The sequence below is a fragment of the Hakea prostrata genome, chromosome 7 (assembly GCF_041222555.1).
Source record: "Hakea prostrata isolate BN-2017 chromosome 7, UWA_Hpros_2, whole genome shotgun sequence".
NCBI classification, from domain to species: Eukaryota; Viridiplantae; Streptophyta; class Magnoliopsida; order Proteales; family Proteaceae; genus Hakea; species Hakea prostrata.
In genome coordinates, this window is record NC_142606.1 from 7658613 (window position 1) to 7730701 (window position 72089).

A 72089-nucleotide genomic window follows, 5' to 3' on the forward strand; every position below is an offset into this window, starting at 1 on the left:
AACATGATTTTTACACTTTATCGGCGATATATTGCCAATGGTCGACCGTTCACAAAAGTAATTACGGTTGGTGCTTCCAAATCTTGTTCTTGTCCCTGCGAAGGCGATTCCCCTTCATCATTTTCCCCGTTTGTCTCCTGTGACCTAGTCCATCTTCTCCGTCTCGATTGCGGTGTTTCATTTCTTCTTCAACTTTTCCGTCTCGCGTTTCCTGACTGTGGAATTGTGAGAAGTAGTGCCGTTAACTGAAGGTCAGTCAAATAGATATCATAATTAATGAAATATTTTTGAAGTTTTCACAGTTGTCGGTTTCATAGTAAAGTAAATGCGAAAGTCAAGCCTTGTAGTGAAACTTATTATGTTGAAGAGTTACTTTATGATATTAGTAAATGGAGGTAAGATGAGGCATTTCTCGAATTTTTCCTTTGCCACCTATGCGGTGAATGGAATAATACTCACCCAAAGTCGGTCGACTTGGCGTCCGTGTCGCTAGGCACCTACATGCCGACACCAGACGACATGTTAGACACTGATTCTATGCATCTCTCATTTTGAAATACTATCTGGGAAGATAGTATGAGGCAGAGTTTTATTTATAGGTTTAAGAAGATTCTTGAACCAACATTAAAGATTAATTGAAGATAAAACTGTTAATATTATTTTCATGAAAAAACAATTCATGCTAACTATTTTTACAACAACCTTTAGATTTATAAACGTACAACAAATTACACAATTAGATGATAAAGAGTGGAACAAGCAAAAACTCCATTGATAGAATTTCAGCCCAAGTCAATCGTGATGTTGGTTCTTCCATTGCACCTTGGGCCTTGGCTGATGCCCCAACAAGCCATCACCTCAAAAAAAACAAAAAAAAAGCCATCACCTCATGCTTTTTTTAGCTTTACCTTTGATGCTCCGGTAGAATTGCAAGCTTTAGGTGAACTTTTGGCTTTGTCTCTTTCTTTCTCTCTCTCTCTCTCACTCCCCCACCTTTAGAAAATGACCTAGAGATCATTCTGATGGATGCTCTGCCTGTTTTCATATAAGACTATTTTAGTCTAATCTTATAACGCTATTTTAGTCTAATCAATTGATGGATTTTTACTGGTTAAGCAGAAGAGCTCCAATACAGCGCGCAGTTGAGAGAGGAACCTTAATTCTAACACCTGGTAAAACTCTTGAGTGGAATAAGATTTCACCTGTTTGGTAATATGGGTTGAACTAAGTGGGGTCTGTCTTCATTCTAATAATGGATCATGGCCGTCCGTCCAAATGATTCTTATAGCGAGATAGAGTAGCTTTTCTCAGGTGATCAGGTGGTTCGATCAATTTTGATGAATGAACTAAATTAATTAATCACATGTATTACCATGCATTTATGGCTCTTAATCGTAATTCAGACCTTCCTAACCTTTACTTTCCATTACAATGTGATTAATGTTCCCTTTTGCATGGGTCTTTTTATACAGAACAGCCATATATAGGGTTGTTAGGGTTCATAATTGAGTTTTGACTACTACTAATCTGTTTCATTTGTACAGATGATTGAAACCCACCCAATCTACTCTTCGCATCCAACAGATTTGATGGTCACGTCACCATCTATTTGTTGTTACACCTCCATCAAAAATCTTCCTTAAGTTGTTTTCATCAAAGTAAGTAAGTTGAAGGTTGAATTCTTTAAATATAAACAAAACACATCTGTATGTATATATTCATGTAAATGTACTTACTACTATACACCTTGTGATTTGGATTTGAAATCACAATTTTTAATTTAAATATATGGGTAGAATCTGATGTGCCGTGTAAGGAGGAAGACAGACCTACCTGTTAATCTGATCCTCGAGGCTGAGTTCATAAGCTTTTATCACGTCTCTTTATCATCACATATTAAGAGAAAGTTCATATAAGGTCCACCAGTGATTTCACTTCTTATCTATTTTGTCACTACTTATAAGTAAATTTCACTTCGTAATCTGTTATATAATTAAGATAGTTCGGATCATGATTTCTAGACCCAGGATCCGGAGACCACGGGTACGAACCAACTGCCCCGTCCAAAACACCGACTTCATCTCAATTGACTAGTTTTTATTTATTTTTTTTTTTTGGGGGGGGGGGGGGGAGGGCCAACCGATCTCAACTGAGTAGTTTGAATTGACGATGACGGATGGTCTTTGGTTCACTTCCTCCCAAAAAGGAATACATAAAAAAACAAAGCCATGAGTGAGGAGGATACACTTGGAATTTCACAGAGCCCACCCCGGTTTAAATTTTAGAATTCCAAAATCGAAAATTTCGGGGGAAAGTGAGTTTACGCGTCGTCGACGACGTGACGCGGCTTGGGCCCACCTCCCCTAATTTTGTAATTACCACTAGCTCCTCCCTCCCTCCCTCCCTCCCTCCCCCCTCCCTTTTAGGCTTTAGGACAGCACGGCAGGAGGATCGATCCACTGTGTTCTTACTTCTTTTAATAGAGAGAGCCCTTTTGAAGAGAAGAAGCACTTTCACTTTAACTACACTACCGAGTCAGTTCCCAACCCACACGAGTTAACCCGACATCTAAAAAGTTACACGTGGCCCGAGGAACGCGGTTTCGTCGCACCGCCCTATTTATTATTATTGTCTTGGTTCATTTGCATAACGCTCACTACCTCCTCCTCCTCCTCCTCGTCTTTCTCTCTCTCTGGTTATCTTCTTCCGCCCCTAGTGTTGTTCTATTTATTTTCCTTTTCTTCTTCAGTTGTTTTCCTCATTGAGCTGCTCCGTTTAACTTACAAAGTGAACTCACATATCTCTGCTTTCAGTGAATTTATTCGAAGACTCTTCACCATCTTTCTTCTTCTATACCTTAGGAGATTGGTGTCTCCCGTTGAATGAGTTTTGTGACTGGATTTATTCATTCTAGTTTCCAGAGTAGTTTGTTTTTTCAGGTGGTTGTTCTTTGTTTTTGTGTTTCTCGCAGATTTCGGGTTTCGCTTTCCCCTGTTTTGGTTACTCCTTTGAGCTTCACTCGGAGAGCTTCATTGCTTCGACGTTTCGAATCGATTCCCGCCATAATCCACATTTGATTAGCGCTTTTGTAGTCCTACGATTCTGCGAGTTCGAAAATGCAGTGATTAATTCCTTTTCTCCTCTTTCAGTTCCCCATTCCATTTCGATTAGGAGAAAGGCGTAGAAACTGTGTGTGACAGACAACAACGGAAATGGCGTCTTCCGATAACCTAGCGAACCTCGTAGATTCCTGGCCGTTCCGTTCATCCTTCACAGACTCATGGATCTCCGATGCTTTCCTTCGAGACACCGAAACCCTAACCAAGGCTCTCCAGAAATCTCTGTCCAACGAGTCCAAAACCCTGACAACCGATTCTAACGGTACTTTAGTCCAGCTTGTGAAGTCCGATCCAGCACCGACACCGACGTCGACTCTGTCTGGATCGGACCCTGAAACGGCTCCGAAGCAGCAGCAGCGCCGGAACACGATCGGCACCACCGGAAAGATCTCGAAGCGCAAGTCGCGCGCGTCGAAACGGTCACAGACGACTTTCATCACGGCCGACCCAGCGAACTTCCGACAGATGGTTCAGCAAGTGACCGGTATCGGGTTCTGCAACCCACACATGTCGGTGGACGCTTCGGCGACACCGGTTATAAAACCGGAGCCGCGTCTGGGGAACCGGCTACAAAGCTGCTTGCCTACTCTGGACACGTCAGCATTCTTGTTGGAACATCACCATCCTCAGCAGCAACAGCAACAGCAACAGATCGGGGGTCCCACACAGGTGGGAACGTTGGCAACGGGTCCTGTCTCCTATGCGCCGGTTGCGGACGTGGGTGCAGGTTTAGAGTTTGATTCCTTCCAGAGCTTCCCTACCTTGGAGTCATGGAGAGTCATGTAAGGAAGGAATAAGGAGGAGGAGGAGGAGGAGGAGGAGAGATTTCAGATTTTTGGAGTGTTAATTTCATGACCCATAGTATTTTGAGCTTAATTTCCTAGTCTTTTTTTGTCTGTATCGAATCATCATCCACTGGGAAGCTTTGTTCATAGTTTTGCTCCCCGTTAGGCATGGCTAGCCAGTTTCTTTCTTTGTTCCAGATCTGCTATAGTGGCATTATAGTAATATATATAAATATAGTAAATTATTTGGCATTTTGTGTTATAGAACTCTGTTCTTGCATTGTGCATAGAACTGACAGATAGAAGAGTAGTTGTTGTGGTTGGGAAGGCTTTTTAAGGTATGAACAGAATGATGATGAAGTGTTGGGTCTGCAAATTCAAATCTGAAGACACTCGTAAATTGGTGGAAGATAAGTCAGATGAGTCTCAGAACTCGACAGACAGTGTCGAGAACATGCTTTTTACTAGTACATGATAATTGATATGAGATAAATTAAAATTGTTTGATTCAATTAATTAAATAAATAATTAATTAATTAATTAATTAATTTTAGAGTTTTTGGCTATCAAATTTAAGTAGAGCACTGTGTCAAGCGTTCAAATTCCAGGAAAGGAAAAGTTTGGTAGCTAGAACTGAAGAAGGGGGTTAGGGGAAAGCTGCCGGTGAGGGTTACACAGTGGCCGGGCATTTTGATCCTAAAGAAACAGTAGTGTGTGGCATAAAATCTTTGGTCAAACCTCTCTACTAAGGAGACAATTATTATCTGTTACGGAGCGAAAGATTCCGTTGCATGTGGTGAACGCTAGCCTTACATCACCATGATCAGCCAGCTTCTAGAAGGTTATGAATGCCATATGTGTGTTGCTTGCGGAGAACGGAAAGGAGAGATAAGGAGGAGGAAGAAGGGGAGGAGGGGGGAGGAATCAAGAAGAAACAAACGTTTACTTGGGTCAAGTGATTTAAATAATTGAGAATGAACAGGAATGAGGGTGGAGGCCGGGGGGGGAATAAAGAAAATTAAGAAATTAAGAAAAGAGACGTTGTTGTAGTAGGTGATGGCGGGATTAGGTGTTTGATTCCATTAATTAATGATTTTTTTTTATTTCCTGAAGCTGGGGTTTTTATTATAAAATGGCGAGTCAGGAGGAAGAGTAGCGTATTCTGTATATAAGAGAAGAGAAAGAGAAGATCACGGAAGACCTGAAGTGTAGTAGACCGTTGGATTGAAGAAAAGTGAAAGTTGTATGCAGTCATTTTTAATCTAGAGGGCTGTGGTGTGTCTGTTACCTGTGAATAAGTACGGGCAGTAATGGTGGAAGGAGCAGAAGACAGACGTAGAGAGTACAGTAAGTGGAGTAAAGCTAGCCCAGCTAGCGAAACCTAGCAATGTCAAGGTGACGAAAGTGGGTACGCAAGGCAAGGGCAACAACGGCAGGATTAGTGCATGTGGGTCAAATTTGGAGGGCTGTTGACTGTACCTAAGGGCTGTAGTGTACGGTCTCAATGTGGAGGCCGCGCTGGGAATGGGAAAGGCCAAAGGGTGCGTGTGTGGTCGGTCACAAGAAAAATGCTTCATTTTGGTGCTGATAGCGGTATGCATGTGTCGCTGTTCCCCGGACGACCAGGCTTTGGGGAAATCGGGCATTTGGTTCCTTTCTTTGGAAACTTCTTATCAAAACTCTCTCTCTCTCTCTCTCCTTTTTAGTAGGTATGATAGAGCCATGACTTGGAATTACATCATTTTGTCTAGAGTACTTCAAACTTATAAGGCCACCAGTGTCACTAAAAACACAATATACATATATGGATTGTACAGGCATCACAAACGCCTCACAAAACAATTAATATTTATTGAGTAAAAATGTAACTACCTACTCATGAGTCACCTCTAATAACAGTCTTTGAATAGAGGTCTAAACAGTTGGAAATAAAGTTACTGCCTTAAGCATTGCCTCATTCTTTAGTTTTGATCAGCCAGAGAGAGATATTGTCTTTCTCCAAGGCTCACATTGAACTGGTTCTTTGACCTGAGTATTTATTCAACCTGATTCATTACCAATGGGGCTATTATCGCTTAGCTTTTTCAAAAACTAACACCATCTCATACAAATTGGAGACCTCACGAATACTCAAGAATGCATAAATATGGTGGGGCCCACCTCTGAAAAATATTTTAAAAAAAATACAACACTCCCATCACCACCCCTGCCCTCTTGTTTTTTGTGGTGGTAAAAGCCATTTTGTGCTCCCCGACGGAGTTGCTGATCCGGATTCAATAGTCAGAGCTTATAGTATTTTGGTTAGAAGCTAGCACACTCATCGATACCTCAAAGTGCACTAATTTGGAACAAGGACTAGTTAGGTATTAGGAACTTTGATACTAGGTATTTTTTTCTTCTATATTTTGGGCGCACTTTGGTACTAGATTTAATCACATAAATGTGACTTCACAGTCACCATTTATTTATGGGTAACTACGAATTCCAACCATCCATAATTTGAAGAAATCTAAAACCAAATAGATAAAGCCAAATCCAAACGTTTTAACACGCTTATGGTAGAAGCATCATCTGAATTATGATTTTAGGGGATAAGTATAACACAAAATGTCTAATATGTCGATCCCTACAAATAACCAGTTTCCCCCCTTTTTTGAGTCAATGATAGATTTGCTTAAAATTCACCTTAAAAATTAAATTGATAGATTTGCATATGAAGTGAAAAGTCATGTTTAAGGGTTGAAATTGACCCTAATTTCATAAAAATGGGTAAAAATTTGTGTGCATCACATATATCCTAAACTTGTGAGGACCACTCTTATTATGTTTTTTCTTGACCAGCCTAGTCACAAAGACTGGAAGCCTATTTAGGGGGGGGGGGCGAGGAGGGATAAATGTTCAAAATCTGAGACCTTGTCTGCTCGGATTTTGCTTGGGAACATTGCCTCCAAGTAACGAACGGTTGGATGAAAAGAGTCATGAAATATTAAATCTTGACCACACAATATCAACATGTGCAATTCAAACCAATTCATTTTGAACCAAGCCTGAGCAAAACCACTTTCATCTACTATGATGATATCCAAGCTCAGCAAGCTTCCTGTCCTAAAACAACAAAACAACTAAAGATTCTCTTTTTTATTTTGGTTCCCATTATTGGGATTAAATTGAGTTTCATTCATTCTTTTTATGGGTTAGAATTTTTTATTTTGTTGGTGTGATTGATTCAATGGAGAGACTGATACGATCCTCTTTATTTAAAGATCCACGTGGCATATGATGATGAATCGGGTATAATGATGTATTATAGTGAGCACGTGAGTCGCGCAGCTTATCTTTCCACCCTTCCTCCTGCTGCTGGTGGTGGTGTTGGTGCTGCGGTGCATATGTGGTGGATCTCAGAGTCTCGGAATGAGGACCGTTGACGGTATCGTTATGGTATGGGTATTATAAATTATAATATGGCAAGGAGAGAAGGAAGGAAAGAACGAGCGAACGAACGAAGGAGAAACAATTTTGGTGAAAAGTCAAAAGTCAGACATTGAGGCGTTTTGTCAGTGTCTCGATACTGACGTGTCTTTCTGACTCACTGTTGGATTCTTTCTTTTTCCAAACTGCTTTTCATAATTTTCTTTTGTTTTCTTATGCACCCTTATCGTCTGTCTCTCTCTCTTTCACTTTGACTTCACACGCTTTCCGTCTTTGAGCTGACGTGACGTCTTCATGACGCTCTCATGACGTTGCTCGTGGGCGGCTCCTTCCTTCCTAACCGGGTTTAGCTACACCCGAACTAAGCTTCTAGATAATAAGATAAACAAAGTTCTAGAGAGGAGCGACAGAAAATCTTATATATATTATTTTCATAAAAAAAAATAAGGGTTGTGTATTTACAAGTGTGGGATCTATATAGGTTTTAACAAGCTTACTCGATCTTCTTCACAAAATTTCACCAAAAAGAATAAGCCTTTTTCTCTTGCAATCTAAATTTGGATTGGTAACATGAATACCTTCTTTGTGAATATGATTTATTGGGCCATGTTCAATCACTTTTAATCTATCATTGATCTTCTCGACAAGCCTAGTGTATCTGTCCCTTCCTTTGATTGGTGCGAAAAACAACTCCACATCCTTCATTGAATCAATTTCGATGTTCAGAACTCTCTCTCTTTACTGTTCGCAATATGTGATAATTTATTTTAAACCAATTGAGCATGTCTAATGACTCCTTCTTGTTCATTTCTCAAAACCCAAATTCGATAAAGAATAAACGGATGACATCAACAAATTCAAATTTTCACATTTTATGTATAATAATAGATTAAAATGAAAGTACATCAAAATCATTACATTTATTGTTTTTTCTTTTCTTGCCCCAATAATTGGAGTTACATAATCAAACTTCTTAATGTCAAAATCAATTAAAAAATTCTTTTAAAAAAAAATATCAATGTCAAAATCAATTACAAAGTTCTACCAAAAAAATTGAATATTATATATAATTGGATAATTTGTTTATGTCGATTTATTTCTGATCCAGTAAGTCAGTAACACCAGAAACTCTTTTTTTTTTTGGGTAAAAGCAGAAACTCATCTTAAGCCCACTATATAAATATAGCAACCCTGCGATGGTAACACAAAACAAACAGCCAAAGGGGTATGAGTTTGAATTTGATGTTTTTTATTATATTGAATTGGGCTTGGGCTTGGGCTTGGGCTTCGGCTGAATAGAGGAAACCGGAGATGAGTTGACGGTTGACACTGCTAAGTATTGTACTCGAAATATTTCTTGATCCATTGGGCCAACAAATAAGTTTTGATTAACTCATGTGGGTTGTATGAAATGGTGAGGTTTCTCTGGTTCCAATCCAGCGGTGGTACCGAAGCTCTTCTTATATCTCTTCACATCGCCAGAGGAAGCCTCCCGGTCTCTCTTGTTGCAGTCTCTCTCTCTCTCTCTCTCTCTCTCTCTCTCTCCATGGCGTCTCAAAACAGAAACAGTAGGGGCAAAGGCAACGATGATGGTATACTAACTAGGGTTTCCAGCACTATTTCTCAATCCCCAGTGGTTTATCATGGAAAGAGAGTGGTCTCTGACGCAGCATTCGTCACAAAGAAGCTCTTCAAGAGTACCGGCAAAGCAGCCTGGATTGCAGGAACGACTTTCCTGATTCTGGTGGTTCCTCTTATCATAGCGATGGATAGAGAGCAGCAGTTGAACGACCTTGAAATGCAGCAGGCCAGTCTGCTCGGAACCCCGCCACTTTCACATCCCTCTCCTCCCAAGTGATCATTTTGATCCTCCCAGGTCAGGGAAGCTTGTTCATCTATTGGGTTTCGTTGCGTTATTCAGATATAGTCTAGGGTTTAGTATGATTTTTTTCTGTATTGGGTTGATTAGGTTTTAGGGTTTTAGCTGTACTGTGGTGTATTCGATCAATATAGAACGCAGATTTTCTAGGGTTTATCTGTTTTTCTGATAACAGAATGGAATATTTGACTACTTTTTGGATTCTGGTTTGAATTATTTCACAATACTGCTTTCCTTTTCATGGAATATATGTCTGAGCTAAACGGAAGTAGTAATCCATATCCTTCTTGCTCATAATTCTGTGGGACTTCGAAGACGAGTAAGCAAACGCTGCAAGCCGCATCCGAATTGGATTGAGATCGTCGTTTATTTTCCCAGTGTTGAAAGCTGCATATATAAATATATATATCCTTCAACACTAAGAGCTGTGGCAAAAGGAAATTCATACCCTAAATCAAATGCTTGATCCTTCCAGTTCTTCATTAGGATTAGCAGTCTAATTTAATTTATAGAATGTTATCTTAGGGGAGTTTATTGAATCAGTTTATTGAATCTTCTATATTATATACAACTCCTTATTTGGATAGTTCTAGGTATCTTTCTTGAGCATGTCGAAGACATTAATCAGTCAAGAGGAGGAGGAATTGGTGAGACATCTCGTCTCTTTGTACTATAAAATACTCATTATTAATGATGTGCACTATTAGTAGAAAGGAACAATTTGTTCATCCCTTCGGCTTGTACTTTTGCGTGTCTAAGAGTGCATATTTGTTCCTTGTTGCTGTGGTGAATATGGTGCTCCCTTAGTGGAGGGAAGAAAAAGGAAAATCTGTCTAAGCTATTGGATGTGCATGTGGGTTCTGTGCACCCTGAGAATCATGTTAGAGAAGTATAATTTGTCTTGCGGTCAAATATAAGTTGGTTTTAAAGTTGGTGGGGTTTAAATTTCTATATAAAACAGTAGGTATATCTATTAAAAAATAAGGTTTCACATTGAATTTTGGAACAGAGCTTGAAATGAAGGAATTATAGGATTGTAAATAAAGGAAGAACTTCATATTCATAAAATATACCACCAAAGTATTTGAAATCTAGGTTCTTCTTACTAGGGGTGGACCTTTGTTTAGTGGTTGGTGCACTGTGAGGTCAAGTCATCGAAACAGCCTCTCAAAAACAAAAAAGAAGAAGAAGAACGAGAAGAAAATAAGAAGAAAAAGCTGGTGGGGTAAGGCTGCATACTCTACTTGTGTGGAAGCCTTCAGCACTGGGTTCACCCTTTTTTATTCTTCATACTAGAATAGCTTTTAATCCAAGGCATGACCTCTCTTATCTTACCATCCCTTTATTTCCTCATGCTGACAACCTGTGCAGCACTGGTTTTCTTCCCCTTGCAATGAATCCTAATCCATTATGTGCACATGTGCGTACAGATGGTATTACAGCCGGTGCAAGTCTTGATACATATCGAGTGTATGAGCCCAATATGTATACTGTTTCAGGGGGGTACCAATATTAATGTAAGACTAGATTAGGGGTGACCTAACCCCAGATACACCCATGAATCAAGTATAAAAACTCTGAGTAGAAACTTTAATTCTAACCAAAACAGTCCGTAGTAACTGTGTCAAATTCAGGTCTGGTGTAGATGAAAGTGAGGAGAACCCTGCCTCCAAATTTCAGTCAATTCCATTGGAGAGATTGAGGTATGAAGGTGACACCAAGATAGAAGGTTATGGGATAACTTGCAAACCGCACTAGGTTTGGCTCAAAAGAGTATAAGCCTTGATGTGATACATCTTTGCTGCAAGTTTGGTTCAATTCTGCTGAGCAGCAGAGGAGATTTAAAGTGTGATGAAACTAGAAAGTTGGGGCTCCAAAATAATGCAGCCAACCACACCAAAGTGGGATTTGAGTGGGATCACACTCTTCAGAAGTCCTGCTGGAACAGAACCCAATCTTCAATCCAAGGCTGGTTTCATTGCTGCAGGCAGCATAAGTGTGCTCCGGTTCTTCTGATGAGGATCAGCAGAAGCAGTTAAGGGCTTGACTGAAGAGTGTCTTCTGGGCTTCAGCAACAATTGCTTGCAAAGTTGCAGTCACAAGCAAGGTTTAAAGTATCAGTATCGAGTATCGTATCAATCAAGTGATTTTATGAGACGTATCGTCCTGTATCGAGTATTATATCGCTCTAGCTAATGTATTTTATGGAACTCAATGGAAAGACATATCGAGATGTATCATATCGGTTGGGTCAAATATGGATACGTATCGGCTAGTATCATATGGTATCGTGGGATACTTTATACCTTGGTCACAAGTGATAGTATGGAAGAGGTTTAGTGGGTGTGAAAGGGAAGATGATAGAAAAGGGGGGCGGGCGGGCTTGCTCAGACACAGCTGCATGCAAGGATATGCTAAGTTTTTATTCCTTTTTTTCTTTGCGAGTAAGTTGCAGTATCTATCTTGATATAGACCAACTTAATTTTTGAAACTTAAAGAGGATTAGTAACTAATTAAAACTACAAACTTAATGAAAATAGAAACTGCTAAAAGATACTGCCTTGGACAACTAACATAGGAACCAACTAAATTAAAAACTACATTGGCAGCAAATTATAAACTAAGCAACTACTAAATAGGTAGGGATTTTACTGGTCAAAGATGAGGTTTCCTGGCAAATTTGTGGGCAGCAAGGAGGATCTTCCTGGAAGGCCAGCTGGCTGGCTGGATCTGGTCCACTCGGAGCTGCTCAATAGTCCTTGCTTCTTCTTTTTGTGATTAGTTGGGGAAGCTGCATCAGATATGAACAGATGCTAGATGAAACAGGGAATAAAATGTACAAACTGTATCACCTGTAAAACCATGTTGGCAAATACATCTCAATACTAGGCTCTGACAAAACCTGCAAAACTGAACATGGTCATGACCGGCATTTCTACAATTGAAGTAGGAAATTTGCCAGTTGTCAGTGGTGATAAAGGCAGTGGCACCAACAATTCACTGTTGACACTGCCGGGTGGTCAAAATCCGTGTGGACTTGTTCACCTGTCAACTTCTGTCCAGGTTATCGGTTTTCTTTACTTCGAAAGCAGTAGAGGTCATGGAGCTGTTGTACAAAAGGGTGCATATGACAGGCCTTTGTATTGTTCTCATACCTGTTCCTGATCAGAGATTGAGAGGGGAAGGGAGTTAATGTAGCAACGTACTTAAGTTTTGGGGCTCCCTCTCAGTGGGGTATTACACAGGTGAGGTTGGGGGTTGGGGTTTTTGAAAAGGGGTGGGGGATACTCTCAGAAGTTATTAGAAAGAAATTAAGACCAGTCGTCAGTGAGAAATTGCCCTTCTTGTCTGGAAAAAGAAGAAGAAGAAAGAATTGCATCCAAATCTCTATTGTTATGTTCTGCTATCACTGGTTTGTTATCCCAACATACTTCTGTTTCATTCTTTTGTTTAGTTTGTTACTGAGTTGTTGTTGTGTTCTTACTGGTGCATTATAGCTGTTAACTGAATGTCAAATAAAAGTGAACAGTTCACAATTGAGGACAAACTAGAGATTTCACCCAATATTTGCTCAATCATCGTCCTGTGGACCAATACTTGCATTCTCCTTGATGATATTTGATTTGAGAGTCTTTCTAGCATGAAAGTTATTTCCAGGGTTTTTTTTAGGTTTGTGGTGTACAGCCTCCCCATTCTATTCTGGAAACCTAAGAGGGTCCCTTCCGCTCATGAAGGCTGTCCCAAATAAAGTTTCAAGAGTAAGACTCTTTTCAGAGTCCTGAAAATTTCAAGTATTTCTCTCTCTTAGTCGGTTTTCCAACCACAGGGCTAAGATTTCCTATCCCATAGACATTAGTGATTAGGCTTGTCTGGTGCTGCCAAATCTACATTAGACAGCAGCGGCGGATCTTTATTGCTTGTTCCCTTCTGTAACAGACAAAGGAGATTTTGAGATTGTCAATATCAACTTTTGTATGTTCAGCTTTTCTGTCTGTCACACTCCAGGGTTGAACAGAATGCTGTTGATTAGAACTACACTCAGTGGAAGCACCGGTATCGACAAATCAAGGATCAACCAGTGGGGCTAGAAGAACCAATGTTGCAGAGCCTTGTGGGACAGGCTTTTCAGTTTCTGATGGTGGTTTGTTTTCTTGTATGGTTGGTGAATCTGCATCCAACAACAGCAGTACTGACGGTAATCATTTGCATCAAAAACAAATGACAGGGTTCGGTTGCGCTTAGATGATCCCCAAACTGATTTAGGGTTGCTGTCCAGTGCTGCCATTGGCTTTGTAGAGAGAGCTGATTTCACAATAGAGATTAAACTGCCCAAGAGGACAGCTTGATAATGCTAACCTCCAAAATTCAACGTTCATGCCTGATTTGAAAGCAACTAAAGATGGGCCATTTTGTTCCTCAAATACACCAGTAGACATTAGTGAATAACTGGCGGTTCTGAATGCTACCCCTAACTTTGAAAGATCTGCCATGTGAAGTTTTGAATCTCCACCATTTCTTCATGGTCCTTATGATCCAGTGGAACCTCCACTGAGGTTCCGTACCATAATCTGCTAGGTCAGCCATCTTCTCCACAGTTTCATCACTCTCTAATGAATAATGGAAGACATGTTTTCCATTCATCAGAAGCTCATCGCCCTCGTATGAATTCTGAGATCAAATTCATGGGCCCAGGAAATATTCATCAGGATCCAGCACCACACCACTTCCCTGCAAATATGTTATGTTACCCTCAGTTTCAGCATGTATCTGCTGCGCCAACTAGGCTTGATCCTCATCATTCAATGTTGTAGCGGATGCAAATGCCAAACAGTCTCCCACCATGTGATGCAAGGCTTTCCTGTGAAATTTCGACAACCAAACTATAATGACCGTGGGATTTCCGATGCCAGGTAAAGCAAACCTGTTCTTTTTAGGTTTCCTGTAAGTTTGTCCGTCATTCTGCCATTATTTAATGCTTTTAGGTTTGATGGTAAAGTTCTAGGCTGCATACATTGTGACCCTTTTAAATTTGTTTTTCTCACATTACTGATACTTTATTTTGGCATGTTTTAGCTGGTGGTGGTGGTGGAGAGATAAGCATTGGAACAGCTGATTAATATGGAACTGAGATCGAACTCAAGACAGTTGCACAGGGAATAGAATTACGATCATGAATTTGACATGGGCTGCCGATATAATAATTAGTTAATCAAACATCGTGGGAGGTGCAAGTTCATCCTGTTACTGGATGATCATAAATCCTTAACAGTGAGATGCAGCTTAGTTTCGATCTCCGGAGGTTTTGTGAGGTGTATGGGTTCCATTTGCCATTGACATCTGCTAGAGATTTTGGGTTCTTACTCTTTTATTTGTATTTCATTAAAAAAAAAAAAAATGTACTAAAGAGAAGAAAAGCAAATCCATCTACAAAGAAAATGTCAAAATGGAAAAGAAAAAAATTAATGATAGGGATGGTTAGACTTTCTTGGCTATGTTGACGTCATATTAGTATTTCTCGAGGATTAAGTTGATGTTGGGTAGTCCCCATTCGACGGCAGCAGTGTGCTTTTGCTGGGTGAGAAGAAATGGTTGAACTGTTTGGTTTTATGTTCTCACGATAAGAGGTAAAATTGTTCTGAGAATAAAAGCACATTCACTTTTTGGTTTTGTGTTCTCACGAGAAGGGATGGGTACGTGTTCCTAGCATTTCAAATTTATTACATCCCAATCTTATTTATTTTATCAGCACTTAAGAGGATCACTATTGTAGGTGAAAAAGCATTAGTAGGAGTACCTCTCTGGATTTTTATGCCGACGGCTGATATTAAGCCACCTCATCAAGTTTTAAGTGAGTGGTTGAGATTTAAACATGAGGGATTTAGGTGTAAATATTGTTTTTTTATTTTACATTTTAAAGAATTAAATTTTGTTATTTTACATTACTAAGTCCCTCTCCTTCACCCGATACCCAAAAACCCTTTCTCTCTCATTTTGTCTTCTCACTCAGACGGCCGCTGTTTGGGAGCACGATTCTGGCGACACCAGGGCACTCCGGTGATAGTAATCCGTCGTCGGTTGCCGTTGAAGCTATATTTGTTTGCCGTTGAAGCTATATTTGGTCGTCGTCGGTTGCCTTTCCGCTGTAAATATGTGATGTGGCATGGTGTTGTCGTCCGTCTATGCCTTCTTCTCCCTTCTCTGTACTGGTGTGGCTGGTGTCGTCGTCCGTCTCTGCCTTCTTCTCCCTCTCTGTACTGGTGTGGCTGGTGTCGTCGTCCGTCTCTGCCTTCTTCTCCCTTCTCTGTACTGGTGTGGCTGGTGTCGTCGTCCGTCTCTGCCTTCTTCTCCCTTCTCTGTACTGGTGTGGGGTTTGCGCTGCGTTAATTTTGTTTCAATTTTTGAAGGGTTGAGATTCCCATCTCAAGGCCTTCGTAATTTTTCTAACAAGCTGCTATAAGAAAACCAAGAAGAAAAAAACCTGTGAAGTTCGCGGTGAGCCATCTCGATCATCCGTATTGTATTCACCATTTTCTTTCATCATTCAAATGCAAGATATTATTTGATTGACCATCTTCATTTACTCTTTTTGGTGAGTTTCGATTGCATCTCTACATTTTTTTTTTCCTTTCATTTCCCTATTTAGGTTTAGATTCAACGCTATTGTTGTTTCAGACCTTTTTAGTCTTTTGATAATTGTCCATGGGTGAAATTTGGTTGAAATTTTATCATGCTATCGTTTAACAGAGATTTCAGGGTTCAATGGATTAGAATCATTGGCAACCTTGACTGTTGGAAGGTGCAAATCTTTGGACAAATTGCCATATCTATCAAATTTAAAGAAACTGAAGAGCTTAATAGTTGGATCTTGTGATAGGCTAGCAGAGATTGGCGGATTAGACAAACTGGAATCCTTGGAACAACTATTTATCTTCGAATGTAAAAGGTTGGATGCATTACTAGATCTGTCAAATTTGAAAAAATTGAAGACGTTAGTGGAAGGTTATACTGGAGGAGCACATGAAGAAGTTTCTTTTCTTTTTTTGTGAACACACACAGAAAATTTTGCATTGAACTCTGAGAAATTTCAGATGGGGATGGGAATAGACGGACGACGACACCAGGCCACACCACAGATTTACAGCGCAAAGGCAATCGACGACGACGACAACCAAATATAGCTTCAACGGCAACGACGACGGATTACTATCATCGGAGTGCCTGATGTCGCCGGAATCGTGCTCCCAAACAGCGGCTATCTGAGAACTGAGAAGACAAAATGAGAGATAGGGTTTTTGGGTATCGGGTGAAGGAGAGGGACTCAGTAATGTAAATTTACAAAATTTAATTATTTAAAATGTAAAATGAAAAAGCAATATTTACACCTATATCCCTCATGTTTAAATCTCAACCGCTCACTTAAAACTTGATGAGGTGGCTTAATATCAGCCGTCGGCAGCCGCAAAATAAAAATCCGGGCTTCACCACGATAAGATGTGTTATACTTATACATCAACAAATTTTTTCTCGTGTAAATCCAACCCTCTAATTTGCTCGGAGGCTGACCAAATGTTCTGTACCCATCTGTAATCCGATTCCTCCTTTTATGACTTTCCGTCATCTCACCTTCAGTCGAACACCCAAACCGTTCCTTCCTCTTCCTCTTCTGCTTCTCCACGATCTTCCCAAAACTATCATTATCTTCACTCATAAACCGACAGAAGAACTTGTCAAGCGTCAACGGAATACTATGCCGAATCATTGAGAGACTCTTTATCTTTCGCAGCAAACCCTAAATCCCTCTCCGCCTGATTTAGGATTCCATTAAAATTCGAACTAGGTATTCGTAAACTATGATACAGGAATTCGAATCCTATTCAAGAATTTATCTGAATCGCCAGTGCTAATTGCTTCAATCCAGTCCAAGCGATAACGAAGCTTTAGAATATCAAAGCATTTATTCGTTCAAAGCTGCTATTTGTTCGGTTTTCTTCCAATCAAAGGATGCCATAAAAGCAATTCAACTATCTTCACCCTAACCACGATGGATTATTGAGAAACCAAATTTGTTAGGTCATTTGATTTGAACCGTTCGAATCTTCAGGTCGCAGCAGCCAGCAGTGGATGCTGCAAATAAAAATCCGAGGCTCGGTACTTAGGGTTATCGATCCTCATCACTCTCGTATCTCTCAACTCTCTCGACGCTATGGTTATGGTCTCTCTCAACGGTCATCTCTCGCAGCCGACCTCTCGTCTCCCTCTCGTCTCTCTTTGCTCTCTCTCACCTCTCTCAACTGTCTCGTCTCTCTCTGCTCTCTCTCGTCTCTCTGTCCATCTCTCGACTCTGTCGTCTCTCTGTCCATCTCTCGACTCTGTCGTCTCTCTCTGTTATCTCTCATCTCTCTGCCCCTTTATCGTCTCTCTTTGGCTGTCTTGTCTCTCTCAAGGATCTGGGTTGCTGGACTCTCTCGAGTTTGTCTGCCTGCTTTGTATTGGAGGTTGAAGAAGAGCATCAAATCGGGCAAACCGATTTCGCGAGAAGAGGAGCCCTTGCATCTGTGACTGCCCTCCTTCTTGTCTCTCAGCAATATCACCCGTGGTATGTTTTTGTCTACTCCTTTTTTTTTTCAAATAATTTATGTTCGGATTGGAGTGAAATTAGGGCTTACCCTGACATCTGGTTGTGGATTCTGCGCGCTGTAGTTCGAGCAAGGTTACCGAAGAGCTTTTGGTTGTGGATTCTGCTCTCAAGGTCTCTCACCTCGTCTCTCTCATCTGGCTCAAAGGTGTGTATGACTCTGCTGTGCCAACCCAACTATTGAGCTAGTGTAACCTCCAATTTTGCCCAGATAAGGCCATCTTCAGTTCCTGTTTTTGAATGCTATGCTAATCCTGTTACGACTTCTGTGCTTAGACTACGATCCAGAGGTTAAAATGCAATTTCCTTTCTATCACCTGTTTATGAGTTAAGCTTTTGTACCTACTGCTGCTACGGCTCTTTAATAGTGTGATTTGGACAGTAGAAAGCTAGAATTTGTCCATGTTCTTTGATTAACTTAATTAAGTTGATGTTGCTTGTTACTTTGCACTTTAGATCGTTTCTTGTTATTTCTGTGCCTCCATTACTATCCCTTTTGTGTTGGCTGCTATTTACTCGTGGGTGTTGAAGTATGAGTTATGGCCGCTGATTAAGATGGGTTTCATGTATTCCATCTAATGAGTAGAGGATATGTTGCTCATTGGGATTTTGAACTGCTGTGTTGATGCATGGATACTGTTAGTTTCTAATTCTAATCTTATAGTTACTAGTTTCAATTGTTCTATAATATCTCCAAGTCTGTCGATTGGATTGAACCCACACTTCAAAAAGTTTTTAGGAGTTGAGGACACCTTTTAATCATATAAATTTGATGCCTATTGGATGTCTGGATTGGGAGGGATTATCATAGAGCTTAATCCTGCTGGTTGCCTGATTATGCACTTCAAGATCTAGTTGTGGGTGGGATTCTAAAGTACACCCTTTAGTTAGATCGAAACCATTAACATGTATAAATGTTCCAAAGCCAAAGGCATTAATGGTTAGTGGTCTTTTTATTGTAGCAAAATCTTTATAATACTAAACTGGAGTTCAACTGTTGCTGTCAACAAAATCTCCCTTTACTATGTGTCTTATACTAAAGTGAAATGCTAAAGGAAAGAAGAAGTAAATGCCTTAGAATGTCCCTTGATGTCGCGTAACAAAAAAATTACTCTGAGCCGGTTCCGAGGAAAAGACATTCCACGATAGCATTGGTTATATGGTTGGGTATGAATTAGATCATTTTCTTAGACCATATGACTTATTCTGTGACTACACAAAGAAACTATGTAATTATGATATGATTAAGTTGTGGGACAAACTAACTATAGTTGTCCGTCATGGTTAGAAAAATATCCTTCGTTTATGTATCCTTGCCTAAAGTGGATTGCCAAAGATAAGAAGGCTCAAAAAGTCCCTCGGTGTCCCTTAATGGAAAAATTTACTTTGAGTCAAGTCCCACGGAAAAGGCATTCCACGGTGGTGTTGGATACATTATTAAGGAATAATTAGATGGTTTACAAAGAGCATATGGCAAGGGTACCGCTTAGTGATGACTTGCAAATCAGTTGAATGTCCCTCGATGTCGTTTAGTGGAAAAATTACTTTGAGTCGGTTCCGCGAAAAAGACATTATACGATTGCATTTTATACATGGTTGGGTATGAATTAGATCGTTTTCTTAGACCGTATGACTTATTCCGTATCCACACGAAGAAACCATCTAATTGTGATAGGAGTAAGTTGTGGGATAAACTAACTATAGTCGTCCTTCTTGTTTAGAAAATTATCCTTAGTTTATGTATCTATGCCTAAAGTGGATTCCCAAAGATAAGAAGGCTCAAATGGCTCAAAGGGTCCCTCGGTGTCCCTTAATGGAAAAAATACTTTGAGTCAAGTCTCTCGGAAATGGGATTCCACGGTGGCGTTGGATAAATTATTAAGGAGTAATTACATGGTTTACAAAGAGTGTATGGCAAGGGTACGCCATAGTGATGACTTGCAAATCTTTTGAATGTCCCTCGATGTCGCTTAGTGGAAAAATTACTTTGAGTCGATCCCGAAGGGAAAGACATTCTTCGATTGCATTTTATACATGGTTGAATATGAATTTGATCATTTTCCCAGACTGTATGAGTTATTCCGTGACTACACAGAGAAATTATGTAATTTTGATACGATTAAGTTGTGGGACAAACTAACTATAGTTGTTCGTCATGTTTAAAAAATTATCCTTAGTTTATGTATCCTTGCCTAAAGTGGATTGCCAAAGATAAGAAGGCTCAAAACGTCCCTCGGTGTCCCTTAATGGAAAAATTTACTTTGAGTCAAGTCCCGCGGAAAAGGCATTCCACGGTGGCGTTGGATACAATATTAAGGAATAATTAGATGGGTTACAAAGAACGTTTGGCAAGGGTACCGCGTAGTGATGACTTGCAAATCTGTTGAATGTCCCTCGATGTCGTTTAGTGGAAAAATTACTTTGAGTCGGTTCCGCAAAAAAGACATTCTACGATTGCATTTTATTCATGGTTGGGTATGAATTAGATTGTTTCCTTAAACCGTATGACTTATTCCGTATCCACACGAAGAAACCATCTAATTGTGATAGGAGTAAGTTGTGGGATAAACTAACTATAGTCGTCCTTCTTGTTTAGAAAATTATCCTTAGTTTATGTATCGATGCCTAAAGTGGATTCCCAAAGATAAGAAGGCTCAAATGGCTCAAAGGGTGCGGTGTCCCTTAATGGAAAAAATACTTTGAGTCAAGTCTCTCGGAAATGGGATTCCACGGTGGCGTTGGATACATTATTAAGGAGTAATTAGATGGTTTACAAAGAGTGTATGGCAAGGGTATGCCGTAGTGATGACTTGCAAATCTTTTGAATGTCCCTCGATGTCGCTTAGTGGAAAAATTACTTTGAGTTGATCCCGTGGGAAAGACATTCTCCGATTGCATTTTATACATGGTTGAGTATGAATTTGATCATTTTCCCAGACTGTATGAGTTATTCCGTGACTACACAGAGAAATTATGTAATTTTGATACGATTAAGTTGTGGGACAAACTAACTATAGTTGTTCGTCATGTTTAAAAAATTATCCTTAGTTTATGTATCCTTGCCTAAAGTGGATTGCCAAAGATAAGAAGGCTCAAAACGTCCCTCGGTGTCCCTTAATGGAAAAATTTACTTTGAGTCAAGTCCCGCGGAAAAGGCAATCCACGGTGGCGTTAGATACATTATTAAGGAATAATTAGATGGTTTACAAAGAGCGTATGGCAAGGGTACCGCGTAGGGATGACTTGCAAATCTGTTGAATGTCCCTCGATGTCGTTTAGTGGAAAAATTACTTTGAGTCGGTTCCGCGAAAAAGACATTCTACGATTGCATTTTATACATGGTTGGGTATGAATTAGATTGTTTCCTTAGACCGTATGACTTATTCCGTATCCACATAAAGAAACCATCTAATTGTGATACGAGTAAGTTATGGGATAAACTAACTAAAGTCGTCCTTCTTGTTTAGAAAATTATCCTTAGTTTATGTATCGATGCCTAAACTGGATTCCCAAAGATAAGAAGGCCCAAATGGCTCAAAGCGTCCCTCGGTGTCCGTTAATGGAAAAAATACTTTCAGTCAAGTCTCTCTGAAAAGGCATTCCATGTTGGCGTTGGATACATTATTAAAGAATAATTAGATGGTTTACAAAGAGTGTATGGCAAGGGTATGCCGTAGTGATGACTTGCAAATCTTTTGAATGTCCCTCGATGTCGCTTAGTGGAAAAATTACTTTGAGTCGATCCCGCGGGCAAGACATTCTCCGATTGCATTTTATACATGGTTGAGTATGAATTTGATCATTTTCCTAGACTGTATGAGTTATTCCGTGACTACGCAAAGAAATTATGTTATTTTGATACGATTAAGTTGTGAGACAAACTAACTATAGTTGTTCGTCATGTTTAAAAAATTATCCTTAGTTTATGTATCCTTGCCTAAAGTGGATTGCCAAAGATAAGAAGGCTCAAAACGTCCCTCGGTGTCCCTTAATGGAAAAATTTACTTTGAGTCAAGTCCCGCGGAAAAGGCAATCCACGGTGGCGTTGGATACATTATTAAGGAATAATTAGATGGTTTACAAAGAGCGTATGGCAAGGGTACCGCCGTAGGGATGACTTGCAAATCTGTTGAATGTCCCTCGATGTCGTTTAGTGGAAAAATTACTTTGAGTTGGTTCCGCGAAAAGACATTCTACGATTGCATTTTATACATGGTTGGGTATGAATTAGATCGTTTTCTTAGACCGTATGACTTATTCCGTATCCACATGAAGAAACCATCTAATTGTGATACGAGTAAGTTATGGGATAAACTAACTAAAGTCGTCCTTCTTGTTTAGAAAATTATCCTTAGTTTATGTATCGATGCCTAAACTGGATTCCCAAAGATAAGAAGGCCCAAATGGCTCAAAGCGTCCCTCGGTGTCCGTTAATGGAAAAAATACTTTCAGTCAAGTCTCTCTGAAAAGGCATTCCATGCTGGCGTTGGATACATTATTAAAGAATAATTAGATGGTTTACAAAGAGTGTATGGCAAGGGTACGCCGTAGTGATGACTTGCAAATCTTTTGAATTTCCCTCGATGTCGCTTAGTGGAAAAATTAATTTGAGTCGATCCCGCGGGAAAGACATTCTGCGATTGCATTTTATACATGGTTGAGTATGAATTTGATCATTTTCCTAGACTGTATGAGTTATTCCGTGACTACGCAAAGAAATTATGTTATTTTGATACGATTAAGTTGTGAGACAAACTAACTATAGTTGTTCGTCATGTTTAAAAAATTATCCTTAGTTTATGTATCCTTGCCTAAAGTGGATTGCCAAAGATAAGAAGGCTCAAAACGTCCCTCGGTGTCCCTTAATGGAAAAATTTACTTTGAGTGAAGTCTCGCGGAAAAGGCAATCCATGGTGGCGTTGGATACATTATTAAGGAATAATTAGATGGTTTACAAAGAGCGTATGGCAAGGGTACCCCGTAGTGATGACTTGCAAATCTGTTGAATGTCCCTCTATGTCGTTTAGTGGAAAAATTACTTTGAGTCGTTTCCGCGAAAAAGACATTCTAGGATTGCATTTTGTACATGGTTGGGTATGAATTAGATCGTTTTCTTAGACCGTATGACTTATTCCGTGATCACACGAAGAAACCATCTAATTGTGATAAGAGTAAGTTGTGGGATCAACTAATAATAGCCGTCCTTCTTGTTTAGAAAATTATCCTTAGTTTATGGATCCTTGCCTAAAGTGGATTCCCAAAGATAAGAAGGCTAAATGGCTCAAAGCGTCCCTCGGTGTCCCTTAATGGAAAAAATACTTTGAGTCAAGTGTCGCGGAAAAGGCAATTCACGGTGGCGTTGGATACATTATTAAGGAGTAATTAGATGGTTTACAAAGAGTGTATTGCAAGGGTACGCCGTAGTGATGACTTGTAAATCTTTTGAATGTCCCTCGATGTCGCTTAGTGGAAAAATTACTTTGAGTCGATCCCGCGGGAAAGACATTCTCCGATTGCATTTTATACATGGTTGAGTATGAATTAGATCATTTTCTTAGACTGTATAAGATATTCCGTGACTACACAGAGAAACTATGTAATTTTGATAAGATTAAGTTGTGGGACAAACTAACTATAGTTGTCCGTCATGTTTATAAAATTATCCTTAGTTTATGTATCCTTGCCTAAAGTTGATTGCCAAAGATAAGAAGGCTTAAAGCGTCTCTCGGTGTCCCTTAATGGAAAAATTTACTTGAGTCAAGTTTCGTGGGAAAAGGCATTATCGGTTGGTTGGTGTGGGGGTGGGGGCGGGGGGGGGGGGGGGGGTTTTTTTTTTGGGGGTGCGTTGGATACATTATTAAGGAGTAATTAGATGGTTTACAAAGAGCGTATGGCAAGGGTACCCGTAGTGATGACTTGCAAATCTTGTTGAATGTCCCTCGATGTCGTTAGTGGAAAATTACTTTGAGTCGATTCCGCGGGAAGACATTCTCGGATTGCATTTTATACATGGTTGGGTATGAATTTGATCATTTTCTTAGACTGTATGGAGTTATTCCGTGACTTCCGTGAAGAAACTATGTAATTTTGATAAAGTTAAGTTGTGGGACAAACTAACTATAGTTGTCCGTCATGTTTAAAAATTATCCTTAGTTTATGTAACCTTGCCTAAAGTGGATTGCCAAAGATAAGAAGGCTCAAAGCGTCCCTCGGTGTCCCTTAATGGAAAAATTTACTTTGAGTCAAGTCCCGCGGAAAAGGCATTCCACGGTGGCGTTGGATACATTATTAAGGAATGATTAGATGGTTTACAAAGAGCGTATGGCAAGGGTACCGCGTAGTGATGACTTGCAAATCTGTTGAATGTCCCTCGATGTCGTTTAGTGGAAAAATTACTTTGAGTCGGTTCCGCGAAAAAGACATTCTACGATTGCATTTTATACATGGTTGGGTATGAATTTGATCGTTTTCTTAGACTGTATTACTTATTCCGTGACCACACAATGAAACCATGTAATTGTGATAGGAGTAAGTTGTGGGATAAACTATCTATAGTTGTCCTTCTTGTTTAGAAAATTATCCTTAGTTTATGTATCCTTGCCTAAATTGGATTCCCAAAGATAAAAAGGCTAAATGGCTCAAAGCGTCCCTCGGTGTCCCTTAATGGAAAAAATACTTTGAGTCAAGTCTCGCGGAAAAGGCATTCCACGGTGGCGTTGGATACATTATTAAGGAGTAATTAGATGGTTTACAATAAGTGTATGGCAAGGGTACGCCGTAGTGATGACTTGCGAATCTTTAGAATTTCCCTCGATGTCGCTTAGTGGAAAAATTACTTTTAGTCGATTCGGCGGGAAAGACATTCTCCGATTGCATTTTATACATGGTTGGGTATGAATTAGATCATTTTCTTAGACCGTATGACTTATTCCGTCAACACACGAAGAAACAATCTAATTGTGATAAGAGTAAGTTGTGGGATCAACTAACTATAGTTGTCCTTCTTGTTTAGAAAATTATCCTTAGTTTATGTATCCTTGCCTAAATTGGATTCCCAAAGATAAAAAGGCTAAATGGCTCAAAGGGTCCCTCGGTGTCCCTTAATGGAAAAATTTACTTTGAGTCAAGTCTCGCGGAAAAGGCATTCCACGGTGGCGTTGGATACATTATTAAGGAGTAATTAGATGGTTTACAAAGAGTGTATGGCAAGGGTGCCCCGTAGTGATGACTTGCAAATCTTTTGAATGTCCCTCGATGTCGCTTTGTGGAAAAATTACTTTTAGTCGATCCCGCGGGAAAGACATTCTCCGATTGCATTTTATACATGGTTGAGTATGAATTTGATCATTTTCCTAGACTGTATGAGTTATTCCTTGACTACATAGAGAAATTATGTAATTTTGATACGATTAAGTTGTGGGACAAACTAACTATAGTTGTTCGTCATGTTTAAAAAATTATCCTTAGTTTATGTATCCTTGCCTAAAGTGGATTGCCAAAGATAAGAAGGCTCAAAACGTCCCTCGGTGTCCCTTAATGGAAAAATTTACTTTGAGTCAAGTCCCGCGGAAAAGGCAATCCACGGTGGCGTTGGATACATTATTAAGGAATAATTAGATGGTTTACAAAGAGCGTATGGCAAGGGTGCCCTGTTGTGATGACTTGCAAATCTTTTGAATGTCCCTCGATGTCGCTTTGTGGAAAAATTACTTTGAGTCGATCCCACGGGAAAGACATTCTCCGACTGCATTTTATACATGGTTGAGTATGAATTAGATCATTTTTTTTGACTGTATAAGTTATTCCTTGACTACACAGAGAAATTATGTAATTTTGATACGATTAAGTTGTGGGACAAACTAACTATAGTTGTTCGTCATGTTTAAAAAATTATCCTTAGTTTATGTATCCTTGCCTAAAGTGGATTGCCAAAGATAAGAAGGCTCAAAAACGTCCCTCGGTGTCCCTTAATGGAAAAATTTACTTTGAGTCAAGTCCCGCGGAAAAGGCAATCCACGGTGGCGTTGGGTACATTATTAAGGAATAATTAGATGGTTTACAAAGAGCGTATGGCAAGGGTTCCCCGTAGTGATGACTTGCAAATCTTTTGAATGTCCCTCGATGTCGCTTGGTGGAAAAATTACTTTGAGTCGATCCCGCGGGAAAGACATTCTCCGATTGTATTTTTTACATGGTTGACTATGAATTTGATTATTTTCCTAGACTGTATGAGTTATTCCTTGACTACACTGAGAAATTATGTAATTTTGATACGATTAAGTTGTGGGACAAACTAACTATAGTTGTTCGTCATGTTTAAAAAATTATCCTTAGTTTATGTATCCTTGCCTAAAGTGGATTGCCAAAGATAAGAAGGCTCAAAACGTCCCTCGGTGTCCCTTAATGTAAAAATTTACTTTGAGTCAAGTCCCGCGGAAAAGGCAATCCACGGTGGCGTTGGGTACATTATTAAGGAATAATTAGATGGTTTACAAAGAGCGTATGGCAAGGGTGCCCCCGTAGTGATGAGTTGCAAATCTTTTGAATGTCCCTCGATGTCGCTTTGTGGAAAAATTACTTTGAGTCGATCCCACGGGAAAGACATTCTCCGACTGCATTTTATACATGGTTGAGTATGAATTAGATCATTTTCTTTGATTGTATAAGTTATTTTGTGACTACACAGAGAAATTATGTAATTTTGATACGATTAAGTTGTGGGATAAACTAACTATAGTTGTTCGTCATGTTTAAAAAATTATCCTTAGTTTATGTATCCTTGCCTAAAGTGGTTTGCCAAAGATAAGAAGGCTCAAAGCGTCCCTCGGTGTCCCTTAATGAAAAAATTTACTTTGAGTCATGTCCCGCGGAAAAGGCAATCCACGGTGGCGTTGGGTACATTATTAAGGAATAATTAGATGGTTTACAAAGAGCGTATGGCAAGGGTGCCCCGTAGTGATGACTTGCAAATCTTTTGAATGTCCCTCGATGACTCTTGGTGGAAAAATTACTTTGAGTCGATCCCGCGGGAAAGACATTCTCCGATTGCATTTTTTACATGGTTGACTATGAATTTGAATATTTTCCTAGACTGTATGAGTTATTCCTTGACTACACTGAGAAATTATGTAATTTTGATACGATTAAGTTGTGGGACAAACTAACTATAGTTGTTCGTCATGTTTAAAAAATTATCCTTAGTTTATGTATCCTTGCCTAAAGTGGATTGCCAAAGATAAGAAGGCTCAAAACGTCCCTCGGTGTCCCTTAATGTAAAAATTTACTTTGAGTCAAGTCCCGCGGAAAAGGCAATCCACGGTGGCGTTGGGTACATTATTGAGGAATAATTAGATGGTTTACAAAGAGCGTATGGCAAGGGTGCCCCGTAGTGATGACTTGCAAATCTTTTGAATGTCCCTCGATGTCGCTTTGTGGAAAAATTACTTTGAGTCGATCCCACGGGAAAGACATTCTCCGACTGCATTTTATACATGGTTGAGTATGAATTAGATCGTTTTCTTTGACTGTATAAGTTATTCCGTGACTACACAGAGAAACTATGTAATTTTGAGAAGATTAAGTTGTGGGACAAACGGACTATAGTTTTCCCTCATGTTTATAAAATTATCCTTAGTTTATGTATCCTTGCCTAAAGTGGATTGCCAAAGATAAGAAGGCTCAAAACGTCCCTCGGTGTCCCTTAACAGAAAAATTTACTTTGAGTCAAGTCCCGCGGAAAAGGCAATCCACGGTGGCGTTGGATACATTATTAAGGAATAATTAGATGGTTTACAAAGAGCGTATGGCAAGGGTACCGCTCAGTGATGACTTGCAAATTTGTTGAATGTCCCTCGATGTCGTTTAGTGGAAAAATTAATTTGAGTCGGTTCCGCGAAAAAGACATTTTACGATTGCATTTTATACATGATTGGGTATGACTTAGATCGTTTTGTTAGACCGTATGACTTATTTCGTATCCACACGAAGAATCCATCTAATTGTGATAGGAGTAAGTTGTGGGATAAACTAAGTATAGTCGTCCTTCTTGTTTAGAAAATTATCCTTAGTTTATGTATCTATGCCTAAAGTGGATTCCCATAGATAAGATGGCTCAAATGGCTCAAAGGGTCCCTCGGTGTCCCTTAATGGAAAAAATACTTTGAGTCAAGTCTCTCTGAAATGGGATTCCACTGTGGCGTTGGATACATTATTAAGGAGTAATTAGATGGTTTAGAAAGAGTGTATGGCAAGGGTACGCCGTAGTGATGACTTGCAAATCTTTTGAATGTCCCTCGATGTCGCTTGGTGGAAAAATTACTTTTGAGTCGATCCCGCGGGAAAGACATTCTCGGATTGCATTTTTTACGTGGTTGACTATGAATTTGATTATTTTCCTAGACTGTATGAGTTATTCCTTGACTACACTGAGAAATTATGTAATTTTGATACGATTAAGTTGTGGGACAAACTAACTATAGTTGTTCGTCATGTTTAAAAAATTATCCTTAGTTTATGTATCCTTTCCTAAAGTGGATTGCCAAAGATAAGAAGGCTCAAAACGTCCCTCGGTGTCCCTTAATGTAAAAATTTACTTTGAGTCAAGTCCCGCGGAAAAGGCAATCCACGGTGGCGTTGGGTACATTATTAAGGAATAATTAGATGGTTTACAAAGAGCGTATGGCAAGGGTGCCCCGTAGTGATGACTTGCAAATCTTTTGAATGTCCCTCGATGTCGCTTTGTGGAAAAATTACTTTTAGTCGATCCCACGGGAAAGACATTCTCCGACTGCATTTTATACATGGTTGAGTATGAATTAGATCATTTTCTTTGACTGTATAAGTTATTCCGTGACTACATAGAGAAATTATGTAATTTTGATACGATTAAGTTGTGGGACAAACTAACTATAGTTGTTCGTCATGTTTAAAAAATTATCCTTAGTTTATGTATCCTTGCCTAAAGTGGATTGCCAAAGATAAGAAGGCTCAAAACGTCCCTCGGTGTCCCTTAATGTAAAAGTTTACTTTGAGTCAAGTCCCGCGGAAAAGGCAATCCACGGTGGCGTTGGGTACATTATTAAGGAATAATTAGATGGTTTAAAAAGAGCGTATGGCAAGGGTGCCCCGTAGTGATGTCTTGCAAATCTTTTGAATGTCCCTCGATGTCGCTTGGTGGAAAAATTACTTTGAGTCGATCCCGCGGGAAAGACATTCTCCGATTGCATTTTTTACATGGTTGACTATGAATTTGATTATTTTCCTAGACTGTATGAGTTATTCCTTGACTACACTGAGAAATTATGTAATTTTGATACGATTAAGTTGTGGGACAAACTAACTATAGTTGTTCGTCATGTTTAAAAAATTATCTTTAGTTTATGTATCTTTGCCTAAAATGGATTGCCAAAGATAAGAAGGCTCAAAACGTCCCTCGGTGTCCCTTAATGTAAAAATTTACTTTGAGTCAAGTCCCGCGGAAAAGGCAATCCACGGTGGCGTTGGGTACATTATTAAGGAATAATTAGATGGTTTACAAAGAGCGTATGGCAAGGGAACCCCGTAGTGATGAGTTGCAAATCTTTTGAATGTCCCTCGATGTCGCTTTGTGGAAAAATTACTTTGAGTCGATCCCACGGGAAAGACATTCTCCGACTGCATTTTATACATGGTTGAGTATGAATTAGATCGTTTTCTTTGACTGTATAAGTTATTCTGTGACTACACAGAGAAATTATGTAATTTTGATACGATTAAGTTGTGGGACAAACTAACTATAGTTGTTCGTCATGTTTAAAAAATTATCCTTAGTTTATGTATCCTTGCCTAAAGTGGAGTGCCAAAGATAAGAAGGCTCAAAACGTCCCTCGGTGTCCCTTAATATAAAAATTTACTTTGAGTCAAGTCTCGCGGAAAAGGCAATCCACGGTGGCGTTGGGTACATTATTAAAGAATAATTAGATGGTTTACAAAGAGCGTATGGCAAGGGTGCCCCGTAGTGATGACTTGCAAATCTTTTGAATGTCCCTCGATGTCGCTTGGTGGAAAAATTACTTTGAGTCGATCCCGCGGGAAAGACATTCTCCGATTGCATTTTTTACATGGTTGACTATGAATTTGATTATTTTCCTAGACTGTATGAGTTATTCCTTGACTACACTGAGAAATTATGTAATTTTGATACGATTAAGTTGTGGGACAAACTAACTATAGTCGTTCGTCATGTTTAAAAAATTATCTTTAGTTTATGTATCCTTGCCTAAAGTGGATTGCCAAAGATAAGAAGGCTCAAAACGTCCCTCGGTGTCCCTTAATGTAAAAATTTACTTTGAGTCAAGTCCCGCGGAAAAGGCAATCCACGGTGGCGTTGGGTACATTATTAAGGAATAATTAGATGGTTTACAAAGAGCGTATGGCAAGGGAACCCCGTAGTGATGACTTGCAAATCTTTTGAATGTCCTTCGATGTCGCTTTGTGGAAAAATTACTTTGAGTCGATCCCACGGGAAAGACATTCTCCGACTGCATTTTATAGATGGTTGAGTATGAATTAGATCGTTTTCTTTGACTGTATAAGTTATTCTGTGACTACACAGAGAAATTATGTAATTTTGATACGATTAAGTTGTGGGACAAACTAACTATAGTTGTTCGTCATGTTTAAAAAATTATCCTTAGTTTATGTATCCTTGCCTAAAGTGGATTGCCAAAGATAAGAAGGCTCAAAACGTCCCTCGGTGTCCCTTAATGTAAAAATTTACTTTGAGTCAAGTCCCGCGGAAAAGGCAATCCACGGTGGCGTTGGGTACATTATTAAGGAATAATTAGATGGTTTACAAAGAGCGTATGGCAAGCTTACCGCGTAGTGATGACTTGCAAATCTTTTGAATGTCCCTCGATGTCGCTTGGTGGAAAAATTACTTTGAGTCGATCCCGCGGGAAAGACATTCTCCGATTGCATTTTTTACATGGTTGACTATGAATTTGATTATTTTCCTAGACTGTATGAGTTATTCCTTGACTACACTGAGAAATTATGTAATTTTGATACGATTAAGTTGTGGGACAAACTAACTATAGTTGTTCGTCATGTTTAAAAAATTATCCTTAGTTTATGTATCCTTGCCTAAAGTAGATTGCCAAAGATAAGAAGGCTCAAAGTACAGGTCCCTCGGTGTCCCTTAATGTAAAAATTTACTTTGAGTCAAGTCCCGCGGAAAAGGCAATCCACGGTGGCGTTGGGTACATTATTAAGGAATAATTAGATGGTTTACAAAGAGCGTATGGCAAAAGTGCCCCGTAGTGATGACTTGCAAATCTTTTGAATGTCCCTCGATGTCGCTTTGTGGAAAAATTACTTTGAGTCGATCCCGCGGGAAAGACATTCTTCGAATGCATTTTACACATGGTTGAGTATGAATTTGATCAATTTTCTAGACTGTTTGAGTTATTCCGTGACTACATAGAGAAATTATTTAATTTTGATACGATTAAGTTGTGGGACAAACTAACTATAGTTGTTCATCATGTTTAAAAAATTATCCTTAGTTTATGTATCCTTGCCTATAGTGGATTGCCAAAGATAAGAAAGCTCAAAACGTCCCTCGGTGTCCCTTAATGGAAAAATTTACTTTGAGTCAAGTCCCACGGAAAAGGCATTCCACGGTGGCGTTGGATACATTATTAAGGAATGATTAGATGGTTTACAAAGAGCGTATGGCAAGGCTACCGCGTAGTGATGACTTGCAAATCTGTTGAATGTCCCTCGATGTTGTTTAGTGGAAAAATTACTTTGAGTCGGTTCCGCGAAAAAGACATTCTTCGATTGCATTTTATACATGGTTGGGTATGATTTAGATCGCTTTCTTAGACTGTATTACTTATTCCGTGAGCTCACAATGAAACCTTGTAATTGTGATAGGAGTAAGTTGTGTGATAAACTATCTATAGTCGTACTTCTTTGTTTAGAAAATTATCATTAGTTTATGTATCCTTGCCCAAAGTGGATTCCCAAAGATAAGAAGGCTCAAATGGCTCAAACCGTCCCTCGGTGTCCCTTAATGGAAAAAATACTTTGAGTCAAGTCTCTCGGAAAAGGCATTCCACGGTGGCGTTGGATACATTATTAAGGAGTAATTAGATGGTTTACGATAAGTGTATGGCAGGGGTACGCCGTAGTGATTACTTGCGAATCTTTAGAATTTTCCTCGACGTCGCTTAGTGGAAAAATTACTTTGAGTCGATCCGGCGGGAAAGACATTCTCCGACTGCATTTTATACATGGTTCAGTATGAATTAGGTCATTTTTTTTGACTGTATAAGTTATTCCGTGACTTCACAGATAAACTATGTAATTTTGATAATATTAAGTTGTTGGACAAACTAACTATAGTTGTCCGTCATGTTTATAAAATTATCCTTAGTTTATGTATCCTTGTCTAAAGTGGATTGCCAAAGATAAGAAGGCTCAAAGCGTCCCTTGGTGTCCCTTAATGGAAAAATTTACTTTGAGTCATGTCCCACGGAAAAGGCATTCCACGGTGGCGTTGGATACATAATTAAGGAATAATTAGATGGTTTACAAAGAGTGTATGGCAAGGGTGCCCTGTAGTGATGAATTGCAAATCTTTTGAATGTCCCTCGATGTCGCTTTGTGGGAAAATTACTTTGAGTCGATCCCGAGGGAAAGACATTCTCCGATTGCATTTTATACATGGTTGAATATGAATTTGATCATTTTCCTAGGCTGTATGAGTTATTCCTTGACTACACAGAGAAATTATGTAATTTTGATACGATTAAGTTGTGGGACAAACTAACTATAGTTGTTCCTCATGTTTAAAAAATTATCCTTAGTTTATGTATCCTTGCCTAAAGTGGATTGCCAAAGATAAGAAGGCTCAAAACGTCCCTCGGTGTCCCTTAATGGAAAAATTTACTTTGAGTCATGTCCCGCGGAAAATGCAATCCACGGTGGCGTTGGATACATTATTAAGGAATAATTTGATGGTTTACAAAGAGCGTATGGCAAGGGTACCGCGTAGTGATGACTTGCAAATCTGTTGAATGTCCCTCGATGTCGTTTAGTGGAAAAATTACTTTGAGTCGGTTCCGCTGAAAAGACATTCTAGGATTGCATTTTATACATGGTTGGGTATGAATTAGATCGTTTTCTTAGACTGTATTACTTATTCCGTGACCACACAATGAAACCATGTAATTGTGATAGGAGTAAGTTGTGGGATAAACTATCTATAGTCGTACTTCTTTGTTTAGAAAATTATCGTTAGTTTATGTATCGTTGCCTAAAGTGGATTCCCAAAGATAAGAAGGCTCAAATGGCTCAAAGCGTCCCTCGGTGTCCCTTAATGGAAAAAGTACTTTGAGTCAAGTCTCTCGGAAAAGGCATTCCACGGTGGCGTTGGATACATTATTAAGGAGTAATTAGATGGTTTACAATAAGTGTATGGCAAGGGTACGCCGTAGTGATGAGTTGCGAATCTTTTGAATTTCCCTCGATGTCGCTTAGTTGAAAAATTACTTTGAGTCGATCCGGCGGGAAAGACATTCTCCGACTGCATTTTATACATGGTTCAGTATGAATTAGGTCATTTTTTTGACTGTATAAGTTATTCCGTGACTTCACAGAGAAACTATGTAATTTTGATAATATTAAGTTGTTGGACAAACTAACTATAGTTGTCCGTCATGTTTATAAAATTATCCTTAGTTTATGTATCCTTGCCTAAAGTGGTTTGCCAAAGATAAGAAGGCTCAAAGCGTCCCTCGGTGTCCCTTAATGGGAAAATTTACTGAGTCATGTCCCGCGGAAAAGGCATTCCACGGTGGCGTTGGATACATTATTAAGGAGTAATTAGATGGTTGACAAAGAGTGTATGGCAAGGGTGCCCTGTAGTGATGACTTGCAAATCTTTTGAATGTCCCTCGATGTCGCTTTGTGGAAAAATTACTTTGAGTCGATCCCGAGGGAAAGACATTCTCCGATTGCATTTTATACATGGTTGAATATGAATTTGATCATTTTCCTAGACTGTACGACTTATTCCTTGACTACATAGAGAAAATATGTAATTTTGATACGATTAAGTTGTGGGACAAACTAACTATAGTTGTTCGTCATGTTTAAAAAATTATCCTTAGTTTATGTATCCTTGCCTAAAGATGATTGCCAAAGATAAGAAGGCTCAAAACGTCCCTCGGTTTCCCTTAATGGAAAAATTTACTTTGAGTCATGTCCCGCGGAAATGCAATCCACGGTGGCGTTGGATACATTATTAAGGAATAATTTGATGGTTTACGAAGAGCGAATGGCAAGGGTACCGCGTAGTGATGACTTGCAAATCTGTTTAATGTCCCTCGATGTCGTTTAGTGGAAAAATTACTTTGATTCGGTTCCACGAAAAAGACATTCTACGATTGCATTTTATACATGGTTGGGTATGAATTAGATCGTTTTCTTAGACTGTATGACTTATTCCGTGACCACACAATGAAACCATGTAATTGTGATAGGAGTAAGTTTTGGGATAAACTATCTATAGTTGTACTTCTTTGTTTAGAAAATTGTCGTTAGTTTATGTATCCTTGCCTAAAGTGGATTCCCAAAGATAAGAAGCCTCAAATGGCTCAAAGCGTCCGTCGGTGTACCTTAATGGAAAAAGTACTTTGAGTCATGTCTCTCAAAAAGGCATTCCACGGTGGCGTTGGATACATTATTAAGGAGTAATTAGATGGTTTACAAAGAGTGTATGGCAATGGTACGCCGTAGTGATGACTTGCGAATCTTTAGAATGTCCCTCGATGTCGCTTAGTGGAAAAATTACTTTGAATCGATCCGGCGGGAAAGACATTCTCCGACTGCATTTTATACATGGTTCAGTATGAATTAGGTCATTTTTTTTGACTGTATAAGTTATTCCGTGACTTCACAGAGAAACTATGTAATTTTGATAAGATTAAGTTGTGGGACAAACTAACTATAGTTCTCCGTCATGTTTATAAATTATCCTTAGTTTATGTATCCTTGCCGAAAGTGGATTGCCAAAGATAAGAAGGCTTCAAGCGTCCCTCGGTGTCCCTTAAGGCTTCAAGAGTGTCTTGCATGGGTACCCCGTAGTGATGACTTGCAAATCTGTTGAATGACCCTCGATGTCGCTTAGTGGAAAAATTACTTTTAGTCGGTCCCGCGGAAAAGACATTCTACGATTGCATTTTATACATGGTTGGGTATGAATTAGATCATTTTCATAGACCGTATGACTTAGTCTGTGACTACACCAGGAAACTATGTAGTTATGATATGATTAAGTTGTGGGACAAGCTAACTATAGTCGTCCGTCATGTTTAGAAAATTATCTTTAGTTTATGTATCCTTGCCTAAAGTGGATTCTCAATGATAAGAAGGCTTAAAAGGCTCAAAGCGTCCCTCGGTGTCTCTTAATAGAAAAAAATACTTTGAGTCAAGTGCCGCGGAAAAGGAATTCCACGGTGGCGTTGGATACATTATTAAGGAGTAATTAGATGGTTTACAAAGAGTGCATGGCAAGGGTACCCCGTAGTGATGACTTGCAAATCTGTTGAATGTCCCTCGATGTCGCTTAGTGGAAAATTTATTTTGAGTCGGTTCTGCGTAAAAGACATTCTATGATTGCATTTTATACATGTTTGGGTATGAATTAAATCATTTTCTTTGACCGTATGATTTATTCCGTGACCACATGAAGAAACCATGTAATTGTGATATGATTAAGTTGTGGGATAAACTAACTATGGTTGTCCTTCATGTTTAGAAAATCATCCTTAGTTTATGTATCCTTGCCTAAAGTGGATTGCCAAAGATAAGAAGGCTCAAAGCGTCCATCGGTGTACCTTAATGGAAAAAGTTACTTTGAGTCACGTCCCGCGGAAAAGGCATTCCACGATGGCGTTGGATACATTATTAATGATTAATTAGATGGTTTACAAAGATTGTATGGCAAGGGTACCCCATAGTAATGACTTGCAAATATGTTGAATGTCCTTGATGTCTCTTAGTGGAAAAACTACTTTGAGTCGGTTCTGCAGAAAAGACATTCTATGATTGCATTTTATACATGGTTGGGTATGAATTATATTATTTTCTTAGACCGTATGACTTATTTTGTGATCACATAAAGAAACCATGTAGTTGTGATATGATTAAGTTGTGGGATAAACTAACTATAGTTGTCCTTAATGTTTAGAAAATTATCTTTAGTTTATGTATCCTTGCCTAAAGTGGACTGCCAAAGATAAGAAGGCTCAAAGCGTCCCTCGGTGTCCCGTAATGGAAAATATTACTTTTAGTCAAGTCCCGCGGAAAAGGCATTCCACGGTTGCGTTGGATACATTATTAAGGATTAATTAGATGGTTTACAAGGAGTGTCTGGCAAGGGTACCTCGTAGTGATGACTTGCAAATCTGTTGAATGACCCTCGATGTCGCTTAGTGGAAAAATTACTTTGAGTCGGTCCCGCTGAAAGGACATTCTACGATTGCATTTTATTCATTGTTGGGTATGAATTAGATCATTTTCTTAGAAATTATGACTTAGTCCGTGTCTACACAAGGAAACTATGTAGTTATGATATGATTAAGTTGTGGGACAAACTAACTATAGTCGTCCGTCATGTTTAGAAAAATATCCTTAGTTTATGTATCGTTGGCTAAAGTGGATTGCCAAAGATAAGAAGGCTCAAAAGGCTCAAAGCGTCCGTCGGTGTCCCTTAATGGAAAAAATTACTTTAAGTCAAGTCCCGCGGAAAGGGCATTCCTCGATGAAGTTGGATACATTATTATTAAGTAATTAGATGGTTTACAAAGAGTGTGTGGCAAGGGTACCCCGTAGTGATTACTTGCAAATCTGTTGAATGTCCTTCGATGTCGCTTAGTGGAAAATTTGTTTTGAGTCGGTCCCGGAGAAGAGACATTCTACGATTGCATTTTATACATGGTTGGGTATGAATTGGATCATTTTCTTAAACCGTATGACTTATTCCGTGACTACACTAAGAAACTATGTAATTATGATATTATTAAGTTGTGGGACAAACTAACTATAGTCGTCTGTCATGTTTAGAAAAATATCCTTAGTTTATGTATCCTTACCTAAAGTGGATTGCCAAAGATAAGATGGTTCAAAACGCTCAAAGCGTCCCTCGGTGTCTCTTTATGGAAAAAATTACTTTGATTCAAGTCTCGCAGAAAGGCATTCCACGGTGGCGTTGGATACATTATTAAGGAGTAATTAGATGGTTTACAAAGGGTGTATGGCAATGGTATCCCGTAGTGATCACTTGCAAATCTGTTGTATGTCCCTCGATGTCGCTTAGTGGAAAAATTACTTTGTGCTGGTCTCTGGGAAAAGACATTCTATGATTGGTTGGGTATGAATTAGATCATTTTCTTAGACCGTATGACTTATTCCGTGACTACACAAAGAAACTATGTAATTATTATATGATTAAGTTGTGGGACAAACTAACTATAGTCATCCATCATGGTTAGAAAAATATCCTTAGTTTATGTATGTATCCTTGCCTAAAGTGGATTGCCAAACATAAGAAGGTTCAAAATGCTCAAAGCGTCCCTCGGTGTCCCTTAATGGAAAAAATTATTTTGAGTCAAGTCTCGCGGAAAAGGCATTCCACGGTGGCGTTGGATACATTATTTAGGAGTAATTAGATGGTTTATAAAGAGTGTATGGCAAGTGTACCTCGTAGTGATCTTTTGCACATTTGTTGAATGTCCTTCGATGTCACTTAGTGGAAAAATTACTTTGAGTCGGTTCCGTAGAAAAGACATTCTATGATTGCATTTTATACATGGTTGGGTATGAATTAGATCGTTTTCTTAGACCGTATGACTTATTTCGTGACCACACAAAGAAAACATTTAATTGTGATATGATTATGTTGTGGGATAAACTAACTATAGTTGTCCTTCATGTTTAGAAAATTATCCTTAGTTTATGTATCATTTCCTAAAGTTGATTGCCAAAGATAAGAAGGCTCAAGGCGTCTCTTGGTATTTCTTAATGGAAAAAATTACTTTGAGTCAAGTCCCGCGGAAAAGGCATTCCACGGTGGCGTTGGATACATTATTAAGGAGTAAATAGATGGTTTACAAAGAGTGTATGGCAATGGTACCCCGTAGTGATGACTTGCAAATCTATTGAATGTCCCTCGATGTCGCTTAGTGGAAAAATTACTTTGAGTCGGTCCCGCGGAAAAGACATTCTACAATTGCATTTTATACATGGTTGGGCATGAATTAGATCATTTTCTTTGACCGTGTGTCTTATTCCGTGACTACAAAAAGAAACTATGTAATTATGATAATGATTAAGTTGTGGGACAAACTAACTATAGTCGTCTGTTATGTTTAGAAAAATATTCTTAGTTTATGTATCCTTGCCTAACGTTGATTGCCAAAGATAAGAAGGCTCAAAGCATCCCTCGGTGTCCCTCAGTGGAAAAGTTTGTATGAGTCTAATCCGCGGAAAAGGCTTTTCACGATTGTGTTGGATAAATTATTAAGGATTATATAGATAATTCACAAAGACTCTATGGCAAAGGTACCCCGTACTGATGACTTGCAAAATTTATTTGTATGTAGGTTTTGTGAGCGGCGACCTTATTCTGTAATACGTAGTCTTTTGATGCATTGATAATTTCTGTGTGTATGCCATATATGATACTTGTCATAAACTAATTGTTGTCCCCTTTCCTATTTATGGAAAAAACCGTTTATCATGTGTCCCATACTAAAGTGGAATGCTAAAGGAAACAAGTTGTAAATGGATTAGAATGTCTGTGGAATGTCCCTCGATGTCGTTTAGTGGAAAAATTACTTTGAGTTTGTCCCGCGGGAAAGACATTCTACGATTGCATTTTACACATGGTTGGGTGTGTATTAGATCATTTTCTTAGATCGTATGACTTATTCCGTGACTACACAAAGAAACCATGTAATTATGATATGATTAGGTTGTGGGATAAACTTACGATAGTTGTCCTTCATGTCTAGAAAAATATCCTTAGTTTAGGTATCCTTGCCTAAAGTCGATTGCCAAATATAAGAAGGCTGAAAGCGTCCCCGGTGTCCCTCAGTGGAAAAGTTTCTATGAGTCTAATCTGCGGAAAAGGCTTTCCACGATAGTGTTGGATACATTATTAAGGATTAATTAGATAATTCACAAAGATTCAATGGCAAAGGTACCCCGTACTGATGACTTGCAAAATTTATTTGTATATAGGTTTTGTGAGCAGTGACCTGGTTTTGTACTACTTAGTCTTTTGATGCCTGCATAATTTTTGAATTTATGCGATATATGATACTTGTCATAAACTAATTGTTGTCTCTTTTCCTATTTAAGTAAAAAAATCCTTTATCATGTGTCCTATACTAAAGTGGAATGCTAAAGGAATGATGAAGTAAATGGCTTAGAATGTCTGTTGAATATCCCTCTATGTTGCTTAGTGGAAAAAACATTCCACGATAGCATTGGATACATGGTTGGGTATGAATGAGAGCATTTTCTTAAACTGTCTGATTTATTCTGTGTCTATACAAAGAGACCATGTCTGATTATGGTTTGCGCCGGAGAAATTCTGAAGCTCGGAAATGGATAATTTCTCGAAAGTTGAAAGTATGGCGGAAAGATGTAAATTGTTGTTTTGAATTGGAAGTTGTAAAGGTCCCCTCCAGAACTCATTCAAAGAGTAGGATTTTTCAAAACTCTTCAGGGTTTGATTTGACCAATTCGGTGTCTTGCGGTATAAAAATAATAGGGTCTTCGTAGCATCATCAGAAAATACAAGAGGAAAGAGTAAGAGATAAGAATTCTTATGGTGTATATTCTGAACGCCTCCTCCTTCACTGCTGACCCTGCTCCTCTGTTTTCTGCTTTCTTTCAATTCTCTTTATTCCACTTTGTTAATTCTTGGGGTCTTGACAATTCCTGGAAGACCATGATTTTGCTGAGAATCAATGGGGAGGACACAAGCTTTATCAGTCCCACATTTGGCTTCAATATTAAGACAATCAAGTATGACAAGTAAGGTTCTACATCTTGTCTTTGAAGAAGTAAATGGTTGCACAACATTTCACTAATAAATGTTTGCATTTGGTTCTCTTTTTATTTATACTCCTGTCACAGATCAACTTGTCTGCTTCATTAGGGTTTGGTAGATGGGTTTATCTTATACTCCTTGGGCTAATTTTTCATATAACGACGCTCATATGGTGTCAAAGTTATGATGAATACAACAAAGAGTTCCCTATCTGATATGAAAGTAGACATGTCTGCTGGGAACTGAGGATTAAATATACCATTGGCTTGTTTATTAGGTTCCTGAACCATCACTTCACATCCTTGAGGATAGCTCAATGTCCTTTCTGTATTCCGTAACAACTTAGCAAACCTAGTTTATTTACCTATCAAATGTATCTCCAGTACTAATCTAAGAAGTTGAGCTTGTGCCCAAGGCTGGCCTTAATACAAAATCTCTACTAGATATTGATATTGCATTTTATATTTCTTTGCCAGGTATGTACTTAATATATGGAATCCTGGTGGCCAGAAAACTATAAGATCTTATTGGAGAAACTATGAACAGACTGATGGTTAGGTATGGGCTGTTCACTGTTGATAGGTCAGATGTTAGAAGATTGCATCATGTGGATAATCTTCTGAAAGACGAGGTATTTAAATCTCAACCCACATCACCATGGCATTGGAGTAGAGTTACTTTTGCAAATCATGTTTCACATCCTTGAAATTGAATTGTTGTCTTTAATATTTTACTGATGGGGATGTTTTTGACTGATCTTAGACAAAATTAGACTACTCATTCTCATTCAAACAAACCACTTTTGCTGTCAGGTCACCCTCGGATGCTACTCGGCATGTACATGGGGCTAATAGTGTATTAAACCCTTCATCCAATTTTTCTGTTCCGAGTACCCTTTTCTTCAGCTCAAGCATAAAGAAGTTTCTATTGATATACTTTGAAAACCAATCATTTTAATGGTGGCTCAACCCTTGATTCACCGTTCTTATTTTTTTGGGTGTAATTGTTCCCCCTTCTGATGGTTCATGACGGTTCAAGTAGTTTATTCTGTACTAATTTTTTACAATCCATCTTCCGCTATTCGTGTGTTCTATATTCCTGTTGTTGAGTAAGTGATCCCGTTGGTGTATCCTTCCTTGCAGGTGCTCAATTTGGATGCTATGACAAAACCCGGCACTGGAAAATTGTGGGTTGTAGTGCATACACAGGAGGATTGCTCGAGCGATTTGATTGGTTTGTTACCCCTTTTTAATAAGTATTAAGTAAATATATAATATAAAAAAAAACCAGGTCCTTAATTTTGTGCTAATTCTTTCCACCCCAATAATATTTTAATCTGATTTTTTAAATTATCTTTTAATTATTATTATTTTTGTGCCTTTTTAGATTTATTTATTTTTAAAATTTTACTCCGAAAAGTCAATTACCAATATCACGTTAAATATTTTTTTTTCGTAATTTACTCCTAAAAGTTATTTGCAAGTCATCATTAAGTTTATTTTTAATTATTTATTCATTGATGTATAGGGAAAACTATTAAAAATGAATTTTAGGAGTAAATTAAAAAAAAATCATTTGTGAACATTAGGAACCAATAATTTTTACGATTAAGTTACTAAAAAAATCTATATAGTATAAAAATAATAACAAATTATAAAAACATTTTTATCGGAATGATAATTTAAATAGTTTAGATTAAAATATTTGTTGGGTGGGAAGAATTAACAACTTAGGGATTTGATAATTTATTTTAAAAATACTGTCCGTTTTACATTTCTGAAAACACCTTATCAGATAAATATTTATCAAAAAAATAAATGCTGGAGGGAGCTGCTTTCAAAATCAGTATTTTTACCTTTTTAACCTTTGATGTTTTACCGTGATGCAGTAAAATCCGAGCAATCATATATTCATATGCATGTATGGCTACTCAAAATCAGATTGGGTGTTTTAGTATCCTAGAATGGGGATAGGGATATTACATATGCCGCCGGTAGGAATTGAACCCATGATCTCTCCACTGAGAAGTCAGGTTCCTAACCATCCTACTAATTCTCCATTTGAGGAATATTACTATTATAGGTGCCGTCGGATGGGTGCGAACCCAGGACCTCATCGTGGGAGGTTGGGCTTTTAACTGCTCTACTAATCCACGATTGGGGTCTTAGAGTGGATTTTTATTGGGTAATTTTCATCTGGACCCCCTGAGGTTTGATTCATGTAATTTTTAGTCCAAAAAAATGGATACTTTGCATCTGCCTCCCCTGAGGTATTCAATAAGATCAATTAAGGACAATTTGTGATTTTTATGACCAAAATATCCTCACATCTATTTTACAGTAAAATTTGCATATTATCTTCACGATTAAATCCAACGGTAAAAATCAAAAGAGTAGGGTGTTTACTAGATCTGCTCCTTTACAGACACCCTTCATTACCTCCAATTGATCATTAGATTTTAGAAACGTGAATTATTCCAATCAGATGAATATAAATTCATCTGAAAAAATACACATATGTAGCCATCTTTTTTCCTCTTCAACTCCGGCGACAGTAATGTGTTCATGTGTGTGATTTACAGCCATGGCTTCCAAGGCACTCCCTCAGGTATCTTCTCTTCATTTCTTATCTCCACTGCAACTTTCTTTCCCCTCCCTTTTACCTTCCCTTTCTATTGAATCAAATTGGGACAAAACAACCTGACTTTGGATTTGCAGGCTCACGTTTTAGTTCCAAGAACCGCTTCTCCTTACTCTTCAAAGAAGCTATGGTCTTCTTCACCATCCTCATTTCGCTCATCTTCTCTCTGCTCAACCCGAATTATTACTTCTAGGATTTCTTCAAATGGCTTCGACTTAAAATTCATTCCTGTAATCGGCGACGTAAGAACCCACTTTTCTATCGTTAGAGCAGAACCCAATTCTAAAGGAGAACTAGCCATAAATTGAGAATGCCGAAGAGAATTCTGCAGTTGATCCTGAAATTCCTGCCGCAGAACCGGAAAAATGTGATTTACAGCCATGGCTTCCAAGGCACTTCCTCAGGTATCTTCTCTTCATTTCTTATCTGCACTGCATCTTTCTTTCCCCTCCCTTTTACCTTGCCTTTCTATTGAATTAAATTGGGACAATACAATGCGACTTTGGATTTGCAGGCTCTCGTTTCAGTTCCAAGAACCGCTTCTCCTTACTCTTCAAAGAAGCTATGGTCTTCTTCACCATCCTCATTTCGCTCATCTTCTCTCTGCTCAACCCGAATTATTACTTCTAGGGTTTCTTCAAATGGCTTTGATTTAAAAATTCGTTCCTGTAATCGCTCGACGTAAGAACCCACTTCTATCGTTAGAGCAGAACCCAATTCTGAAGGAGAACCAGCCATAAATTGAGAATGCCGAAGAGAATTCTGCAGTTGATCCTGAAATTCCTACCGCAGAACCAGAAAAATCATGCACACAAACACATTCCTGTCTCCGGAGTTGAAGAGGAAAAAAAAAGGCCAGAGATGGGCGACGCCTGACGAAGATGGAGACGATGAAGGATATAAGAGAGAATTGGGACTCTGTATTTTTTTCGTACAGGAGCGAATCCAGTAAACACCCCTACTCTTTTGATTTTCACCGTTGGATTTAATTGTAAAGATAATATGCAAATCTTACGGTAGAATAAATGTGAGGGTATTTTGGTCATAAAAATCACAAATTGTCCTTAACTGATCTTATTGAATACTTCAGGGGAGGCAGATGCAAAGTATCCATTTTTTTGGACTAAAAATGACATGGGTCAAACCTCAAGGGGTCCAGATGAAAATTACCCATTTTTATTTGCGGCAGCTGCTGCTGCTCGTAGCTGACCACCAGGATTTTCCAGGTTTAATCCAACGGTTCAAAATTAAAGACAAAGGATTATATTATAAATATAGTTTTTAAATTTACAATTAAAGGTTTAATACTTTCTAAATTTACAAATAAAATCCCTACTCTTCTTTCATTTTTTCTGGTTTTCTTCCCCAATAGTTCTCCTTTCAACACCCCTCCACGCTTGTTTCTACTCGTAGTACTTGTGTGAGGATCCCATCTCTCGTGCTTGAGATTTTTGAAGTAATGGTACAGGTTCTCAATATCAGCAAAAACAATTTCACCAGTTCTTTGCCATCTTGATTTCTCAGCAAAAACTTGACCTCTCTTTCAATAGAATCAACGATTTTCTTAGCCTTGGAAATCTTCCTAAGAAGGTTTAATTGATCTTTTTTATAACAATCTAAGCTGGCTGACCCCTCAAAATGGTCCTCTCTTGAATAGTGGACCAACAACATTTGGGAACCCGAGTCTTTGTGGACCACCATTAAAGAACTTCTGTTCAGACTCTGAGGGTGCCATTCATTAATCCTTATTACCCTTGATGCCTTATAACTTCCCCTCTTTGACTCTGGAAGATGACTCTGATAAGAACGTTAAGAGCAGTGAGTTAAGTAAGAGTGTTGTGGTTGCTATTGTTTTGAGTAATATAGTTGGCCTTTGCTTCACCTTGTTCTCATTCTTCTCCTCTCCTATAGCCATGCACCCATTGGAGTGATCATTTTCTTCTCCTATTTCTTTTGTCTGTCTTGGAAAATCGATTCATGGAAAAATACGGGATTAAGTTGGTACAGTGAAGGGTTTTTATTTGTAAATTTGAAAAGTATTAAACCATTAATGTAAAATATAAAAATTGTATTTACAATATAATCCTTTATCTTCAAATTTGAACCGTTAGGATTAAATTTGGAAAATCCTGGTAGTCAGCTACTGGCAGTAGCAGCTTGACACGGCCCAATTTGTAATAGGCCCAATAATATTAATATTAATGGGCCATACATGGTCTAGCCCAACAGTACAGACATAGCTAAAGTTACTAATGGGCTACACTTAGCCCACATTCTAGAAAGGAGAGAGATTTTAGAGGAATTTAATAATTAGAAAATATCTTATTTCTATAAATATTTAGACTCGCTAGAATGTTTCTAATCATTAGATTATAGACACTTGTACAAAATTATAACCATTCATTGTATCATATCTCATCTATAAATAGGGGAGGGATTCATTTGTATAAAACATCAATCAAGTAAGCAATACAAGTTTTCTTAAAGTTCTCTTTGAAGCTCTAAGCTTTCTTCTACTCTCTCTAGCTGGGTTTTAGGCTGACTTAGTGCAAGTAAGTGCTAAGTGCTGGCACGGTTGGCTTAGTCAATAACAAAGGCCATGACAAGCTACTGCAAATAAAAATCATCCTAGCATAAATGTACAATTAATTGATTGCTTAACCTTCTCTTCTTTTTTCTTTTTTTTTTAAAATAAAATTGCTGAACCTACATCCGTGTGGGAAAGTTGTCACCTTTTTGTTCCATGCTTGTGTAACTTCAAATTAGCCCAAACAAAAGTTCAACCAGATCCCCTCCGGAGAGAGGTAGGATTTTTATTTGCGGCAGCTGCCGACGGCTGATATTAAGCCACCTCATCAAGTTTTAAGTGAGCGGTTGAGATTTAAACATGAGGGATATAGGTGTAAATATTGCTTTTTCATTTTACATTTTAAAGAATTAAATTTTGTAAATTTACATTACTGAGTCCCTCTCCTTCACCCGATACCCAAAAACCCTATCTCTCATTTTGTCTTCTCAGTTCTCAGATAGCCGCTGTTTGGGAGCACGATTCCGGCGACATCAGGCACTCCGATGATAGTAATCCGTCGTCGTTGCCGTTGAATCTATATTTGGTTGTCGTCGTTGTCGATTGCCTTTGCGCTGTAAATCTGTGGTGTGGCCTGGTGTCGTCGTCCGTCTATTCCCATCCCCATCTGAAATTTCTTAGAGTTCAATGCAAAATTTTCTGTGTGTGTTCACAAAAAAAGAAAAGAAACTTCTTCATGTGCTCCTCCAGTATAACCTTCCACTAACGTCTTCAATTTTTTCAAATTTGACAGATCTAGTAATGCATCCAACCTTTTACATTCGAAGATAAATAGTTGTTCCAAGGATTCCAGTTTGTCTAATCCGCCAATCTCTGCTAGCCTATCACAAGATCCAACTATTAAGCTCTTCAGTTTCTTTAAATTTGATAGATCTGGCAATTTGTCCAAAGATTTGCACCTTCCAACGAGTCAAGGTTGCCAATGATTCTAATCCATTGAACCCTGAAATCTCAGTTAAACGATAGCATGATAAAATTTCAACCAAATTTCACCCATGGACAATTATCAAAAGACTAAAAAGGTCTGAAACAACAATAGCGTTGAATCTAAACCTAAATAGGGAAATGAAAGGGAAAAAAAAATGTAGAGATGCAATCGAAACTCACCAAAAAGAGTAAATGAAGATGGTCAATCAAATAATATCTTGCATTTGAATGATGAAAGAAAATGGTGAATACAATACGGATGATCGAGATGGCTCACCGCGAACTTCACAGGGTTTTTTCTTCTTGGTTTTCTTATAGCGACTTGTTAGAAAAATTACGAAGGCCTTGAGATGGGAATCTCAACCCTTCAAAAATTGAAACAAAATTAACGCAGCGCAAACCCCACACCAGTACAGAGAAGGGAGAAGAAGGCAGAGACGGACGACGACACCAGCCACACCAGTACAGAGAAGGGAGAAGAAGGCGAGACCGGACGGCCAGCCACCACCAAAACAGGGAGACGGACAACAACACCATGCCACATCACATATTTACAGCGGAAAGGCAACCGACGACGACCAAATATAGCTTCAACGGCAAACAAATATAGCTTCAACGGCAACCGACGACGGATTACTATCACCGGAGTGCCCTGGTGTCGCCAGAATCGTGCTCCCAAACAGCGGCCGTCTGAGTGAGAAGACAAAATGAGAGAGAAAGGGTTTTTGGGTGTCGGGTGAAGGAGAGGGACTTAGTAATGTAAATTAACAAAATTTAATTCTTTAAAATGTAAAATAAAAAAACAATATTTACACCTAAATCCCTCATGTTTAAATCTCAACCACTCACTTAAAACTTGATGAGGTGGCTTAATATCAGCCGTCGGCAGCTGCGCCGCAAATAAAAATCCGGTGAAGCCCCAACTACCGATGGATTCCGGCGAAACCAATTTTATTGCTGCCGCCATTAAAGCAGGCGAAACCAATTTTGTTGAATCCATTTTTCTAATCTCAGATTTTGATTTAGAATGCTTCTTCCTGACTAGTGACTACACACGTGCGGAGGAAGTCGTGAGAACAGGGGAAAGAATGACCTGATTTTGTAAATTATAAAACTTTAAACCTTAAAGCATAAAAATAAAACATAATATTTATATATAAACCCATGTCATTTGATTTGAACCGTTCGATCTTATTTTGGTGAGGTGGAGCAATCACCACCGTAGTAGCAGCTAGCAGTGGCTTCTGCAAATAAAAATCCCCTCACTTGTGCCCTGTGTTTTCGAACATAATTGCTTCTGTGTCAAAAAAACTCCAATCTCTAGCACAAGGAAAAACTGTGCCAAATGTCCGGTTCAACACAGTTTTGCTGAACTAGCACATCAAAGTTGAACTGGTTTACCATACATTTTCTTGCTGACTTCCGTGCCAAAGTGGGCAAATGGCACAGAATGAGTGTGCGAGAAGCGTTACGATACAACATCTTAATATAAATAAAAACTGAATTATAATTTTATTCTTCAAGAAATTTCAAAAAATAATAACAATTTTCTATGTTTTCTCAATTCTTCCTCCCTTCCTATTGTCATCAATAAATATATGGGTAAATATCACTTACCTCCCCTCTTATCTGGACAAATAGCACTTACACCCCCTCTTAGTTGGATAATATCACTTACCTCCCCTCTTACCTAACAAATATATCAAACACCTCCCCTCTGTTAACTTTTTCGGTTAAATTTAACTTTTACTGTTAAACATTTTTCTAAAATCCCAAACTACCTTTAGCTAAAAATATTTTTTTATTTTAAACCCTAAATTATCGTAATTATCCTAACAGTTAAAATATTAAATTACCCTCAATTAAAATAATTATTAAAAACCAAAACTAAAACCCATATTATCTTTTAATTATTAAAAGCCGAACATGCCTTTTTTTTTTTTTTTTTAATCAAACAATTAAAAAAACAAATACTACTATCAAGTATAATTAAAAAATCAAGGGTACGTTTATACAACTAAAACCCATATTATCTTTAATTATTAAAAGCCGAACATGCCTTTTTTTTTTTTCTTTTTTAATCAAACAATTAAAAAAACAAATACTACTATCAAGTAAAATAAAAAATGTAATTAAAAAAGAAAGGGTACGTTTATACAATTAAACACGTACTACTATTTTGGGTTTTTTTTAATTGTTTGATAAACTTAAAAAATAATAAAAAAATAAAAAAGAGGTATGTTGGGGCTTTTAATAACTAAAGATAATTTGGATTTTAATTTTGGTTTTAGTTTTTAATAATTATTTTAATTGAGGATAATTTAGTATTTTAACTATTAGGGTGATTACGGCAATTTAGGGTTTAAAATAAAAAATATTTTTATTCAAGGGTAGTTTGGGGTTTTAGAAAAATATTTAACGTTAAAAGTTAAATTTAACTGAAAAAATTAACCAGGGGGAAGTGTTTGATATATTTGCTAAGTAAGAGGGGAGGTAAGTGATATTATCCAACTAAGATGGGGTGGGTGTAAGTGCCATTTGTCCAGGTAAGAGGGGAGATAAGTGATATTTACCCTAAATATATTGAATTCAGATTTTCTTCCTTCCCTTTTATAATTTTGGTGAATATGATTTTAGGTCTCTCAATTATTGTTCCAAGTGTTAATTGTTAAGCATATGTTTGGTTATATGAATCTAGAGATTTAATTAATGAATGTGAGATTTATACTCATCTGGTTGTGAAAATGCACGAATTCATAAAATCTAAAGATTCATCTGTTTACACTAAAAACGTTAATCTTTAGATTTATGGGGAAGATTTCACCCCTACTACAAAAGCACTAAACATTTGCGCACTCACAAAATCACGTCAACCAAATAATTTTGTATGATGAATTCAAAATTTTCATTTCACATATTCAAGTTAACCAATCAGTTAATTTTATGAATTACGACTTCATATATTTGAAATATCTAAACTCATGTTACCAAACTAGCCCAGGCACTAGTGGAAAAATTTTAATATCATATTAATAATAAATTCTTTAATATAAATTTTTTTTTTGTTAAATGAATATATGGAAGTTTATCTACTTATTCTTTTACCTAAATGAATCAAACAAACTCAATTTTAAGGATTTTATTGGAAAGAGTATATTTTGTTTCAGTCTTTTTTTTTTGTTCATTAAAGAAAAGTATCCCACTCATTGTAAATAAGACATACATTTACCATAATTCACTATTAGGGGTGTTAAATCAAAATCAAACCAGACAAGCTAGCATTAGCTTAGCTTGTTTTAGTTGAGATATAAGAACCCTGAACCCAAACTGGAATATAATAAGAAATATCAATACGACATTCTCATATCAAGAAATAACAACCTAAATCCAACCGGTTAAAATTTGTAAAAGTTGATACAAAACATCTTAAAATCCAAAATAATAAATTGGTTTAATTTTGGGTCCATTAGTTTTTACATTAATGTTGTAACTAAGCTAAAAGATCATCCGTATGTGATCCGTTATTTCATTATTATTATTATTATTATTTGTACATTAACGGACCACAGGTCAAAGGTAAAATAACAACTAAGAAACTAAACCAGCAGGCCAAGGCCCTGTTGAGACTTTGCCTAAAAGATCTCCAAAATAATGTTGTGGAGATCTTGAAAGTCTCATCCTCTTGCAAAGCGTCATGCAATCTACACTTCAATTGGCAATATGAATACCTTATTTTGTGAATGTGATTTATTGGGTTATGCTCAAGCACTTTCAATCTATCATTAATCTTCTCGACAAGCCTAGTATATCTACCCCTTCATTTGATTGGAGCGAACAACAACTGCACATTCTTCATTGAATTAGTTTCAATGTTTAAAACTCTCTCCCTCTATTGTTAGCAACATATGATCATTTAATTTAAACTAATTTATCATGTCTAATGCATTCTTATTGTTCATTTCTCAAAACCCCAAATTGGGTAAAGAGTAAACTAATGACAAGAACAAATTTATTTTTTTACACTCCATGTATGATAATAGATTACAATGGAAGTATATCAAAATCATCACATTTATTCTCTTTTCTTTTATTGCCCAGATAATTGGAGAAATAATTGGAGTTACATAATCAAACTTCTTAATGTCGAAATCAATTACAAAGTTCTACTAGATAATTGGATAATTTGTTTATGGGCAGGTGGTAGCTGAACGGACGTGTGAAAATACTAACTGAACGATTCTACCATTAGATTTGTTGATTAAATCTGGGTCGTTCATTAACATTAATATTTGTCTCCCTATTATTTATAGATTAACCTTCTATTGCCGTTGCCGGTTAAAGTAAGAAAGAAACGACCTTAAACTTCACTCACTCAAATTTTGTTTTTCCTCTATATTTCTTCCTCTTCCTTCTCAATCGGCTTCACAGTGAAGAGAAAGAAACGATCTGAAAGCTTCAATCTCACCTGGTATGGCAAATTCAAGCATTCCCAACATGCCATCATCTCCGATTTCATCTCTTCCCTCTTCACAACCTCGTCGTCCCCTGAAAACCCAACCCCAACACCAAACCTCTGTTCGTTCATGGTGGAAACTACCAACAAATACTACCATCTTAGCTCCTAGAAACCCTTTTCCCTTTCCCTCCGTTTCTGTACGTCTTACTTCTTTTTGTTTTTCCGTCGCCAATCAATCAGATCTAACAATTCCCCCAACTCAACGATAACGAATTGCCCTTAATTGATGAGATTTTATTTCACAATAACCTGTTTTCCCCAAATCTTTATCTAACAAGCCTTAAAATTGAGATCAGAGAGAAATTCAATACAAAAGGTAGGTTTTACAGGAAGAAATTAGGCAAAATAAGAGATATATAACAGACGAAGAGTTTTTGACCAAGAAATTAAGCAAACGAAAGATAAATCAGTGGTTCTTCAAGGAGCCCTGAGCCAACTTGATGTAGTCACCATAGCCACCACTCCCACTTTCATCGTGCTTCCTTGCAAAGTCCAGAGAACTATTCATTGGGTAAATCTCTAACCAGCAAGCCCTCGTACGACTCCCAGCCAGAGGCAACCATAGGAATGCCATTAACGTCATCTTCACAGCATCTGGTGTTGCCGTTGAAGGGTTCTGCGTCAGCCGCTGCGGAACACATGGGTTTTCCGTCGATGCGCTCCCTAATCTTACTCTCTTGGCTTCATTTAATGCTTCTGGCAGAGAACGATGCCACAACCGGAGATGGTTTTATCCCAACACAGGTTCCCTTGAGGAGGGTATTATGACTCCATCTTCACTACGGCTGCTTCATTGATTCCTTCTCCACCTCCACCACCAAGTGTTTCTGACCCAAGAAGAGTTGAAGCAGATCGTTACATATAAAGCTATTGAGTTTGTTGAGTCAGGTATGGTGTTTGCCCTGGTGCAAAAGCTCCCCTATCCACTGAACAACATACTTGGCCGTAGAGCCGGTACCAAGCCCCAACACCATTAGCCGCACTGAAGTACTGGCGTATCACTTCCCCTCTGGAAGCCCTGATTGAGGCAACATGATGAAGAGTGGAGACGGTGAAGGAGAGGAGAGAGAACTGGGAACTTAGAAAGAGAGGGTCATCAAGGCGTGGATACTTTACCGGTAATAGGAGGTTAAATTTAATTAATCAATAAATAATTATGTGAAAATAGGTATTTGATTGAATGATCTAGATTTAATTGAATAAATCTGACGGATAAATATTAAAGCTGATCAGCCAAGCCAAGCTATTCACACGTCCGTTCAGCCACATTTATGCCTTTGTTTACCAGAAATTCATCTTAATGGGCTTGGGCTTGGGCTTGGGCTGAATGGAAGAAACCGGAGATGGGTTGACACTGCCAAATATTGGACTCGAAATATTTCTTGATCCATTGGGCCAACAAATAGTTTTGCATTAAATCATTGGAATTTTGTGGGTTGTATAACGGTGAGGTTCCTCTGGTTTCAATCCAGCGGTACCGAAGCTTATTGTATCTCTTCATATCACCAGAGGAAGCCTCCCGGTCTCTCTTGCAGTCTCTTTCTCTCTCTCTCGGCATGGCGTCTCAAAACAGAAACGGTAGGAGCAAAGGCAGCGATGATGGTATCCTAACTAGGGTTTCCAGCACTATTTCTCAATCCCCAGTGGTTTATAATGGAAAGAGAGTGGTCTCCGACGCAGCATTCGTCACAAAGAAGCTCTTCAAGAGTACCGGCAAGGCAGCCTGGATTGCAGGAACGACTTTCCTGATTCTGGTGGTTCCTCTTATCATAGCGATGGATAGAGAGCAGCAGTTGAACGACCTTGAAATGCAGCAGGCCAGTCTGCTCGGAACCCCGCCACTTTCACATCCCTCTCCTCCCAAGTGATCATTTTGATCCTCCCAGGTCAGGGAAGCTTGTTCATCTATTGGATTTCGTTGCGTTATTCAATATAGTCTAGGGTTTAGTATGATTTTTTTTCTGTATTGGGTTGACTAGGTTTTAGCTGTACTGTGGTGTATTCAATCAATACAGAAAGCAGATTTTCTAGGGTTTATCTGTTTTTCTGATAACATAATGGAATATTTGACTACTTTTTGGATTCTGGTTTGAATTATTTCACAATATTGCTTTCCTTTTCATGGAATATATGTATGAGCTAAACGGAAGTAGTAATCCATATCCTTCTTTTTCATAATTCTGTGGGACTTCGAAGATGAGTAAGCAAACGCTGCAAGCCGCATCCGAATTGGATTGAGATCGTCGTTTATTTTCCCAGTGTTGAAAGCTGCATATATAAATATATATCCTTCAACACTAAGAGCTGTGACAAAAGGTAATTCATACCCTAAATCAAATGCTTGATCCTTCCAGTTCTTCATTAGGATTAGCAGTCTAATTTAATTTATAGAATGTTATCTTAGGGGAGTTTATTGAATCTTCTATACTATATACAACTCCTTATTTGGATAGTTATAGGTATCTTTCTTGAGCATGTCGAAGACATTAATCAGTCAAGAGGAGGAGGAATTGGTGAGACATCTCGTCTCTTTATACTATAAAATACTCATTATTAATGATGTGCACTATTAGTAGAAAGGAACAATTTGTTCATCCCTTCGGCTTGTACTTTTGCGTGTCTACGCTCTTAGTGCATTTTTATTCCTTGTTGCTGTGATGAATATGGTGCTCCCTTAGTGGAGAGAAGAAAAAGGAAAATCTGTCTAAGCTATTGGACGTGCATGTGGGTTGTCTGTGCACCTTGAAAATCATGTCAGAGAAGTATAATTTGTCTTGCGGTCAAATATAAGTTGGGCTTTAAAGCTGGAAGCATTCAATTTAGCAAGTTCAGAGATTGGTAGGGTTTAAATTTCAATATAAAACAGTAGGTATATCTATTAAAATAAGGTTTCACATTGAATTTTGTAACAGAGCTTGAAATGAAGGAATTATAGGATTGTAACCAATAAAGGAAGAACTTCATATTCAGAAAATATACCACCAAAGTATTTGAAATCTAGGGGCGGACCTTTGTTCAGTGGTTGGTGCGTTGTTAGGTCAAGGCATTGAATCAGCCTCTCAAAAACAAAAAACCAAAAACCAAAAAAGAAGAAGAAAAAAAAAAAAAAAAGAAATCCCCCCCCCCCCCCCTCCCCACTCTACTTGTGTGGAAGCCTTCAGCACTGGGTTCACCATTTTTTTATTCTTCTTACTAGAATTGCTTTTAATCCAAGGCATGACCTCTCTTATCTTACCGTCCCTTTATTTCCTGATGCTAACAACCTGTGCAGCACTGGGTTTCTGCCCCTTGCAATGAATCCTAATCCATTATGTGCACGTGTGCGTACAGATGGAATTACAGCCGGTGTAAGTCTTGATTCATATCGAGTGTATGAGCCCAATATGTATAATGTTTCGGGGGGTACCAATATTAATGTAAGACTAGATTAGGGTTGACCTAACCCCAAATACACCCATGAATCAAATATAAAAAAACTCTTAGTAGAAACTTTAATTCTAATCAAAACAGTCTCTAGTAAATGTGTCAAATTCAGGTCTGGTGTAGATGAAAGTGAGGAGAACCCTGCCTCCAAATTTCAGTCGATTCCATTGGAGAGATTGGGGTATGAAGGTGATACCAAGATAGAAGGTTATGGGATAACTTGCAAGCCAACACTGTGTTTGGCTCCAAAGAGTGTAAGCCTTGATGTGATACATCTTTGTTGCAAGTTCGGTTCAATTCTGCTGAGCAGCAGAGGAGATTTAGGGTTGTGGAGACGCACACTACCGCCATTGCTCATTTCGAACACAAAACTGTAGGTACCGGTCTATTGTGTGCCGTTCCGGTGCCACGCTGGGCCCTTGGTGCCTGCCCTTGGCCCGCCTGCGCCGGGCCGGTTTTTCGTTGTTTCTGTCTTTGCCTTTTTTTCGCCCCACTCTCGCCGCCTCCTCTCTCGGTCTCTCCTTTTTTTGGTTCGTGTTGGTCCCGCTTGGGTCGGCTCGTGTGTGGGTTTGTCGTTTCGGGGTGTGCCGGTCGGTGGTTTTTGTGTCCGCTGGCGCTCGCTGCTTGGTGCTGTGTCGGGTTGCCGGGGTGGTCCGTCCGTTCCCGGTTGCTTCGGGTTCCCGTTGCGTGGGGCTGCTGTTGCTCCGGTTTTGTCCCGGTGTTCGGCCTGGTTTGGTGGTCCTTCTTTTCGGTCCTGGTTGGGGTTGTTGGGTTTGGGGCCGGTGTTGGTGCCGGGTCGGTCCTTGGCCCTGCTGCCTCTCGCTGGTGCTGCCCAGGGAGGGGGAGTGGGGGCTGACCCTGGGCTGGTCCGGGCCTTGGTTCTCTCCTGCCTCTGGTTGGGTTCTCTCTTTTCTTTTCGTGTCTGTTTTGGTTTCTTTTTTGTTCTTTCATCTGTTCTATGCCGTTGTTTTCTTCCGCTGCTTGGTTTTTTTTTGGGTTCCTTCTCTGTTGTCTTCTTTGCTGTTCTGTTTTGTTTTGGTTTGTGTGTTTCTCCGCCTCTGTTGTCCTCTGTTTCCTCTGCGTTCGTTCCTTGTCTTGTTTCTCTCTTTTTTTTTTCTTTTGTTTTTTTTTTGTGCCCTTTTGGCCGTCGCCGTTCTGTCTCCCATCTGTATCTACTCGTTTGCCCTTCTGTGCCTTTGCCCGCGTGGTTCTGTGCTGGTGGATTTCGCCGAATGGTTGCCATTGTCCCTTTGATGAAACTAGAAAGTTAGGACTCCAAAATAATGCAGCCAGCCACAAGGATCCAAAGTGGGATTGAGTGGGATCACACTCTTCAAAAGTCCTGCTGGAACAGAACCCAATCTTCAATCCTAGGCTGGTTTGATTGCTGCAGGCAGCAGGACTGGAACAGGCAGCATAAGTGTGCTCTGGTTCTTCTGATGAGGATCAGCAGAAGCAGTTAAGGGCTTGAATGAAGAGTGTTTTCTGGGCTTCAGCAACAATTGTTTGCTAAGTTGCAGTCACAAGTGCAGTCACAAGTGACAGTATGGAAGAGGTTCAGTGGGTGTGAAAGAGAAGATGAGAGAAAAGGGGGGTGGGTGGGCTTGCTCAGCCATAGCTGCATGCAGGGATATGCTAAATTTTTATTCCTTTTTTTCTTTGTGAGTAAGTTGCAGTATCTATCTTGATATAGACCAACTTAATTTTTGAAACTTAAGAGGTTTAGTAACTTATTAAAACTACAAACTTAATGAAAATAGAAACTGCTAAAAGATACTGCCTTGGACAACTAACATAGGAACTAACTAAATTAAAAACTACATTGGCAGCAAATTATAAACTAAGCAACTACTAAATAGGTAGGGATTTGACTGGTTAAAGATGACGTTTCCTAGCAAGTTTGTGGGCAGCAAGGAGAATCTTCCTGGAAGGCCAGCTTGCTGGCTGGATCTGGTCTACTCAGAGCTGCTCAATAGTCCTTGATTCTTCTTTTTGTGATTAGTTGGGGAAGCTGCATCAGATATGAACAGATGCTAAGATGAAACAGGGAATAAGATGTACAAACTGTATCACCTGTAAAATCATGTTGGCAAATACATCTCAATACAAGGCTCTGACAAAACCTGCAAAACAGAACATGCTCATGACCGGCATTTCTACAATTGAAGTAGGAAATTTGCCAGTTGTCAGTGGTGATAAAGGCGGTGGCACCAACAATTCACTGTTGAAACTGCCGGGTGTTCAAAATCCGTGTGGAGGCCAATTTTAACTTGTTCACCTGTCAACTTCTGTCCAGGTTATCGGTCTTGTTTATTTTGAAATCAGTAGAGGTCATGGAGCTGTTGTACAAAAGGGTGCATATGACAGGCCTTTTTATTGTTCTCATACTTGTTCCTGATCAGAGGGGGAGGGAGTTAATGCAGCAACATACTTAAGTTTTGGGGCTCCCTCTGAGTGGGGTATTACACAGGTGAGGTTGGGGGTTGGGGTTTTTGAAAAGGAAAGGGGGGGGGGGGGGGGGATACTCTCAGAAGTTATTAGATAGAAATTAAGACCAGTAGTCAGTGAGAAATTGCCCTTCTTGTCAGGATAAAAAAGAAGAAGAAAGTAATGCATCCAAATCTCTATTGCTATGTTCTGCTTTCACTGGTTTGTTATCCCAACATACTTCCGTTTCATTCTCTTGTTTAGTTTGTTACTGAGTTGTTTTGTGGTAACCGAATATCATAAATAAAAGTGAACAGTCCACAATTGAGGACAAACTAGAGATTCACCCAATATTTGCTCAATCGTCATCCTGTGGAGCAATATTTGCATTCTCCTTGATATTTGATTTGAGAGTCTTTCTAGCATGAAAGTTATTTCCAGGGTTTTTTTTTGGTTTGTGGTGTACAGCCACCGCCTGTGCTGACCCTTTCTATTCTGGAAACCTAAGAATGATGAACGAGGTTTTTTTGTTATTTACGATGATTGATGCTTGCATGGAGTGAAGATTGTTATTATTTTGTTGTTGCAGGTTAATCAGGTTTGTATGAATATGGCCTATTTGGAATCTTATCTGCAGCTATTCATAATTATGCGATCTAGGCGATGATGGTTTCTTGCTGCTCCATGGTGGTTGAATATTCTTTATTGCATCCTTGACATTATTTGTCCACATTGGGGGAGGAATTAAAGATTTTTGTTGTTCTCTACTCGAGTCATTCTATGATTATTTTGCTCGTGTTTTCCTGTGTACTTGGCGACAATTTTATTTCTGAAAATAGTTTTACTCATGGTGTTCAGCAGTCATGCAATTTATCAACGCCCCCACAACAGCCCTTTGTTCTTCCCTGGTTTACAAACTCTGAGGGAACTCTTTTAATCATCGGTATCACCTCCACCTTTTTGTCTTGGATGCAAGCACCCAACCTCGCCCTATGAGGGAATTAACGAAAACCTAACTTGGCAATCGACACCTTGATCTCAGCTGTAACATCAAAGTTGGAGGTCGAGAAGAAAATGGGAGCGATTCCTCACAAGTCATAAGACTCATAACATGGTAAAATTGAATAGTACGGTGTCAACTGGAAATATCAGAAGTCATACCCAACTTGTTTTACACCAGAACAGAATGCCGTAATAACCAGAACGCTTGGAAATGGGAGGAAGGGAAGGGAAGATACAGGCGCTAGTTCCATCAATCCCTTCAAAAAGGAAAGCCAAAATGTCTCCTCTGAAAAGGGCTTGGGCTCCTCCAAGTAAATGTATTACAAGACAATCAGGGTCAGGGGTTGAGGTTCAAAGCCTACCCGACCTAGATTCCATTCGGCTACGTCTTGTTCTTCATTCATAAAAGACGGTCATTAATCTTAAAAACAACAGATTTGTACAAGAACACTCTCACCGATGCCCAATGAAACCCTAGCTTAGTCCGACTCTGCATCTTTCTGGTCACTCTAGTATGAATGGTGATAACCCCACATGAAAAACAAAGAACCTGGTATTCAAACTTAACAGTTGGAGTCCAAAAGCTGTTTGTCATGCAACACCTCGAATGAACAAGAAGCAACCTGGTTGCAAGATAATCTTAATGTGACTTTCCCACCATTACTGGTGCAGCTTCACGGCCTTCACCCTTATTGTCAGGAAAACATTTTACAGGACAAATGCAACTAGATCCAAGGTAACGTCTCATTTAACTTCCGAAACTTAATCTGATACCCTAGAAACAAAAGCTAGATGCAAGTGGTGATGTAAAATAAAATAAAATAAAATAAAATAAATTCTAGGCATGGCTAAAAACTGTCAGTATGATAACCACCCAAGCTTACTTTCCTGTATGGGTCTAAGAATTTTTCAGAGAGGACTCCCTAGAAACCATCTCCAGAGCAGGCTCATGAAAAACGATGAGGATGGAAATATGTTCCATTGCAGCTTAATTACACATAAAAAGACAGCAGCAACATAAGTTTCAGATTCAGGGTACAGCTATTTTTTTGAGCTTTACAAGTAGCAACATACCATACCAGCCCCTAAAGGAGCTTTGTACCTGCAAAGCACCCATGCCCCTGGGTAGCAGACCACATCATGTACCCTTTATCGACAGTTTATTTTAAAGAATGTACAGAATACAGTCAATCACACATTCCTGGGATTGTGCAATAAAGGAAAAGAAAATGCATACTTGCTAAATCTTTAAGAAAAAAGGCAGCTACAAGCCTACAAAGAGTATTGAAAATAATATATGTATGCATAATTGAAAGAAAGAAAAAAAAAAAGTTGATGGATTTGCGGCTATAAATTTACATCGTCTCCAAGTAAGTCTTCAGCAGAATAGGATAATTAGAGTTGGATGAAAAGATGCTCCACTGTGTCCAAAGATAACAATCCCCACATTTCCACTGTTACCAGAAATGCAAGATTCACTAAGCTTGTTTGCAGCACAGAAGTTCCCCCTTCCCAAGCTACTTGCAAATGTAATAAGAGGACCATAAATTTTATGCAGATACCCAATAATAATCAAATTGATGATCAAATAATCCAAAACCATTGACTCAGATGTTCTGCATCAGGAGTGCATAGTAACTCTAAAATTATAACAGGAACCTGCCTGTGCTTTCTGCACTACATCTTCACCAAGCTTAATTGTACCGGCTAAAGAAGCATGAAGACCACAGAAACTCTTACACATTGTTCATAAACCAAATAGCCAGTGACCTTTCTATCAAGGTTGAGACCAGGTTAGAATGTCCACAGACAAATACTAAACAATAAAATTTTTGCCAGAGAGATCTTAAGGAAGTTCAGACATTTGACAGACAGGAGGCATGCACAAAACCGAAGGCCCAGAACTCATTAATAAGATCCAGTGGACAACTCCTTGTACCCATGGTACAAATCCTCACCAATAAGCCTTTCTTTGGTAGCAATTGCAGGAGAATGATCCTTACCCTGCCCAAACCAATCTGAACCAAGTAAAGCATCTGGCCTATAATAATCAAACAGAGTAGAAAATTCTTTTACTCCACTTAAGCTTGCAACATGTTCAACCACATTGGGCTTCATATCAGATCCTGCAACAACCCTGGATAATCAAAACCTGCATCTATAACACAAAAGTCGCAAGTTTGCATCCTTGAAGGACTAGAGGGAGAAAAAGGAAGCTCACCTGGCATGGTCTCGGTGAGAGGGGCATCTTCCAATGAACTTCCACTGATAGGAGTACACTCACTGAAAACAGATGTAGCCGAACAGCCCAATGGGGAAACAGGATCACAGTACACTTCCCAGTCTGGCCCAAATAGATTCAGGTGTGAACTATCGTTCAATTCACCAGGCATAACAACAGAAGAACTTGAGCTCTTCACAGGTGAATGATTTTTTGTGGTGCTTAGAGTCCGGGCTTCATGTAGTACTGCATCTAACATGCCACTGTTTCTTGGTGGAAAACAATCTGATTGCAGATGCTCATTCAAAGGAGATTGGATAAAGGTATCAAAACACTCAAGTGAAGCTGGTGGGGCTGAAGATGCGGCCAACCTATTAAATTCACTTTCTGAATATTGGAGTGAAGGGAGCTCCGACTTCATAGCCCCAGAAAGAGGCTTAGAAGCAGAGAAATTGCCATTTGAAAAGGCATGGCTACCAGGTCTTACACCAAAGTGCTGAAGATTTGGGTCAGGATCATGTGGCGAAGACAACTCAAACAATCGATGGATTTTCTTGTGAGTATCATTCTCAAACTGGTCAACCATAGGAAGTGCAGTGGCGACACTGCCATTATAACCAGGAAGCAAGGTATCAGATTCTCGGAATCGCTTTGAACAATGGACCACTGTGGGAATGAAGTCGTAATTATGAGCTGAAGTCAGCACATTAACAGTAGGTATATCAGCCAGGGATGGTGTATAATTGGGCTTCAAATTGTCAAATACAACGTCTGGAATATCATAGTTCGACTGCATAATATCACTATGCTGTGAATCTCCACATTGAAATTCCCCAGAGTTCTGGCACAGCTGACTCTCATCTGATGTCTGTAAACAGACATCTGGAGGATAAAGCGGTAAACCAGCACGTTGTCGTCTCTTGATTCGGGTGTTCCAGTAGTTTTTTATCTCATTATCTGTGCGTCCAGGCAACTAACATAGAAAGAAAAGAAAATCGTCAGCAAAATACAAACTATGAAGAGGAAAAGTAAATAAACTAAGCCAAAGAACTTGAAGCATGATACATTTCACTCAAAATTCAATGTTCGACACTGAAGTCACATTTCTCAATTATGTAGCATCAATTAATGTAATAAACTTTTTGCCAGTTGTTTTAATATAGAATATGGGTGGCAATGCATGATCAGACATAAGAGACAACATTGTACATAAGAATCTAAAAATAGTATTAGGGAAAAAAGTTATCTTTGAACATAGACAAAAATATCATTGTTAAATCCCAAGAAGGTTGACAAATGACAGGGTAATTGGTAATAACAAATACTGCAATAACAACAAGATTAAAAAAAAATATGCTCATAAAAAGGCATATCCAGTGTACGAGCTTCCTGCCACTAAACTTGCAATTTTTACCATTGCATCAAGGTCTGCACTCTTTATATTTATATGTATGGTATCATAGCTCCACCTGAAGGCCATCTAATATATTAAATGCATGCATAGTACCAACAACAAGTTCGCCACAACATTTCTCTCTCATGAGCCCAAGTTGCAATTGTTACCATTGCATCAAGGTCTGCACACTTTATATTTAGATATATGGTACCATAGCTCCACCTGAAGGCCATCTAATATATTAAATTCATGCATAGTACCAAGAACAAGTTTGCCACAACATTTCGCTCTCAGGAGCCCAATGTCAAGCATCAAACATGTGACATCTAGTTCCTCAGAATCTTGCAGGAAATGCAAGAAAGAAAAATGTTAAAATTTTAAGCATTGATTGACTTCGCAGTGCATATGGATAACCACAAATCACTCCCATATCTATATTCTTGTGAAAAAATAAATATCAAAAGTTACTTAAAGCAGGAGCTTCTAAACAAGAGAGCCTGTTTCTTGCAGTTTGCGCCACAATGTACATATATTTTATAAATCACTATGATAAACACACAATTTCGAAAATCAGAAAGATAAACAAACACACCAAAAATGAGGGAAAAGACTGCTTTAAACTACAAAATATTAAAAAGAACAGATAGACATACATGAGCGGCCATTCGGGCCCATTTGTTTCCCATCTTGGAATGCAGCTCAACAATTAACCTTTCTTCTTCTTGAGTGAAAGCACCCTTTTTCAAGTTGGGTCTCAGGTGATTTGCCCATCTCAGACGACAGCTTTTACCACAACGGACAAGACCAGAGTTCTTTTGAACAGCATTCCAGTTCCCCTCTCCATGCTTCTTGACATATTCAATCAAGATTGCATCTTCTGCCGATGTCCACGGCCCTTTCTTCAAGACAGAACCCCCACCCAAGCTTCCTCCGGAACTACCTTCATCAACTAAAGGTGAATCTGCCTTGTCCTTGGACTGCATGCTGTCATCACTCTCATTATTTGTATGAGCCATCATCACCTTCAATGTAACTCCCAACCAATCGCAAGTGACTAATCAAAACCATCAAAAGAGAACTGCACCACCCTGAAAAACTGTGACCAGAAAAAAAACATTAATCACAATTTCACATCTAAAATCTAAGGTAATCATTATATGGAGGACCACCCCAACAGGTCAAAAACTAGAAACTCTCCAGTAGAAACTGGCCAAAGACCATAACAAACCCAGGAGTCCAAAATTGAAAATGAAATTATAAACATATGTAAGGTTCTGAAGATAGGACATAATTAACATCGGAAAGAAATAACAAATGTAAAGCATATTACTTTATGAAAACAAAATAAGGACTTCTTCAGATTAAATGAAGGCAGAACCGAGTTGGGAAAACAGCAAAATTTAGCAAGCGAAGAAATAATTGTGAGAGTGACAATTACAAATTGCAAAAACCCAAAAGGAAATTAAGAGTAATTTTTGCACTTTAATGAGCAGAAATTAAATGAGAGACTAAGACAACTAAATTCTGGTATAGATTAAAAATGATGAAACTAAATGCAGTGATTAACTCGTAGCAGAAAAATAAAATTAATAAGAAAGCATAGAGAAATCAGTTCCATATTATCAAATCATAGTGAACTCCAAAATGATTTGGAAAACTACTGTACAATAAGTAATTAAATCAGAAAACCAAGTTCCCTCCCCACCTCTTTAACTGCAATAAAGTTCCCATTGAAAAAAGAAATTACCTGACATGAAGTCCAATCACCTCAGAATAGCGACCAGTATTTCTGATAAATACTGGGTCGCCTTTTAGCTTCAAGTAGCTAGAATTCAGCTGGCACAAGAACAGCCCACGAAACAAAACCACAAATTAACAAAAAAAAAAAATTAAAAATAAATAAATAAATAAAGTACTGGAGAATTCTTCGATATTACTGAGACTAAATCAGATCAAAAGAAGATCAATTACCCGAAGAAGAAAAACCCAACCTGCGCCAAATCCACTTAAAAAGCCCAATTAGGCAAAAGGTTCTTCGATCGAAGCAAAGCTAATGCGCTTGGAAGCCCAGATCAAAAAATTCCAAACCCTAGCCCTACGAATAAAAAAAAGAATCGAAATGCAATAATAAGGAAAACATTTTAAATGAAGGGAGAATCAGAAAAGAAGGAAAAAATAAAAAGCGGTAGCAGAGACAAAAGAATACTATTCTGTAACCAGTGAAAGAGATGAGAAGCCTATTCTTTAACCAGTGAAAAAGGTGAGATTAGGTTTAAGAACATACAAGTTTCTTTTGTCTTTTTACTTTTTTTTATTTTATTTATTTTTTAAGCGATTTGTGAAGTAAAATTGGGTGAGGGAGTCCAAACCCTAAAAAGAAAGCGTTCTTTTGATCAATGAGAGAGAATAGAAGATATCAGAGATCGCCAAAAGAGCACTAAAGTAGGAGAGAGAGAGGAAAGAGGAGAGAGTACCAGCTCTGAGACTATTATTTCATCGCTTTCATCTTCAAGCACCCATTGTCCTGCTCAATACTGCGTTTTGGTGAGTATTGAGAGAGAAGGATCTTGAGATGTAGAAATTATAGTAGGAATCCTGATTGATACCGCCACTTTACCCAGAAACTGATGGAAAAGGATTAAAAAAAATAAAAATAAAAAAATAATAAAAAATGATAAAAGTGAATTTGACTAGATCAAATACAAAAACTAAAAAAAAAAAAAAAAAACTCCACATTCACCCGTTCACACTGATGATTTTGAAGATCAATATGGTATTCACTAATATTAAAAAAAAAAAAAAAAAGGGGTTAGATTTAGTTCTATAATTTATTGCTCTTTATGACGTATAAATGCTTCAAACTAATAAATTTCATTAAATGAAAACAAAATTGATGAAAATGTATTCAAATAGAAATAGGTAATTGAGGAATACATGCAAAGTACATCAAATGCAAATTATATTAGTAGTGATGACTGGGTCTGTATGTATGATGGATCAGTCATGGCATGGGTGTGTTTGTTCATAATTGAGATGAACGCTATAACAAAACATATCAAATTTGAATGTAGCTATATTTAACCCCCTCTTTAGAAATTTTTAGGAGTTGGATTGAGTGAAATTTCTCCAACCATGATTTGAATATTGGGATCTATTGTAATTAATACCAACTCAAATGATAAAAAATTGGTTTGTATAGTCAAAAAGATGAGTAAGACTTCGAATTTTGTGGATCATATTCAGGTCAGTCAAGATCAATTGAGAAATGTTAATTAAAAGTTGAGAATTATGTCCAATATCAATTGACCAAATCATTTTTGATTACTTTCATTCATAAATTACAAATCATGCCTCGCATTTTGTAAAATCTATACTTTGTATAAAATCACGAGATATATATATAAAATTTTGTGAACTACCGCTAAGTTTGAAGATTCTTCCTTCCCTTAGACTATAATGAAAGAGTGAAAATTATTTATATTTGGTGGAAAGATACCTTATTTTGCTTGGTTTAATTCTACCATGTAATACAACCATCACATGACTTACAAAAAAAAAAAACCATCAAATGTAATACCATCTTTTTTTTCGTATTAATATATTATCGATTAGCATCGGCCTCTTATTTGAATGGTTCTTGTAGTTTTCTTGAATATTATGTATTAAAAACTCAAGAAAATTGTGGTGGATGGTGAAAATCCTTCAAATGTTTTCTGGGCAAAAGTGAAAACCCATCATAAAATTAAGATATTAAGTCATGGTTAAATCAGGGGCGATTAAGACTCATTTAGTTTGGGCCAAAGCCTCAATCATAATATAATCGAAGGAGTTGTATTTATCAATAATAATCCATCCATGGGGTCAGAAAAAACTAGCACAAGTCATATTCGAACTCAAGATGAAACAAAACGGGTTCGAATTATCAGGACTAAATTCATAGCTCTACGCCTATACGGAAAATTGATTCAATATTCAACTAGCTAAAATTTTTGTATGTTCGTGCTACAGTTTTATGCCCTCTTTTATTTTTTGTGCAAAGCTTACACTATTTATTTTTTCCCCTTCTCACTAGAAGCTTTACACCCCTTAAAGCATGCTAAAAGAAAATATTAGCACAAGCCATATTCAAACTCAAGGTGAAACAAGATGGGTTCGGATCATCAAGACTAAATTCATAGCTTACCAAAAATTGATAAAAAAAAAAAAAGCTCCCTTGAGGATGTAAATCGTGGTGCGCGCAAGCTGGCCCAGATAAACCTCATATCCAAAAAAAAAAAAATCCAATATGCTTCATTTTAGTTCAACTAGCTCAAATTTTTGTATGTCGATGCTATAGTCTTACACCCTCTTTTATTTTTTGTGCAATAGCCACATATTTACTATTTCATCCACGTAAATTGGATTCCAAATTCACTTCAGTAATATTATTAAGTAGACCCACAAAATAAAATTAACACCCTACCCCGATTCAAGTTTTTATTGCATGACAGGTAGAGCTTGACATCTAGATACCATACGTGACAACATTCTTGATCAATTTTACATTATAAAATATAATTTGTGACTAATTCTAACTTAGATGTTTTCATCAATCGTAACAATTTCAAAGAATAGCTTTGATGTTCCTAAAAATATATAATAATAAGCGCGATTTGTTCTTTGAATGAGAAAAATGATATGAAGAACGGATTTTACTCTTGGGAAATAAAAACATGATATAATACGGTGGATTAAGGATCTGTTTGATAACTCACTAAGTGATTTTGCTTCGAAAAACAACAAAAATGGTTTTGATTGTTTATGAAAGCACAAATACCTTTTTAGGTATTTGATAGAACTTACTTCTAGTAGTGAAACACTATCAGCTAGGTTTTGGTAGGGTTCTTATGTTTAAAAGTGGCAAATTCTATGAATATATCTCTCTAAATCTTTCATTTAATCTTAACCCGCACTAGCTTTAGTTTTGAGAAACAAACGTAAACAACAATTTTAAACTTTCATTTGTTATTGTGTCAAGATTGTTTCTTAAAGCATATATTTTCATAGATTTCAATTTATATTAGAAAAATCATCGGAAACAAAAATAACTTTATCAAATGATTTTCGACCTTTTTTTTTCTCATTTTTTTCGTCAAAAGCAAGAAACACCATAATGATTTTTGGGCGAGTTACCAAACAGGTCCTAACTCAATGGTTTATGTTGATCTTACTTGAGTCGAGCTAGATGAGAAAACAATGCCAGAATTGAATGAAGAAGATGAAGATACAAACACTTTTGCTTAGCGAGTCAAGATATATCACAAGAAGTGACGAGAAACTAATAAAGTTGTTGGGAAATTTTGAATTCAGATCCTTTACCCACGTGGAGAGGAAAATTTATAGCAAAACAAAATCCTCCTTTTTATAAAAAATGAAAGAAATCAACAATGCTCTCCCCTTCATTCAAATGAGGAGTTTGATTTCACATTCAACACTGTCAGGAATCTAAGTATGTGAAGTGGAAAACTTACTCTCAATGTGGATGGAGCTCTGAAAATTTCTCATGTGCCCATCGGTTCCTTGGCTGAGCGACTTGACCTGCTCAAACCAGAGATTGACAAGCCCTGATATTGATGAGCCCGAACTAGAGGAAGAAGTTTCAGGCAGAGAGATAAAAGGATAGAGTGAAGTGATGAATTTACTGAATGGTGTAATAGAAAGAGTTAAGAAACACAACAAGGATTCTCAAAAAGTTCAGCTGAGGGAAAAGAAGGAATTGAAGTAATAAGATAACTAAGCATAGCTTTTGAATATCTTTGAAGGGAGAAAAGAAGATCAAGCATTGTGCTGGCTCATGCGAAGCTACATCTATCGTGTCCTTTCATTTTCTTAGAGGTGCTCTTTGCTCTCTCAGTGAGTGTCAAATGAGTTATAAAATTCAGCTACTTGTATTACAAACCAGGGGAGCCCCTCCAAGTAGAGAATCTCCCAAACGAGTCCAAACCTCTAATTTTGAGAGTAGATGATTATACTGCTCTCATACCTCTCCACCACACATTTAGGAGAGAGTCAGCCTCTGACCACCTTGTCAATTATCAGAGTTATGCCTATCTCGTGAATATGTTGTGAAAGAATATGAGAGTAATGTTATCTTTTAACCTAAAGGTTTCAATAATCCCAACTTCATGCAAAACCCCATTAACTGCTCAAACATCCATTTTCAAATGAAAAACAATATCTCAAGATAAAATCATATACAAATGATCTTCTAGAACTACTTTCTCTTCTCTCTCACCACCTTACTAAGGAAGGAAGTAAAGCTTCACATCATCTACAATTACAAAGGTATGACATTAATCAAAGTTTTAGATTAAAATTTGAAAATTTAAATCATTCAACAATGTGATATTTATTTACCTAAAGATACATGGCACGCCATATTTGCTTGGGTGAAGAATGACTAACACATTGGTGGCTGCAGACGATTTGAATCTCCTTGTCTTCTCTTTCATAATAAGAACAATGGTAACAATAACAATAATAATAATTTATATATATATATACAAGAAAAACTCTCCCTCCCGGCTCTCCCTTCAAAATACAATAATGCACAAGATTGATTGTTATTTCAGTGCTTTCGCTTCATAACCACACAGAAAATATATTTTTTACAACAACAGAAGAAAAAAAAAAGCAACACAGGAAACATATAGCAAATTGAATGCACATCTGACTTCATCTCTAGATGTTCAGCTTAAGCCAATAATTTAGAACAAAACCATAACATTGTCTTTAATTAATTACTGAACATATACGCAAACCTCCAAAAACGAAAATACACAGAAAATGTCTTGAACTGCAATCTGATGAAAACCCTTCCCTTCCCTTCCGTCAACTTCAAATATAAATTTTTTTCTTCTTCTTCTTTTTTTCTGGGGGTATATATTCAGTGCATGAATTTCCCATCAGTATGAGATATATTTGACGAAATCCCCAGATTGATAAATAACAAGGATTCTATTTATAAATAATCAATCCGCCCCTATCGATTTATTCTGTTCCGTCAACATGAAATAACATAAATTAATTGTAAGTTCTAACGCATTTTTTTTTACCATACTTAGTAGTTTTGCAATTCAAATATTTGTTACAACGGTATCTATTACTCTGCGATTTTCTTCTAAATCTAAATCTAAATCTTAATTGAAATTTGTGTATTTGTTATGGAGTAATTTTCCAACAAAAAATGATAAAAATTTATGCACGGGTCAAGTGGTTGAGTCAACTTCTAAATATAGAAAAAAAAGGTGGATAATAATTATGGCTGTTCCCTTATTTATTTATTTATTTTAGTAAACCACAATTTATTCAACAGAAACAACAAGCTGTGACTTGTATGCTGCGCATTTAATGGGCAGTATATGCAGCGAACGGTCGAGATCGAAATCTCGACCGTCCGTCTTGAGGCGTTTTTACACCGAGACGGACCGCCGGCTTCAAATGCGCAGCACTGAAGCACAACCCTTAACAACAAGAGAAATATCCGAGCTACAAAGCCTGGAAATCTAGGCAGTGGAAATATGCCAGTCAAACCTTACCGGTAAGGAGACATCCTTCCTTGTTAGAGAGTCAGTTACGTTGTTAGTCTCTCTTGGAAAAAAAAAGAAATTTGCAACCAAGTTCTTTATAAAATTACTATTGCACCAATTACTTCTAAGGGTCTTAAAAGACCGTCAATGTTATGTGTTGAATGTCCATCTTGCCTTTCTCTAGAATTAAAAAGCAAAAAATGATATTACATCTATTCAGAAAAAATTATAAAAAATATTAGTGTTGCCCTTATGTAATGGTTATTTTGGATTTCAAACAACCGGATCCTGATGAGATGACATAAAGGGAATATAAATAATAACAAACCTCAAGGTCATTATGTGGTTTTAAAAAAAACACAAAGCTTATATTGTAAAATTAAGTGATGTTCGGTAAAATAAAAAATTTATATTTCTCTTCACTCAATGGCCAAAATGGTCATTTTAAATTAACAGAAAAGTAATGGTGGGTAACTTTGAATTTTCAAAAAAGTGAAAAGTAGGCTATTTGAAATTTTTTCTACTCAAATGGGTAGTCAAGAATTTAAGCTCAAATTACATGGATGCCATGGAAAAAAAAAACATTAATAATTAAAATAGCATAAAGGGCATCAATAATTATCTCTTAAAAATTATCACATAAATATTGTATGTAAAATCTAGTTTTATGTAGATCAGATAAATATCATGTATGTACATAATAAGTAAGTTGATGTCTACATTCATAAAATAACATTATATCAATAATTCTTCGAAAGTACTGAAATATATGTTTAACAATATTCCAGTGTCTTTGTATTAGAGAAAAGATAAATCTTGCTAATACATTTATAAAAAATGCTATATTATCCTTCAAAATGATGTACTAGTTACTTTAAACTAAATATTACTAAACAGTGTTGGATTCTTAGTAATTTTAACATTAAAAAATGATTTGGTGTGTAAAAACTTTTATTTTTGAGTTTGTTTTATATATGTATTAATAGTATCTTTTGTTTAGGAATAGAAGTTATCAAACACTCAGTTTGTTCCACACCCGTTCTCATATGTTTTGAATATAAATTTTACCATGCGGTCAAAATTATACTCAGATCATTATTCTTTGACAAGAATACTAAAAACGATTTTAAAAAATAAACATTATTTTCTGAAAAAGGCCGTTATTAACCGCATATTAAGACAAATTGTTGGCAATATACTAAGAGAGATTTAGCAACCTTGAGAATTCAGTGTTAGATTATGATGGAAATGGGGGCTTATTCCGCCGATGGCGGATAAAAGTTACCAAACGCCAATTCGTTCCGATCCACACTCTTCTCAAATGTTTCAAGTGCGTGTTTTAGCAAACAATCAAAACTATGCTTAGACCACTATTCTTCGATGAAAATGCTAAAAAACGGTTTTCAAAAAGAACGCGATTCTCGAAAAAAATCCGTTACCAAACACATACTTAGCGACACGCAAAAGAAGTTGGGCAACCTTGAGAATTCGATGCGATGCTTGATGGGTATGAGAATAGAGGTTTATGACTTTCTTCCACCCAAGGAGGATAACCAATATGGGTCCCACCAAAGTTTCCAATTCTAGTATGGGCTTGGGCCAGCTGGATCAAAATCTCTTACCTCATCAGAGCTTTATGGGCTTGAGGTCCACCTAAAAGCCTCAGATTTCTTACATCATCCAAGCTTTCACAATCTTCATACCATGCATCCAAGTTAGCGATGTTTAATTTGCTCTTTCAATTCTATTTATTTTCTGCCTCTTCCATTTGGATCCTGCTAACGCTTCTCTGATTCACTTTAACAACTTGGGTTATATATTGAGGTCACCCAAACCCTAAAATATAGCTTGCAAGGAACCCTACAGCTTGAACTGATCACTTTCATCCTCTCTCTCTCTTTCTCTCTCTCAAAATGATAGTGTGACGACACATACCATATATGCAAGAAGATAAGGACATCGATCTTACTGATCAATATGATTTTCTTCCATTAGCAAGAGCTGATGACTACTTAGCTTTAGACATGGAAGAGCAGGTGAGTGACTATATCATGAGATAAGATGAGAAAAAGAAGGGAAGAAAAGATAAATAGCAGATTACAAAGCAAAGTGTACATGACAAGAAAGCTAATAAAAGCCAATTTCAGAGACACTTACAAGCTTGTTTCGCATGAAGAAACTTCCCCATACGTTTCCTTAATTCTGTGTATTTTGCACTACTCCATCTTTTCTTTCTTGCAGCTAGCTCCCTTCTTGTCTATACTTATACTATTCCCAACTTGCAAGCAAATGATGCAACAATATCATACACCTTCCTTACAGGAGGTTGGGTTGATCAAACATGCATGCTTGGCTATTATTTTTGGATTGGAAATAAGTGTTTTACTTCCTTCATAAATGATGTTTTGTGCTAGTTCTATTAGGGTTAATTTGTTCATATATAGTCTTTAAAACCAATGTAATATTCCGAGATTAGGATTTCACAATTTTGATAGTTTGATTCTAAAGGGTTATTTTAAGTTGTTTAAAATTTCATAAAAAGATAACTTCTATTGTGTCAATAGGCATCAACCATCATTGACCATAGACATGTAATACATAAATAATCCAATAAGCTACTCTCATATATAGGAAGGAAATTAACTAATTAGAAGCACACGAGTGCTCACATGCATCTACATTTCGGTCAAAATCAGGCGCAAATACCATAGAGAGAGCCTATGTGGAATCAAATACTTTTAGTAGATACAAAGTAGAATATATATAAATTTAACTTAGGACAAAACATAGTGTAGTTAGAATTCGATGACATGGGGAAATGAGATTTTTTATTGATATAGAAACTATTTATTAATAAATAAAATAAAAAAAATAAAGGATATTACAGATAAACTAATGTAGGGTTTTTTTTTTTTTGGGTGGGGGGTGGGGGAGTGGGGAGTTTGGAATATTGTATGATTGATGTATTCCACTAATACACAAATGATGTATAAGAATGAATGTAGATAAATAAATAAAAAAACGTATAAAGAGAAATTAATAAATTATAGGAATGAGTGGTGTGTAAAAAAAAAGTATAAAACAAAGAATGAATACCTTTAATTAGAGGGTTATCTCATTGAGAGATCTTTTTTTGGGCGGGGGATGAGGGGTTAAAATTGAGAGAAGGTTGATAGCATGATGATGTGGGACGAAAATTTTTAATTAACTAAGATTATACTTTAGTTATGAAACTAGTGTTGAGAGTTTGAATGGTTCAACATGAATTGTATAGCCACCAAACTCTGATCTTATTTCATTTGAATAATATTATATTTTGTAAATGTTGTCTATATTTAAATTTTAGTACATATAAGTTCTAATGAAATTGAGATTTAGGGAGTTATTGTTGAATCATATACATATCTCTTACGAAATATAAAAATAT

The 72089-nt window shown here is 37.8% G+C and overlaps 2 protein-coding genes and 1 long non-coding RNA gene across 3 annotated transcripts; 2 read left to right on the forward strand and 1 right to left on the reverse strand.

The window, feature by feature from the left end:
• The first annotated feature begins 2628 nt into the window (after window positions 1–2628).
• On the forward strand, window positions 2629–4154 carry LOC149009387 (calmodulin-binding protein 25-like). The gene has a single exon (XM_089164426.1). The coding sequence runs from the start codon at window positions 3213–3215 to the stop codon at window positions 3903–3905; it is 693 nt and encodes a 230-aa protein (XP_089020552.1). The 5' UTR covers window positions 2629–3212; the 3' UTR covers window positions 3906–4154.
• A 12571-nt stretch (window positions 4155–16725) lies between these two features.
• LOC149009388 (uncharacterized) lies at window positions 16726–42470 on the forward strand. The gene is made up of 4 exons (XR_016174753.1): window positions 16726–17808; window positions 17913–17995; window positions 40432–40586; window positions 40768–42470. It is a non-coding gene; the product is annotated as an uncharacterized LOC149009388 (long non-coding RNA).
• A 15170-nt stretch (window positions 42471–57640) lies between these two features.
• On the reverse strand, window positions 57641–63546 carry LOC149009389 (transcription factor GAMYB-like). Its single transcript, XM_089162158.1, has 5 exons — window positions 63066–63546; window positions 62842–62930; window positions 61748–62190; window positions 59699–60671; window positions 57641–59603 (listed from the first exon to the last, which is right to left on the reverse strand). The coding sequence occupies exons 3-5, from the start codon at window positions 62111–62113 to the stop codon at window positions 59386–59388; spliced, it is 1557 nt and encodes a 518-aa protein (XP_089018284.1). The 5' UTR covers window positions 62114–62190; window positions 62842–62930; window positions 63066–63546; the 3' UTR covers window positions 57641–59385.
• Window positions 63547–72089: the final 8543 nt, after the last annotated feature.

Excerpts from the sequence above, each read along its gene's own strand:
- LOC149009387 (XM_089164426.1), top strand. The coding sequence starts at position 3,213 with ATGGCGTCTTCCGATAACCTAGCGAACCTCGTAGATTCCTGGCCGTTC.
- LOC149009389 (XM_089162158.1), bottom strand. The coding sequence starts at position 62,113 with ATGATGGCTCATACAAATAATGAGAGTGATGACAGCATGCAGTCCAAG. Across the intron at positions 60,672-61,747 it reads GGGCCCGAATGGCCGCTCAT|TTGCCTGGACGCACAGATAA; the intron begins GTATGTCTATCT and ends TTTCTATGTTAG. Across the intron at positions 59,604-59,698 it reads TCTCACCGAGACCATGCCAG|GATCTGATATGAAGCCCAAT; the intron begins GTGAGCTTCCTT and ends GGGTTGTTGCAG.